Genomic DNA, 72,089 nt, shown 5'->3' on the forward strand with positions numbered 1-72,089 from the left:
TTTGCAATCGCCATGCAACTCTGATTGTCACATGATAACTACGTAGGCTTGTTCTGCACTGCACCCATGTCCCCTAAAATCCTCCTCAACCACACTGCTTTGCAAGAAGCAAAGCATGCAGATTTGTACTCGGCCTCGGTAGAAGAAAGAGCAACTGTGGGTTGCTTCTTGCTGACCCATGACACAACTCCAGATCCAAGTGAGAAATAGTACCCTGTCACTGATCTCCTGCTGTCCACATCTCCTGCCCAATCCAAGTCACAAAATCCGGTCAGGATGTTGCCCTTGGTATAGGTGATGCCATAATCAAGTGTGCCTTTGATGTATTTCAGCACCCACATCCCTGCCCTCCAATGGTTCTCCCGGGGCTTATTGGAAAACCTGCTTAGTACACCAGTCGCAAAACTGATGTCCGGCCGTGTGTTGCACAAGTAGATCAAGCTGCCCACAAGTCTTCTATACTGCGCTTCGTCCAAATCCTCGTTTGAGAGCTTCGCGTCAACCTCCATAGGGGTACCAACTGTCTTGCACTCAGCCATGCCTGCCAAATGCCTTCAGTATCTCTCCAGCATACTTCAGCTGTGAAATGAAGATCTGTTTTGGCTCCTGCCAAACTTCAATCCCCAAACATAAATGCATCAGTCCGAGGTCTGTCATTTCAAACTCTCTTCCTAGCAAATGCTTCGTCTGCGAGATCTTCTCTTCATGGTTCCCTGTTATGACAAGGTCGTCCACATAAAGGACCACGATCATACACCTGCCTCCTTCTCTGAAGATATACAAATTTGCATCAGATGGGCTCCTCCTGAACCCGTTTTGCAAAAAGTAGGCATCAATTCACTGGTACCATGCTCGTGGGGCTTGTTTCAGCCCGTAAAGTGCCTTCTTTAGTTTGCAGACTTTACCTTCTGAACCGGGGATCTCAAAACCTGGTGGTTGTTCCACGTATACATCCTCCTTGAGATCTCCATTCAAAAAGGCGGATTTCACATCCATCTAAAACACGGGCCAACTCCGACTGCATAGCCTCCATCCACCTATCATCGCCCTGTGCCTCTTCAAGACACTTGGGTTCATCAGCACGGATCACTTCTGTCATCAAAGCATAGTTGACCAAGTGTTCCTGTGCCCTTCTTTGCTCCTCTAATCTCTTGGACCCCGGCAGTGTTTGGGTGGTTCCTCCTCAATGGCTGGAGGTTCTCTGCTATCCAAAAGCTGCTTTACCCACTTCGGAAATGGCCGTTGCTGTTGTGGTTCTGCAGGCTCTTCTTCATCTTCTTTGTCTTGAATCCTCCCAAGCACCGTTAGGAGAGTTCGGTCTGCTATTGGTGGTAGTACTGGATGGATATCCTGGTCCTGGTTGTCTGGGAAGGAAGCATCCTCCTCCAATTGATGCGGTTGTTCTGAGAAGACCACATCGCGACTTACAATTACCTTCTTGGTAATAGGGTTATCGAGATGGTAACCCTTTGCCTCTTCACTGTAGCCCAAGAAAATACACTTCTAGCACTTTGGTTCCCATTTGGTCCTGGTAGCATCAGGGACATGCAAAAACAGTCACATCCAAAAACTCTGAAATGTGTAGCTGAAGGTTTCTTACTAGAAAAGGCTTGCAGTGGAGTCATCCCATTCACAGCCTTCATGTAGCTACGATTGAGGATGTAAACTGCAGTGTTACATGCTTCAGCCTAGAAAGACTTTGGCAAATCTTTCCCTTTCATCATACTCCGGCCCATTTCGCAGATGACGCGCATCTTGCGTTCTGCTACTCCATTTTGCTATGATGTATATGGCGGGGGTTTCTGCCTCTTGATTCCGTGACTTTTGTAGTAACTTTCGAATTCAGTCGATGTGAACTCTCCACCTCTGTCTGATCTTAGCTTCTTCACCTTCCTCCTCAATTCTTTCTCGACCATTACATGCCATTCCTTGAACCTACTAAAAGCCTCGTCTTTCGTCTTTGGGAAGTATATCCATATCCTTCTACTATAGTCGTCGATCAGCATCATGAAGTAGAAGGAACCACCCAAAGCTTCCATCTCCATCTTTCCGCAGAGGTCCGTGTGAACGAGCTCTAGAGGAGCCTTTGCCCTACTGGCCTCTTTAAGAAAGGGCTGTCGATGCTACTTGCCCATCACACAAGCTTCACATACATCGGGCAGATCTGAAATTTTTGGTAGGTCTGCAATCATTCCACTTTTATGCATCTCCTTCAAAGAACTAAGGTTTAGATGACCAAACCTCTCATGCCACAGCTTAGTGTTCTTCACATCCGCTTGAGCACTGAAAGCTGAGAGTTCGTAAATGTTGTTGCGCCGTGTACCTTTACCAACGACCTTTCCTTAAAGATCTAGGATCTGTGCACCATTCTTATCGAATTGAACTTTGAGGTCTCGATCCATGATCGCAGAAACGGACAACAAGTTCCTCTTGATATCTGGCACATAAAGAACATCGGACAACTATTTTACAACTCCATCTGACTTGAGAGCAATCGTATCTTTTCCTTTTGCTAGACATTTTGCATCATTGCCGACTGCTACCATGATGTCATTCCCTACCGGCTGTAGAGAGGTATACCAATCCTTCCGACTGGTCATGTGGCACGATGCACCATTGTCAATGATCCAAGGTTCATCCACAGGTACATGAACTACCTCCGTGCAAATCTCCTCAATTGCGATGACCTGCTCTATTGGTACTGCCTGCGCACTGTTGCTGGACTCTTTCTTCACTCCGTTCTTCTCATCTACAATCTTCTTGTGGCACTCATTCTGCTTGTGCCTTGCCTTGTTGCAATAGAAGCACTTGATCTTCTTCTTTCTCTTTTTATCATCAGAAGAAGATGGGTTAGCAGAGTCCTTACCCTTACCTTTCTTTGATCCAGTCTAGAAAGCCGGATCTTCTCTAGTCCTCATCTTTTGACGCATCTCCTCCTCCAGAAGCATTGCACAGAAATCCTCAAAGTTGAGGGGCGGATTTCTGTTCTGCGTATTCAGCGTCGTAACAAGACCGTCGTACTTTGGTGGGAGAATCCGTATGCACCTTCGTGCTAGATTCTCGCTGGTGATGGTGATGCCAATCGCAATCATCTGATCGCGCAGATTCTTCACCCTGGTGATGAACTTCTCTGCCGCTTCAGACTCAGACAACTTCTCGTTCGCAAGTTGAGTCTCCACATTCTGAATCTGCGTCTGATTCGTGGTCTCGTACTGATTTTTCAAGACCGTCCATGCCTTCTCCGTTGTGATGACATGTTGAATTAATGCCATAACGGAATCACTAACACTGCAAACAATAGAACACAGCACATCTGGATTTCTTCTTGTCCACGCGAGAATCTCATCCGTACTTGGTACTATCTATTGTCCTACATTGGTTGGATCCGATCTCAAAACCGCGATCTCAAAACCGGCCTCACGTCCACCCCAATAGCAGTGTCCCAAAGCTCATATGCGCTTAGGATGGTCTTCATCTTGAACTTCCAGAGAGGATAGTTAGAGCCATCCAACTTTTCGCTTTCGCCAAACGGTGGGATTCGCAGTCTTGCGGGCTGGGCCATCTCTCACAATCTACTCGCAAACAGAAACACACTACCAAATCTTCTTGCTAGAGTCCAGGCTCTGATACCATGTAAGAAAATAATATAATGTCTGTGCTCAACAAATAATAGGATCTCGTACGCAAGAGAGAAAACAAGATAGTATGGAGAATCAAAAATTTGATTACTGTAGAACTGATACAATAGATGGCGCTGCCTCCCAGCCATGCACTCCTGTGAAAGGAGCTTCGATGGCGTGCTGGAAATAGTAGAAGACGGAGGCTGAATGCTAAGGAATAAGGGTTGCTGTAGCCAGTGATGAAATGGGCTTCACAGGCTTGCTCTTATATAGCCACCAGTCATAGTCGGTTAGGCTCAATTGGGTGGCCGACCTAGTCCGCCCAAAACGGTCGACTGGGGGACCATACAATAGAACTGCTGTGCAAAACAGAGCAACTAACCTACGGTCTCCGTTCGGCCCACAACCATCCGGGATCATTTGAGGCTCCAAACGAGCCCCGCAACCCGAGAGTGGGCTGCCCCGGGAAATGCTCTATCTACCCTCAGTGCGGTCAATCAAGGGATGCCTTCCCGCACTTGCATGTAGCCTAGTTGGCAGTGTGCCAACTCTATCTGAAGCCGTCCAGCCATCAGGCCATGCATGCCCCCATCTGGTGTCCAAACCAGGACCTACCAGATAACCGAGCTACTCAAATGCCTTCTCATCATATGGGGGGCTTACAAGTAGAGTTAGCTGGTTCTCGCGTAGTTACACGAGAGTGGAGCATTGATATCTAACAATATGCAATGTCTATTAAGTCTGGAGCTGCTAGCTTATGACAAGCTTGCACGCTATCCTCTATTCTAGTCCACCCGTATTCGAATGTTAAGGAGCCACTAGTGATATGGGAAGACGTTGATATCTAATTTACTATGTTCCATTGGATCCCTGGGCTCAAAACGGATTGGTAACACTACCAATACTGAAAAATGGTAGTAGAATGAGTGTTAGCCATAGAAGATACGTAGAGCATAAGCTTCAAGGTCCCATAGACTAGGTGTCTCTCACAGACTATGTGTGCATAAATATTGCATGGAAATGTCCAATGGATTGCATATGGCAAGGGAATAGTACACTACAAGTTGGCTAGCTCTGTGCCTGGCTCCATTCATCTCTGTGTGCCATACTACATCTTTAAACTATATATATTTAAACTATTTTATATTGTAAATTTCATCACATTCGTGATTATTATGTGGATAAACTACACGATCATTAATATGGATCTATGGGATGGTCTTGACGTAATAGATAGCCCTGACTTATTCGATTTCGACCTAGTGAGATTGTTTTGGCATTCTTTAATACAAGGTGATAAACACTGTACCATTGGAATTTGGAATTTGTATTTAAATTGGAACAAGGGACTTGAAGACATGAGGAAAAAGAGTAATGTCTTTGATCATTATTATTTGAGGATTTCTTTATGGTATAGTGTATAACAAATTTTCCTTTATGGTGAATGGACTAATGCCATCCTCCTACCCATTGGCATCTTATCACAATATGTTATACCTATGGTGCCATTGGCATTTGAAGAGATTTTCTTGCCCTATGTTCTAGATTATTCAAGTGAAAAACGGGATCATCTTGGATATATGCTGAGTCAAGATATATATATATTTTACCCTTTGATCTATATGCAGGTTTCTATCCATCATTTTTTTGGGTTCTTGGGTGCAGACTTAACAGGATGCAACATCATGATTGGTTAAGATTTGATCAAAGGACAACAGAGCCTTTGATTAGTTCATATAACCCTTTGGGAATTACTCTAAGATTTTATAAGCATTTCATAAACTATCTACATGCCAACCTCAGATTATTTTTAAATAGAATGCCATGATTTGATTATGCTAGTCTAATTAGAGTGACATGGATAACAACTGTGTGCCGACATTGAAGCTTGGTTACCACAGCTTAAATGAATTGTTCTAACTTTCATTTAGTTGTGATGGTGCCAGGTGAATCAGCATACCTCTCCATCAAATTGGCTTTATAAAATCTTTGGCATGATTTAATGGACTGAAAATACGGAGTTGGCAACTTCAAGCAGAACTTTGTGAAAGATTATCTCCATCTATTGTAATGTGGGAATGAATTTATATGTTGGAGGTTAATTTTGATCCTTTTTGTATGTTAGACATTTCATTATTATGAATGTGAATATCTATGATGACTCCCACTTCGACACTCTATCTGAAGGGGTTGAATTTTAGTGGATTACTCCCACTTGTTGTTTTTGAAAGAAAGGGGCAATGGCATTTGTTCACATTTGGTTTACTCAAGCATTGAAGACTAGTCTGAGAGTGCTCTCAACAGAAGCAAGAACAGAAGAGGGAGAGAGAGAGATAGAGAGCCACACAAGTTTTGGTGGGTGCAGAACCACCCTAATCTTCTTTTTCATTCATTTATATATGTGTTTGAGTATTGTACATAACTAGGGTAAAGGCACAGTGACCTTTAACCCCCACAACCTCCCACTTAAAGGACAATGTGCCTTTAAGGGAGAACAACCAGTGAGCATACTATCCAATGCCCATCAATACACGACAATACTCAAACCGCTGACTAGGTAGACTCTTCGTCAGCATATCTACAAGGTTATCATCTGTATGAACCTTGACAAGCTCTATGCGCTTGTCCTCAAGTACCTCCCTGATGAAATGGTACCTAACCTCAATGTGTTTGGTCTTCACATGAAAGACCGGATTCCGTGCTAGCTGAATAGCACTCATGGAATCACTATCCAATGTCGATACACCTATATGAATCCCCAAATCTCCCACTAGCCGATCAAGCCATATAGCCTCCTTGCAACCCTCTGTGGCTACAACATACTCAGCCTCTGTGGTAGACAAAGCAATGCACTTCTGTGCGCGAGACATCCATGACACTGCACCACCTGCAAAGGTGAACACATAACCAGAAGTGGATCTCCTACTATCCACATGCCCTGCATAGTCTGAATCTGTGTACCCAAGTACACGCATGTCCACTTTACCAAAGCAGATGCACATCTCCTTGGTACCCTTCATGTACCTCATGATGCACTTAACTGCCTCCCAATGCCTCTTTCTTGGATTAGCCATATACCGGCTAACAACTCCCACTGCAAATGCAATGTTTGGTCTAGTAGCTATCATAGCATACATAAGACTCCCAACCGCTGATGCATAAGGAACCTTGGCCATCATGGCATCTGATTTGGGACTATCTGTATGACTCAGTTTCACATATGGAGGCAATGGAGTACTCACTGCCTTCCCCCCCTCCATATTGAAACGCTGCAATACTTTTGTAACATACTCTTTTTGTGAAAGCCAAAGGAGTTTCCTACTCCGATCACGCATGATGCGCATACCAAGAATATGACCTGCAAATCCCAAATCCTTCATATCAAAGGCCTCATGCAACATGGCCTTTAATGCATCTAGCTCATAAGTATTCTTGCTAGCCAATAGCATATCATCCACATATAGTGCCAAGATTATCAGGCTATTATCCTTAGCCCTTTTAGTGTAGAGGCAGTGATCAATTTCACTCCTTCTAAAACCCTGGGACCGAATGAAAGCATCAAACTTCTGATACCATTCTCTAGGTGCTTGCTTAAGACCATAGAGACTCTTCTTCAGCTTGCAAACTAAATGCTCTTTGCCCTTTTCTTCAAAGCCTTCCGGCTACACCATGTAAATTTCCTCATGCAAATCCCCATGCAAGGAAGCTGTCTTGACATCCATCTGCATAAGCTCCATATCCTCTACTGCCACTAGTCCAAGCATGCATCTAAGTGTGGTCATCTTCACAACCAGAGAGAATATCTCATCAAAGTCCACACCCTTCTCTTGCTTGAACCCTTTAGCGACCAAACGGGCCTTATACCTAGGCACATTATCACATGTGACGTTCATTTTGTAGACCCATTTACATGGCAATGCTTTCTTTCCATGGCAAAGAAACCAAGTCCCAAGTCTTATTCTTCATAAGTGAACTCATCTATGATTGCATAGCATACTCCCACTTGCATTGATCCTCACGCATCATAGCCTCTTTATAGCAAGAAGGCTGCCCGCAATCAGTAAGCATCACATAGTCTACCCCTGGAACAAACCTATCAGGCGGTCTAGACACTCTAGATGATCTTCTCAAGGGCATTTCAGCTTGCTATCCCATTTGCATATCAGCCACATTTGGCTCATCATTTCCACCAATAGATGATCCATCATCTACCCTTGATTGTATACCTGTGGGAGTACTTGGTGGTACCATTTCTTGCACATTTGGTGCATGGACAGCTTGCTGTCTATCAACATATGCAGGTGGATTCACATCCTAGAAAGTGATTCTCCTCATTTCCACATCCCTCATGGGTGCCCTATGCATCTTTTTCTCATTGAAGACTACATCATGGCTGCATATGATCTTCTTTGCTTCTGGATCCCAGAGACGATAGCCCATCTCTCCACTTTCACCATAACCCAGAAAGATGCATTTCCTAGACTTAGGATCTAGCTTCTTTCGAAGCTCTTTTGGCACATGTGCATATGCCTCACACCCAAATATACGCAAATGAGAGTAAGAGGGCTTCTTGCCACTCCATGCTTCTTCAGGAATACCACCATCCAAACTCTTACTAGGTGATCTATTGATCACATGCACTGCAGTCTTCATTGCCTCAGCCCAAAAACCACCAAAAAGACTTGCATTGGAAAGCATGCATTGCAACCTTTTTTGAATGGTGCGGTTCATCTTCTCTACAACTGTATTTTGCTCTGGAGTACGACGGGATGTGAGCTCCCTCTTAATCCCACGTGTATCATAGAAATGCTAAAAGTCACGAGAGAGATACTCTCCACCATTGTCAGTCCGTAGGCATTTAAGCATTCTACCTGACTGATTCTCAACCAAGGCCAGCCATTTCTGAAATACCTGGAACACATCACTCTTCCGAGCTATAGCATAAGCCCACACTTTCCTAGTTGCATCATCAATGAATGTCACATAGTATTTAGCCCCACCTAATGACCGTGTAGGCATGGGACCACATACGTCTGAATGCACCAAATCAAGCATTTCAAAGTCTTTCTTTCCCCTTCTTTTATGGGCTGATTTAGTCTACTTCCCATAGAGACAATGCTCACAAAATTCAAAATTAGAGAAACTCAAATGCGGTACATAACCCAAACGGCATAAAAGTTTCATTCCATTCTGGCTCATGTGCCCCAACCTGCAATGCCACAAAGAAGTGCTTGGCTGCTCGGTTATTGCAACAACATGATCAAATACCCCTAATACATGTAAGGGATACAAAGTCCCACACTTGGCACCCCTGGCCAAAAGCATAGAGCCCTTTTGAATTTTCCAACTCTGAAAGCCAAAAGTGGTGTTAAAACCAGCATCATCTAGCTGACCCACTGAAATAAGACTCTTGGTCAACTTAGGCACATGTCTCACATGTTTCAAAACAAATGCAGACCCATTTGCAAAAGAAAACTTTATGTCACTTGCTCCCACTATGTCACATGCATAGTCATTTCCAAGATGCACACAACCTGTCTTTCCACTATCATAAGTGGAGAACCCTTCCCTATGGGGAGTAACATGGAATGAAGCACCAGAATCCAAAATCCAATCCTGGGAATATGCATCATCTGAAGTGGTAAGCAACTCTACAAATAAACTAGACATGAAGAGAATGTCATTATCACTATCATGTGTGACTACATTGATCTCCTCGATCTTCACTTTTCCTTTGTCCTCCCTTGGACTCTCTTCCTTTTGATTTGCACCCCAATTTGCATTCTTTTTCTTATCCTTTTGCTCTCTTTTCAACTTGTAGCAATCCTTTTTCATATGGCCCTTCTTGCCACAGTGGTAACACTCAATGTTCCGTGCCCTAGATTTGCTACGAGACTTCCCTCTTTCTTGGGACTTCCCCCTGAACTGTGATCTGCCCCTTTGCACATTTAAGGCTACATCCTGCTTATTGCCATCCATAGACTTCCGTCTAATCTCCTCGGCCAACAAGCTACCCACAACATCATCAAATTCTAGTACTCCACCAGGTGCAGAGTTACTGACGGCTGTACGGAAGGTATCCCATGAGGATGGCAATGAACATAAGAGAAATATTGCCTTATTCTCCACATCAAAATTCATTTTCTGAGCCTAAAGCTGGCTGAAAATAATATTGAATTCATTCAAGTGAGAAGCAATGGAGACCCCTTCCTTCATCTGCAGCTCAAACAACCTCTTCATGAGGTAAACTTTATTAAAGGCAGTTTCCTTCTCATAAGTGGCACACAGTTTCTTCCACAAATCTTCCGTAGTCTGCTCATTTACTACTGTGAAATAAACTAACTCTGCAAGATGAAGTCTAATAGTAGACTTTGCTAATGCATCCAACTCATTCCAATCATCCTTAGACATATTTGCAGGCTTAGCTTCAATCCCTGCCAAGGGTTTAATCTGCTTCTTTTGAATAAGCACATCCCTTATTTGTTCTTTCCACAAAGAGAAGTTTGTCCCATCAAACTTTTTAATGCTGAAAAACTCCTTTTCAGACATGGAAGAGGATGCCATGATGCAAATGAAACAAAATCCCAAATGCTAATGCCTATAAGAGAGAATCACACCAAATACCAAGTGCACCCAAATGTGTATGCCACAATAGAGTGAAATATCACCAAAACTCAAAGCTCAAAGCATCAAAAGATGCATCTGACTCATATGCATATACTATGCATCGATATGACCAAATCTGGCCCAAAAGAAAATGCCAATAAGTGCCAAATGACTCAAGCATAAACACCGTCCACTGGCATATGCATCAATAATATCTCATCCAAGAGAGCATAGCACTATCAATGCATTACCTGCAGTGTGTCAAAGCTGTCCCTCAGCTTAAAATAGCATCCATGTGCAAAGCGTCCATAAAAAATAGCATCCCACAAGGCAATTTGGGCCTATCAATGCATCCAATAAGGACCATAATGCATCAAATGGCCTATAAATCATCCACTACAACCCAATGCATACCACGAATGTGCGCACACTGCTCAAACTGCAACCAGAGTGATTTGCATAAGGTATGCTCAAGAAATCATAGTCCCACGGTAATGACCGCTACTGAAAATAGAACCTGAGATGCCTCAAAACATGGGCGCCATTGCATAATCGGACTCAGCAAGAAAATCTGCAAATATCTCTCTTCTGCCAGAACTCCAAAATCCCAATCGATGAGTGAGAAACGGGAGTCAACACTTATCCACTGCCATGTGGCATAAATCTAAGGTTTCAAAATCTTAGAATGAAAAATGCATAATAGAGAGACGAAATCAAATACACAGAGATCTATAACTCTGAAAATCCTCCACCGAATCACACAAGAACTGACAGGTAGGGGTTTTTGGGCGTCCGGAATGCAATGGGATAGACGGTTTTAGAAACCGTGGTCTCAATCACTAGGTCCAACACACGGACTGAAAAACGTTTTTGGAAATAGAGCTGTTTGTAAACTCCACCGGAGTGCAAATGATGAGCAACATAGAAGTTTTAGGATCTCTTGAGTCCACCGGAACTGACAGATCTACAAATGGTTGCTCCAAACTTGAGTTCCAACACCCGGGCAAAAAACGTAGAAACTAACACAATGAGTCAGAAATCCAATGAAATGATCCCAGATTCAAGAATGAAGGTGTTTCCAAGCTCCTGAAGTGAAGTGGACACAAAAAGCAAGCAATAGTCACCTCTACAAGTCAATATGGAGTCTCTATCATCGAACGGAATAGGGAAAAGCTCAAAAAACGACTTTTTCTTTGAAAACACTTAACTGGCTCACAAAACCACTTTGAAAAGCCAAAGTGACTTTTCTAAAGGTTCCTCCAAGGTCTCTACACACTCGGATGCAAGTAAAGTCACCCACAAAGCTTCCCACAAAGCTTCTCCTTCCTCCCATAGAGCTGCTGAGCTTCAAGCATTCACGCACGCTCAGCTAGATCACCCGGGCTCTGATACCAGTTGAGTGCTCTCAACGGAAGCAAGAATGGAAGAGGGAGAGAGAGAGATAGAGAGCCACACAAGTTTTGGTGGGTGCAGAACCACCCTAATCTTCTTTTTCATTCATTTATATATGTGTTTGAGTATTGTACATAACCGGGGTAAAGGCACAGTGACCTTTAACCCCCACATAGTCCAGTAGTGTAGTAGTCTAGATTTTTTGATAGGAAACACACACACACATTAAAGATAGCCGATTTCATTATATTTTAGGTGTCTTCTTGTTAAATATAATATAAGGACCATCTTAAAGTCGAAAGCAACTTAAGGACGCTCACAATTGGGTCAGAGCATGATTGGGTGTAACTAATCATAGGCACACCATGATGACAAGCTCTTTTGTGCATGATTACAAAATTGATGCATGAAAGTCCATATGCTTGGCCAAAGAAATTAATGGTATTTCACCATGATTTCACCATCAATATTTTCAACCCACCTCAAAATTTCAACCACCACCACAAATGGGAAGGGAGCTCCCTCGAGCCTAAATAGGGAAGTGTACATCGAGAAAACATTGTGATGAACTTGAGTCTTAGAGTCCTTCCCTCACTCAGATATGGAAGTGCAAACCTCTTAGTGCCCCTACCATTCCCCTAAATATCCTTAATAGCCTACATGATGTGTATATTCCAGCATGCAATGTAAAGAAATAGACTATTGCTATATAGATCTAGCAAAATGCTTTATTGCAAAAATTTGCAAAAGGAGTTGAAGGAACTAGCCCTTATAACTGATTACCTAATGCACCAATGGCACATTCTAGAGAGGATGTGGAAGATACATAATTCCAAGAATTAGTAAGCAACAAGTATGACTAATCAAGTGCCAAAATGAATGCCTACAAATGCACATAGAGTCATGTGCAAGTAGAGGCATGTGCACAACTAAAGTACATACGATTTTATATAGAGAGTTTTTCTACATAGTATGGCAAAAAAATAAAAGGGAGTTCCAAATAGGTGACTTACACGACAAATTTTGCATATTGTTACAAAAGATCATCAAAATCAATGAGCTAGTTATTTATAAAAGGGTTGCACATGACTCGTAGGTGGCAAGCACGAATCGATGAGAAATATAATGTCATTATAAACAAGCAAACTCAGACACTAGCTTAAATTTCCTAAGCATAAGCATAGCACTGGGTGCAAATGGTCTATAGGATTAAGCTCACAATAGGGCCCCCCCGTTGGTGAAAATTACAATTAATTAGTGGTGGAGAAAGAGGGGTGAAAAGGAAGGGCTCATTAAGCCAAGGCACTCCCAAAAATTAAAGAAGGTTCTAGATGGAGGTCGAAGGCTCCTTGAAGAATCTGCTGCTATGCCTCTTCTCGATATGCTTCACTCTCTCTACCCTCTCTCATCTCCCTCTGGAACCTCCCTTGCTTTCACCCTATGAGTGCAACTTCAAGATTTGTAGGGAATGCTACGCTAATGTGCAAATCCATGGCTACAAGGAACCTTTCAAGTTGGCAACTCCTCTTCCTATTCCTACGTCCGACCAGAATGGAGCGCAGGCTGTCTTTGATGAAATTGTTGATGAGGAGTTGCTCACTGGCTATATTAGACCAAGGGACCTCCAGGTTTGGAAATGCACTGTGGCCCAAGGAAGTCAGTGTAGGGGGATGGAAAATCCTCTGCCAGACTTCAAAGAGAGAGCCAAGCGGCCTCTAATGCGCAGGGTTAACGAGATGAAAGAGAAAGGGGGCAAGATAGAGAAATTGTTGACCAAGAGGATCAGTGTGGTGAAAGGGAATACATTTTGGAGCCATTGGCAGGTGAACATGAAAGAGATACAGGTGGAGGAACTTTGGAAGCATGCTCAACGAAACTATTTGTAAATGAAGATGTGGATGTTCCTGAAGCTATTGGCAGAAAGCAAAGTTCTTTTCAATGATCCTGCAATACCAACTTCAATGATCTACTATTCCATGCATCTCTAAGGTTGAAATATATACATTAGACCAAAGTTTTCCTTGCAGGTTCCCATCGTATTCCATGAAGCATAGTGCATTGGTCATCCCTGCGAGAAATCAATATGCAGTGGGGGCAGAGCTGTGAGCAGAGGGAGTAGAGAGATGTGGAGTAGGGAGGGGAGCGAGCGTGAGAGCTATGGAGAGGGAGAGCGAGGGGAGCATGGGGAGAGAGAGGGAGAAGGCAGAGAGTAGGGCTCTCCTGGACAGCCATGGGTCATAGAGGCATCCCAAAAATAGAGAGAGAGAGAGAGAGAGAGAGAGAGAGAGAGAGAGAGAGAGGTAGAGACAGAGACAGAGGCAGGTTATTAATTAGATTATATTAGGAGGTTAAACTTAGGCTAGAGTGTTAATTAGGTTACCAATTAATTCTTCCAAACGAATCTTGCAAACATTAACCTTTGTAGATCGAATGCAATTTCTAAATGCGGAGACAATTGTAACACAAAATTACAAACCTGCTATAACAAATCCCATGCAAATCCGATGCTTGAATGTGTAGATCATGAATTTTTTAGATTAGGAGACCCATAGAGGTCAAAGTGATAATATATGACAAGGTTAGTAGCAAAAGACTATGTAGATGGTTATGGGACTAATTATGATGAAGCATTTGCTCCATAGTTGCACGTTACAACTTACCCATGTATCCAATGGATGCTAAGAATGCATTTTTAAATGGCTACATTAATTAGGAAATCTAGATGAATGAATCAAGATTCAAGAGGTTATTGTATTCCTAAGGAAACACATTTGAAGTGCAAATTATTGTAGCTATTTAATGGCTTAAAGCAAGCCTCTAGATAATTAAATGCTATAATTTCAACTTAGCTTTTATACTTCTTCACCAAATCATCACTATACGTTCTCAAAGGAGGACAAAGTATTGCTATCACAATTCTTTACACTTGTGACCAGTTTTCCTATGAAAGTCACAGCCAAACTTGCATCAAAAGTTAGAGGACGAGGAGCAGCTTCATTACTTTCCTAGAACTGATGTATAAAGATCATATGGTAGATCGTGCTTACTTGGACAAAGTATGATAAGAGTTCTACAATAATTTTGGATGCATGCATGTTGCTAATGAATAGTCCAATTGAAATTTGAATGCAATTTGAAGTTTTCATAATATGGAGACTCTTTGGATTTAAAACCAAAGAGTACCATCAACTCATTGCCAAGTTGATATATTTTAAAATCAAAAGGTTAGATTTGAATTATGCAATCAAATTATTAATCCATACATGCAAAAACTTAAAAGGATTCATTTTCTTGTAGCATGTAGGGTTCTCAAAAACATCAAAGGAATTGTAGATTTTGATCTTCAGTATAACATCCAAGTTGATCTGAATGAAAATGTTATTATATAGACCTAGATGAGGTAGGAAGCACTAATGATAGGAGGTCCATAGTCGATTTTTATTTCTCACTTGGTTCCACATAGATATCTTAACAAAACGAGAAGCAATGATAAATATAGCTTGTGAAATAGTTGGTTTTAAATATTAATCTCAAGATTTAAGTTACCTTATGTCATTTGGCAAATTGGCACCCATCTACATCGGCAACACTAGTAGCATACAATGGCCAACAACTTAATCTTTCATGTCTACACCAAGCGCATAGAGATGCATCATCACTTCACTTACTATTGTGATTTTGATTCACTACCTAACATACGAGCAAGTAGTAGACATCTTCACAAGGCCATTGAGATTTGGAAGTTCTTATACTTTAGATAGACTTGGAGTTACCGAAACCTCTTACACCTTAAGAGGGGAGTAATAGATTTCTTGCTCAAAGGTTTTGTAGTTTTGCTCAATTACTAACAACCATGCTCACAACACTGTAGATTTGTAGGTTTGCTATCACAACAACTTTCCCATTTGCAATCCACCCTCTTTTTATATAATGCCATTTAAGGGAGGATGTTGGGAATGTAAATGACATATATGCATAAAGCGGCAAAGTGTACATAAAGAGTGTTGTAAGAAGGGCACAACTTGATAGGGTTCCTAAGTAGGGTTATTTATGCATCCGTATAAGTCATCTTTTGGAATAAAGAAGAGCCATAGAAGCAAGGAAGGCATTGGAGTGGCAAGAAATGATGAGTGAATTTATTAGGGTTATTGTGCAGGGATCTATAAGGAATTGCATGTGGCCAATTAGAGAATTACTTGTGGGGCTATGCTATAACACGTGGGTGGGTGAGATTTCAAATTTGGGGCAAGCTTGCACTCTCACCAATTGATTGCCACATTGGTATAATTATGAGACACAATGTGTTGGTAGTAATCATTCTTAACATTGTTGAAATTTTTACATGTTGCACTCCGGAGCTCTACTCCACAGGCATAAAACACCATGTAGAGCTTGATGCGTGAGCTCTACATACAATCATTCTGTGGAATATAGTGCATGGTACATGGTGGTCTGTGGGATAGTGGGACCTCCGCATTGGTTCTTGTACGTGACCACCACACTCGCTTATAGTACAGATGACCTTGACCTCACAATACAACCACACCCTCATTCCATGACACTAGGCTTGTTCAATAAGAGAGCTAATTTAGCATTTTTAAGGATATTTAAAGTCAATGCGGTGGTCATGCTTGCCCAATATCCCAACTATCACAATGGCTAGAATGCACTCTTTTAGCACTATTTGAGCACTCTTTGGGCAAGTTTTGAGAATGCTCATGATCGAACATAGACACGAGCATATTTTAGGATTGAAGAGTTTTTTAGATCTATTAACTATATAACAAATTAGAGTATCATGTGTGTTCAAGGGTATATTAGAAATCCCTTAGCACCCCAACCATGATTATGGCTCGAATGCACTTTTGGAGCACTTTTAAGCATTGTTTCAACACTTTTTGGGCACTTTTTACCATTTTTAGAACATGCTCATGATCACATAGGGACAATCATATAAAAAACTAGAGTATCACATGCATTCAAGGGGTATATTATAAATCCCTTGGCACCCCAACAATGCCCAATTCAACCATCTACTCTCAATTTCAAAATTTATCACCCCATACTCTAATACAAAATCACATTCTACTACAAAAATCTTATTGCAATAGTCTAAGAAGATTCACTATTTGGCACGAGAATATGAGAAAAGATAAATGCGTTTGTTTTATAAAATTTGCGTTACAAAATTGGCAAGAGAATATTGAGCTCTTTTTATCAGACTTGGACTCTACAATTGGCCATTTGCATCTTCAGATGCAATCTTGAGCCCCAGAATTGTCCATTTGCATCTTGAGGTGCATTCCAAAGGAGGTCAGACATAAACATGGCACCTCCACTTTGAAAGAGAATACCATTGTACAAGCCATTGAAGGAGGTCTCACATAAATAAGGCAACCAATAGACCTCTTCTACAAGAATACTACCCCACTATGCAAGCTTTTGAAGGAGGTCGGACATAAACAAGGCCACCAATGGAGCTCCACTTTGAAAGGAATACAGCTTTGCTATGCAAACCTCTAAAGTAGGTTGGAGATAAACAAAGCAGGGCTACTAATGAGAAAAAAGTGCAAAATGAGCAAAGTTTTCCATAAAAATTGTAACTCCTTCATTGACATCTAAATGGGTCCATAGAAAACAACTAAATATAGGCCGGATTCAAGCATTTGGAACAAGTCGTCAATCTTGAGACCTCTTGAGAACTGCTAGAGAACACAAAGCCTGAGCACAACACACGGCATCATAATATGTGTGCAATGCAATACAACCACCTTGTAGGAAGAAGAAGATATAAGAGGACTGATCTTGGTAATAGTTGGCATGTTGGTAATAGCAAGCATGGCAAATAGGAAAGCAGTGGATAAAGAGACAATGAATAGTGGAGAAATAGAGTTTTGTATGGTAAATAGGGGAGCAAACAAAGAAGCCAATGAGAAGTAGGAATAGCCAATGAGTTGTTGAAAAAAATTGTTTTGCATAGAGAAGAGGGTGCTCTTTTATGCCTATATCTAAGTATTACTAGTCAATAATTCCTAGTTGAACACGTGCCATGTATGTCCTAACGGCATCATTCACCTACAAAACCATTGTGGTGATAAGTAATTCCATGTAAACCATCATGGGGCCATCATGGTGGGTGGAACCAGGATCCAATTTCTCTTTATGCATGCATCCAAGGAAATCATGAGTTGCCTTCAATCAGTCAAAATTCGAGCCAAATTAATCACACATTCTAGCTCGATGGCATGTAGATTGGTGCTAATGGACAACCTTACTTTATCCTAAGCTCGTGATATTCTCTATCCACCCAATCATCATCCTAACTCTTCCTAATATCTGCTAGTACAGTGCCCAAATGATGTATCGAGGGTACTCCGCATCATGTAGTTGCCTAAATGGTCAAGCTTGTGGCATTGTGTCAAAAGCTTTGCAAAAATCCACAAAGCAATAGTAGATCCTCGACTTTCGTGCCTTGACCTCCTCAATGACACATCTCAATGTGAAAATGTGATCCATCATATCATGGTCTACTTGGAATCCTACCTCCCAAACAACTATGAATCCCTGACACACTACAAATTGGCCAATCTATTTGCCTTTGAGGAAATAATTTTTGCTCTCGATTGTTTGTTGTATGTCAATGGAGGATCATGAATGGTGGATAACCTGTAGGAGGTGTTGCACCTCTTTTGTGAGGTGTTTGGATCTGCATGTCATCGGGAGAAGACCTTTGCACTATGGTTGGATGTGGGTAGTAAACCTAGTTGGGTTGAGGATTTAACTATCAAATGGGTCGTGAGGGGTATAAGTCTCAGGTATTTGAGCGCTCCCTTTGGTTTGAGACTTAGCTTGAAACAATGTTGTGAGTGGCTCTAGGATACTTAAAGGAGAAGCGTTGGGAAGGCTTATGTCAAGGGTGGAAATGCTCGGATCCTGATCATCCACCACGTTCTATCTAATGTGGTCTCCTTTGGAATTTAAAAAGTGTCCATGGGTGGAGTTCGAAAAGATGTTGACGAGTTTTTGAGGGTAGAGGTAGAGGGGGAGAGGATAGAAGAAGGTTGCACTACGAGATGGAAAGGCACACTAATGAACAATGGTTGGGGCCCTTGATGGTGTCTCTTTGCAAGGAGTCTGAAAGGACCATGGCCACACCTCTGGTAGAAGTAATCTCCTCACAATCAACCTCAACTTCCATCCTCATCACAAACACAATGTATTCAAAGAAGGCAAAAGCATAGCAAGATTTGGGTAAGGAAGGATATGCTACAAGCTCAATGTTATTTCGAATGAGACCAACAACTATGGATTTCGCATACTTCCCTTCATCTGTCACCCACTACTCTAGACATGCAATCTTGTTTCGCAAAGGCTCATTCAAGGAGACAAGTAGTACCCATGCAAAGGTGGCGATACCCAAAACATTACTATAGTGTGCTATGAAGGCTTTGGGTACCAAAGTGTGATCAACACGACACCCAACCTTCCACTACTTGCCTCAAGGATCAAAAGTAGCATTCTAACTACTGAGTGTTAAGTTAAACTCTTATTTGCTATACTTCAACTATTGCCCGTGGCCTTTGTTTTTATAAAAAATAACTAGAATGCTTGGCTGGCTGCTAAGTATATGGGCTATTGTAAGTAGCCAATAATAGGCCACTTATCTAACGGCTTAGAATGTGCCACCTGGCTTCATAGGATTTTAGAGTTTCATAAAACACTCTAGTGTTAGCCAAGTAAAAATAAAATTTGTGTTGTTCCTTTTATTAAGTGCCCAACAACGCCTCACACGAGCTGACCAAGACGAGGTCCTTAGGGGCCCCCTTGGGGCTTGAACTCAGAACCACGGCCCAAAACTCACCCACACAACTTTTGCTCGAGGTCGTTGTTGTTCCTCATTACTTCCCCATTTAACCGTGAAGTAGATATGTGAAGGACATTTTGTGAAGAGAAGGAACACACCCCATTTCAATTGGTTAGGTTAAGAAGAGAACAACAACAAACGCAGGTGAAAAAGTCAAATGGTTGGGTTGAAAAATCAGAGGAGAAAAGCCTTCCGAGAGCAGTCCCACTTGGGAGGAGACATTAACTGTTGAGGTAAATACTTTAAGGACATTTTTGTGAAGAGAAGAAAATAGACCGAGGAGCAACAAACCGAGGTGAAAAAGTCAAACTTGTGAGTTGAAAAATGAGAGGAGAAAAGCCTTCCTAGAGCAGTCCGAAATACAACATATTTTTGGGCATGGATTGTAGAGCGCTCGAAGCCTTCGTTCCAGGCTGAAGTTTGCGGTGACCATGTGAGCAACAGAGTGCCTACAGAAACCAAATCAACAGCAAGAATCATCGAGTCACACAGCCAGGATCATTGCTAGCAGCAGTGAGCGAGCCACTCCCGTGGAGGATCCGTGATCAAACGCCAAAATGCCGGTCGCGGCATCTGCCATTTACTTCCTCAACCTTCGCGGAGACGTCCTCATCAATCGGCTGTATCGAGATGACGTTGGGTACGCCCATGCTTCTTTCCTTGATGCTCATCTTCAGCTCTTCGGGGAATTTTTGCCCTTTTCTGGATGCCATGTGCTCCGCAGGCAGGGTTAGATGGCAGATCTCGGGAGATCCTTTTTCTTTCTTAGTGAATTGATTCTTAGCTCGTTTCTGTGGGACATTGAAATTTGAAAACTCGTGACATGGTGCATTGCATATCTCGTCAGCACCTTGTCAAAAGACTTTTTTTTGAAAAATATACCTTTAGAGCTAATACCTTTCTGAGCGGTTGAAACGATCTGGAACCACGTTTGAAATTGAGATCGATGTACCGCCACTCCCGTTAATTCCTAGGTGGTGTTGCTTGAATATCACATAGGGTCCGACAATAATTTTTTTCACTCTAAGCATGTGACATTTGCATTAGCTTATACTTGTATGTCCCCCTACTCGACAAAGAATGCAAATTCCATTCGCATTAGTTGAGGTGAGAGGGAGGAGGCGAAAAGGAAAGATGGGGGTGCTCATTAAGCTGAGGAAGAGGAACAAGGAGGGTTAATTAGTTGGAGGGTGGGAAGGCCATTACCAGGGGGGGGTTAGCATCAATGAACGGGAATACCACGCATGGGGTAGGGGTCCCTCTCCAACGGCTTTTCAAATATAATTTGTTTGGTTTCTTTTAAAGTGAACATTATGCTTCGTGGCCTGGTTGCAGGGCTCACGCAAATTAATGTGAATTCCAAAGCCAAGAATAAATGGCTCTTAGCCATAAAAAGATTTAACGTACGGTCTGGAAAGATAAGCCTGTGCAAAAGCATCGATTAATTGGCCATTTTGGGCCCAAACAAGTGGGTGGATAAAATGCTTACGTTCTAGAGAACTTGGGAACAATCTGGATATGGAATCACTTAGTTTTCATAAGATACTACAACAGTTCAAAACATACCACTATGAGTTAATATGGGACTAAGTATCACTTTGCATAAAATTTATCTTGCAATATTTTTGCAGGGTCCTATATTTTAACGTTAATTTAACGAGGATATACAAACAGCCCAGCAGGATATGTATAAAGGTTGTGTGCAAACTCTTTATGCCAATCGCTGGCAATGAATACCCTGGTTCCTGTGGCTTCTGACCATAGTTCAGCTCACTCTTTATGCCAATCGCTGGCAATGAATACCCTGGTTCCTGTGGCTTCTGACCATTGTGGATTAAAAACGATGGTGTTGGAAAAGGGCTCCCGAGTATGTGGGTTGAGTAGTGTTATGTTTGAGCCAAGTTGAGCTGAGTTAATCTACTTTTATACAGATTGCACTGGGTGGATCTCTGATGCCTTTGTACACAATTTTGCAATAATAACTTTCTTTTGTGGGGAAGGTCTTCATCATCAGGCAGGGTCATTTCAATATTTCGTTGTACTTAAGATTTTCAGTATATTGTAGGTTTGATGTTCAGTAAGTACTTATCAAAATTTTTTACTCTATGCCAGGGGAAATATGGTGGATGCCTTTAGGATGCACATAATGCAAACCAAAGATCTTGGAACATGTCCTGTTCGGCAAATTGGTGGCTGCTCATTTTTGTATATGCGCATCAGCAACGTTTATATCGTCATTGTTGTCAGCAGTAATGCAAACGCAGCATGTGCCTTAAAATTTGTAGTAGAGGTATGCTTATAGAACCTGGAATCATGTTGTATGATCATGACAAGTTCTGTGTTTAAAGTGGCCAGTCTTCTGTAATACAAGAGCTGATATATGTGAGGTTGGGCAACCAGGCAGTAGCTCTCTTCAAGTCATACTTCGGCGGTGCTTTTGATGAAGATTCAATTCGGAATAACTTTGTACTTATATATGAGTTACTGGATGGTACGCAATTGCAGCCTTTGATTTCTCGCTTTTGTGAAAACTTTCTTTCATATATTCTAGTTATATGATTTCAAAGCGGTAGATGGTGTTTCCATCTCTGCTTCACATGGACCTTCTGTTTTTCTTCAGTTGATTAACGATTTGGGAATCACTCCGGTGTTGAAATACCTGTGGTTCTGCAGAAATTATGGATTTTGGCTATCCCCAGAATCTGTCTCCTGAAATTTTGAAACTTTATATCACACAAGAAGGTGTCCGTTCTCCCTTCTCTTCTAAGGTAGGGTAGTACTACACTGTAGCTGGGAAGAGGATTGTGTACTGTTTCATCTCACTGCAACATCTTCTTGAGTGTCAGCTGACACACTTTTGCAATAACCATGTTCAACTTATGTTGGCTCTCCCTCAGCCTCAGGATATGAGACCACCAGCAAATGCGACCCTTCAAGTAACTGGAGCAGTGGGTTGGCGCAGAGAAGGTTTAGTGTACAAGAAAAATGAGGTGCCTGTCTCTTGTTCTTCTGTACCTAGCAAAATTTTCTAGAATTGTTGCTTCCTTTTCAAGTGTTCTAGATGTGTACATGCTTAGTTCATACTGCCTTGTAAAATTTGGATGTTATTCTGCAGGTGTTCCTTGATATTGTAGAGAGTGTAAACCTTCTTATGTCTTCTAAAGGTATTTTTTCACCATGTCAACATGTGATTTTTGCGATGCCATAAGGATTATCTTGTTTATTCATTTCCCCTGGTTTTTTACTATACAAGTGCGCCCTTGTTTTTTTAATAAATTATAGCGAGTAAATGTGTAATAGGGAAAGGGAACTAAAATATCTGTTGTGTTTTTAGAGGATGATGTTCCTGGATTCATCTAGGTATATTTGTGTGCGATAGTTAAGTTATTTTTTGTAAGATTGATGAAGGTGTTGTGTGTGTGTGTGTGTTGGGGGGAGGGGGGGGAGAGAGAGAGAGAGAGAGAGAGAGAGAGAGAGATTAACGTCATCGGGAGAGAGAGAGCGAGAGAGAGAGAGAGAGAGAGAGAGAGAGAGAGAGAGAGAGATTAACGTCCTAGGGAGCCTCGCGTTCCTATGGAACAAAATACACCAAGAGAAAATAAGTCATACAAGCCTCAACGGGCTGTCGCGCTAGGGCCCTTGCTGAGTGCTATGCTAAGCTAAAGAGGTAAAGAGCTCAAACAAAAACTGAGAGAGAGAGAGAGAGAGAGAGAGAGAGAGAATGGTAAGCCTATGCTTTTGTTTGCATCTTGGGCCGAATGAGAAAAGAAAGAGTGAAGGCGTTCAAGTTCTCTAACCTGATGCCTGTCAAGTGGAGAGCTTGTTAGGCTTCTGCAAAAGCATGTTGTAATAAGCCACTTGGCTGGGAGAAATTTGTCTTGTTCAGGGCTAGTAGTGTAAGAACTAGCTAGTTTAGGTGTTGTCAGGAGCATGCTTCTGGAAGCGTAATTCCCTTTAAACAAACTTATTATATCGAATATTAACCAACTCTAAAATGAAATGTACTTTTGAAAACACATTCATTCACTTGATTGAAAGCTCAAACACATAACACACATTGGTAAAAATACCGTTGAGATACGGCACGACATGGGAGTCAATGAGGACCCCACCTTCCACCAGGATTCTACCTGGTAAATTGTGACACTTTTCCCCTTCAGTTAGGAGGTTTTCCCCCCTAGGGTTACTATTAGGCTTAGTGTGCCTATGTAGAGGATATATATTCTCATTTTGGTCTTTCATCACTGTGACGCACTCCTGAATACAGTTTGTTTCTCTGCGTGTTCACCATCATGCTTCGACGTCTATGCTCTCTTGCTTGGCTTTTTGTGTTTGCCATCACTTGGGTGGGAGAAGACTCGTCTGTTCACAGAACTGCTCACTCTTCCAGTTAGAACGTCTAAGCTCGTTTTTGTAGTGTGTGACTTCTTTGAGCAGATTTCCAGCCTCTTCCAAGGTCATTATTATGGAGCTACTTTCTCTGTTCTGTTACTGTATTGGAGCTGCTGCCTTAGTTCTAGGTCTGGTCACCATTGGAGGAGCATATGTTGTAGTTGCTTTCACATTTTGGCTGCTATTCTAGTAGTGTGTGACTTTTTTGAGCAGATTTCCAGCCTCCTCCAAGGTCATTATTTTGGAGCTACTTTCTCTGTTCTGTCACTGTTTTGGAGCTGCTGCCTTAGTTCTAGGTCTGGTGATCATTGGAGGAGCATATGTTGTAGCTGCTCTCACATTTTGGCTGCTCTTCTAGTAATGTGACTCTGTTTTGGGAAGTCTCTTTGTTGCTGATGTCGTGTCCAGCTCAGGTCGACCTGGTTTAGAGGAGCCGTCTTTGTTTGGAAGCCTTTTCATCACCATTTCGTAGGTTAGAAGCTCCTGCAGCTGGCCATCCTCATTTTGCCCCGCTTTCTTGAGGTTTTTGAAGCATTTTGAAGTCAAACAAGGTACATTGACTCTATGTTGGAGCAATGCAAAATTCTGGATGCCATACCTCTAAGTACACCTATTGAGATTGGGCTTAACATGCAGAAGTTGGAAGTTTCCATTTTTAGGTCCTACATTATACCGACAAGTAATTGTTAAGTTCATCTGTTTGATAACATCCAAACTTCCTGATATCTCCTATGCTATAGGACTTGTGAATGAGTTTATGGCAAAGTCATCCACCATTAGAATGGCGTGAAGTAGATTTTTAGATACTTTAGTTGGACAACCAATCATAGGCTGGCACATCCGAAAGAGAGCCCATATGTAGAACCACAACCCGTCGCCACTCGACCTCTTTGGCATCTGCTGAGGTACGCTGTCATTTGAAGCCCAAATCCACTTTTGGAGGTTGCCAGCACAATCGGCTCGACCAGGTTTTTGCTCCAGATTTTACAGTAAGACTCTGCCCTGGATTTTTGAGGACTTAGATGCTTTGATTCCAGCCCAGATTCTTCTTCCAAGTTTACCCAGATCCGGATTCATCTGGATTAGCTTAGATTCTACATCCGGATTTTGTGCCCGATCAGTCCAGATCTATCCTTTCAAATGGATCCATCTGGCTCCTTGGATCCATTTTGCTCCAGCTTGCTTCCAAAATCGTCCCTGCAACCGGACCCATCTAACTCTCCGGATCTCTTGCTTTTTGAATCCATCCTGCCTTTGGATCCATCTTGCTCCCCTGGTCCATTCTACTCCCGGATCTTTGAGAGTGGTGCACATGCGGAAGCGTGAGAAGAGAGAGAGAAAGATAGACACATATAGAGGCAATATCAATTGATATAGTAGGGTACAATCCAAGGGGCCTGGACAAGGTGAGAATGCTCCAAGTAATGGGCAAGGAATGCCCATGCCCTCCAATGTGAGACACTGAGTGGACTGGCCAATGAACCAACCAGCCTGGTTCGTTGGCCAATGAAGCGACCAGGCCAATCGGCTGACCTGGCCTTGGTTGGGTTGGGTTGAACCGACCATACAGGTACGTTGACCCAACCAGGTTGGGGCCCTAGTTTGGGCACTCAACCCAGCCCTAAACCTTGCATATTCTATCCTATCCTACCTAATCTACCCTCTCCCCGGTGGGCACACCCACATAGAAGCCCTCTCTCAATAGGATCTCCCTGCACCGGGAAGATTCTCTTGCCCAGGATCCTTCCATCCTAGATCATCCTGCCCTAGGTCTTGCTCCGGATTATTCTGTCCTGATCTTGTCTATCCAGCTGTCAAGCTTCTTGTTTTGTTTGGATCTGCATTGGCCAGGATAGACACCTGCTGCTGAAATTCTTGGTTTTTGTTCTTTTGCTCAGATTCTTGAGTTATTCTTTGGGGTTTTGTTGAGTACTTCGCATGTTCAAGCACTCAAAAAGAGTCACATTAAGTTGCTTTTAGAAATTTGGGGCTTTTGCTTTCTTTTACTCGTATTTTTTGTCTTGTGTCATGGGAATATTTGTTTGGAGGCACAGTCAATGACACTTGTCTGGCCAAGCATTGGCTTTGTCAAGTCAATGCATTTTGTTGTTGAGAAATCATTCAGAGCAAGTGGATTTAGCGGGCAGTCTGCATAGTTTCTTTGTGCAATAGCTCAGAATGACAGCTCATTTGGTGGAGCTTTGTTTCAAGAAGACAAGCTTGATGCAACAAATTACTCCTTATGTATTTCTATAGTTAAACCCTTGCTGGCTGCCAAAGGTTTATGGGAACTTGTAAATGGGAATGAACCCTGTCCCGCAAATGCTACTCCCAATGCACTTGCCATACCTTGTAGAAACTAAGCAGCAGTTTTGGCTTGACCTACACTCCAGCAGTTGTAGCTGCAACAGCTGAACAGAGAAGATGAAATGCCCGTGATGCCTAAGCTCTTACCTTGATTTCTTTCAGTCAAGAGGTTTGTTATTCCTCAGATCAGGTCTTGTAGGACCTCTTTACATGCATGGCATGTTTTGCAGACAATGTATCAGGTTAATGGGGCAGGGGTCTCATTTCTTAAGAAGGAGCTTGAGAACTTAATGTATCAGGTTAATGAGGCAAGGTCTCATTTCCCAAGAAGGAGCTTGAGACAATGTATCAGGTTAATAAGGCAATGATCTCATTTCTGCCAGGTAAGCTCCTAGATGTGCTGCCCACATGGCAGCCACATATTCTGTTTGTTCTTTGATTGCTTGCTGCCCACATGACATCCCATTTGCTTGCAGCCTTGCTTCCACAGTTAGATCTACCCATGTGGCAGGCTCACGTAGTGCCCACATGAGTCCTAACCTACCCTAGTTCACCTCCCCACGCTCTCCTCATATGGTCATGTGTTTAGAGGCTCCGTTGTTTGTGTACAGCCATCAAATCCTCACTCACTGTGTGAGCTAACCAGTGCTCAATGACGAAAAAGAGCTCCTCCTTCGCCGCGTTCGCGGATTCTAACTTTGACTTCTCTGTGGGCTTGTCGCCTTCCTTTCAGTTTTGATCTTACTTCTTCTTCCAATAGTCCTTCACTGTGTGTCTTGGCTTCTTGAGTAGAAACATTTCCGATCCCATTTTTCCCGAGTTTCTTCTTACAAGAGAAGGGGCACTAGTTTTTCAAACGTGACTGGTGCCAACCGTTGACTTGCAATTATGGTCGTGACGAAACCCTTGTAGTTTCTTGGGAGCGTGCCAAGCAAGAGCCTGGCCATTCAGGATGAATCTATGGTTTGATCAAGTGCAGAGAGTTATCCCTTATCACCTTCATCTTGGTGACATGTTCTTGCAGAGAATTCACCTTAGCCACTTGCTGAATTCAATAGACAGATAACAGGTAACTCACAAGATATGTTTGAAGATGTACTTCGATTGGGCACCGAGGTCCATGAAGACCAGCAACTTGTAATGCCTAATGGACAGCATAGTGTGGCAGAAAATCAGCCTCAAAGTGAGCCCATAGCAGACTATGAAGTGGAGAAAGCATATAGGAAAAGAGAGCAGCCATGGAACAGACTAGAATAGTTCCATGTTATTATTTTCATTTATTCTTATATACTTATTCTCATTTATTCTTATTATTATTTTAATCCTTTTCTTTTTGTTTAATAATTTAATTTAATTTTAATTTTTAATTCTCTCTCTTTCTCTCTCAATTTTAATTTAAAAAAAAATTATTTCTTCAAAAAGTGTGCTTTTGCGTTTTGTTTTAGTTGCTCTCCTTGGTTTATTTCATTGTATGATCGCTTTATTTATTTATTTATTTTATTTTTTAATTCTTATATACTTATTCTCATTTATTCTTGTTATTATTTTAATCCTTTTCTTTTTGTTTAATAATTTAATTTAATTTTAATTTTTAATTCTCTCTCTCTCTCTCGTTGGTAAGCTGAAAGGAAAGGAAAGAGTTGACACAAACTCAGAAGGAATGAAGAAGAGTGAGGTCCTTAAGTAGGCACCTCATACATGCTCACTGACATCACTGATGACTTCAGAGCTCCACAATCATCTCCTCAATCTGCTCCTAGATTCTCTCAATCATCTTATGTGGCTCTCCACCACCTAACTATGCTTGTGGGCACCTAACTGTGCCTCTAGCACTCACACAAGGTGTGCCTGAGGCATACACCTTCATCAAACCCCCCCTCAAGGGAATGCCTCAGGCTATGTCAAGGATACATCTAGTCTCATAGTTTCTCATGCCATCTCATGGTGGTCAAGGATAAATCTATGGCTAGGTTCTCATGCTAGCAAGGGTTCCCTTGGGTGTAAGGTAAACAAAAGGGATACAAAAAGATCTTCCAATGGTTATCTCCCCTGCATGTACATGCACACAATGTCTGTAGGAGGTACCATGGAGCAAAACATACACATGGCCTATATCATAAGGTGACCAGAGGTGTTTACAAAACACACAAAAACACAATAGTTTATTTCATTCATTTTGGAGGACTATCCAGGCTGAGTACCTTGACATAAAAAGAGAGATCTGGAGCATACACAGAGATGTTTTTAAAATGCATAATCTTCAAAGGATGCCTCATCTTGTGGAGGCAGAATATCCATGTCAAGGCAAGGTCTTACCACATGGGCAGTGTCTAGTGCCTTATAAGATGGTACTATGATAGAACAAGTGGATCTGAAAATCATATCCTTCAAGAGAACAATTATCTTGTCATCTCCATAGTTGTGTAGAGAAGCATATCTTAGGTATCTGATCTTCATCTTTTTCTTGTACTTGGAGTCAAATAAAAGTGCCATGAGAGGGTAGATCTCTGGCTTTGTAGTTGCTTCCTTTTTGGCAACCATTGTTTTGGCAATCTTCAACAAGGAAGTCAGGTTGACATTTTCATCCTTTGTAGCATAACAAGACATTGCTCTATGTTTTGGCTTTTCACATATTTTGCATAAGCAAGCCATGAGAGGGTCTAACCCAGGTATTGGGCAGTGTCTTCTCTCTTTGGGATCTTATTGGGCCCATTCTCATCAAGCTGTGGAATGAATTAGTGGAGAAATTTGTTTTGGATAGTAAAACTAACACAAGAATGATTAAATTGATTCCAAAAGGAGGGGGGGGACAAAAGGAAAAGCTCCGTAATTGGAGATCTCTTACCATGTTGACAACCCTAATACCATAGATTTTACTGCAACAGGGACTTTTCCTGAGCAACCGGTTGACCTGCAGTGTGATTCTTCTAAACACAAGTTTGCAAAATAGAAGTGGTGGTATGGATGTCGACATGCAAGCATACACACAGCAACAAATTCTTCCATGCCAATACCAAAGCCACAGGCAGCACAACCCTACACAATAATCAAACCAATGGATTTTTCATCATCTGTAATAAAAAATGTAGGTGGGGCTAGGAAAATGGATAGCTGTTGATTGGACTGGACTCTTTCTAGCATCCTATTCACAAAAGCATATTGCTACTGCATCCTCGTGAATAATGCTTCAAAATATAAGCATTTAATGTAGCAAAGTCTTGTAACCAAATTTCAAACAATGATGCTTCTTCTTACATGCTTCATAGAGGTGGCTAAAATGAATACTTTCCAATCAAAACCAGGCCTAGCAATTCAAAACAAAACTGAAGCCACACTTGTACTAAAGTTATTGAAAGTTTCAAAAAACCAAAAATGCTAGAATAGCATCTTATGTAGCATCTTCTTCAAAAACTTGTCAAAACTGTCAAAATCAACAGGCTGAACTTGGAGGGCTTGTAGCTCACTCTTCAAAGCAAGGAAAAGAGGGCTTTCTGAAGCAAAAGAAAGCTCATATACCAGAGAGGATCCAGCACAGAGGTTGGACGAAATGGCGCGCGCTTTTGCTCGGGGGAGTTGGTACAGGCTGAACCTGAGTTTTGACGATTTCTCCTTCGTTACTGAACCAAATGAGCTGAAAAATGGCTCAAAATCTTCGTCTTGAGGTCGCCCATCTACTCCTAAGAGGGCTCAGGCAATGGCGGAGCAGGCAGGGTGTATTGAGCAATAGAAGAAATTCGCTGTTTGGAGAATGGCAGCCAACAGAGACGTTTTTTTCTCAATTGCTTGCAGGTGGAGGTTCGCCCATACTAGAGGAGTTTACAGCTCAGAGGGTTTGGGCAATGGTCGTTTGCAGGCGGAGAACCAAGCTCTCAAAGATTTTGGGAAGAAGGAGGAAAATGGAGAAGAAGAAGATGAAGAAGAAGATGATGATGTGGCAGAAATGGGCTCAAGGGGGATCAAAGGGCTCTGATACCATGTTGGTAAGCTGAAAGGAAAGGAAAGAGTTGACACAAACTCAGAATACTTGCATTATGGAATGAAGAAGAGTGAGGTCCTTAAGTAGGCACCTCATACATGCTCACTGACATCACTGATAACTTCAGAGCTCCACAATCATCTCCTCAATCTGCTCCTAGATTCTCTCAATCATCCTATGTGGCTCTCCACCACCTAACTGTGCTTGTGGGCACCTAACTGTGCCTCTAGCACTCACATATAGAAACCAAGGTGTGCCTGAGGCATACACCTTGAGTTTTAATTTTTTTAAAAAAAATTATTTCTTTAAAAAGTGTGCTTTTGCGTTTTGTTTTAGTTGCTCTCCTTGGTTTATTTCATTGTATGATCGCTTTATTTTTTATTTTATTTTATTCATTTTATTTTTTAAATTATTGGTAACTTTCCTTTTCTCTTTCTCTTTCTTTGGTGCTTCTAGGTTGATTTAGCTCTTATAGTGGCCTTGGGGCCCTGGCTAACCCTAACTGTAATTGCCAGTTTGGGGGTATGTTGGCTTAGCGATACATGCTATGATGAATTTGTCTTTTGGAAACCAATAGGGTGATCTCCTGGGATGTCATTTGGGTCCTATGGCATTCCCTTGTAGTAGTAAGGGAGGAGTTACCTTGGGACGAGTAAGGACTGTGCAAGCAAACCCCCCCCTAAATACTAGTCTCGCTCCTGCTTGAATTAGGGGATATAGCAAGGGAGAAACTGCCTTGGGATGGGCAGGGAGAGTGCAAGCAAGTTCCCCAATGTTGGATCGTTTGACCTCACCGAACAACATTGGAAATACTAGTGATGGTCTTGTCTCTTTGGTAGGTGATTTAGTTTGGTCTAGCTCGGTAAATCAAAACAAAAAAGTTAGAAGAAACATATATAGAGAAAGGTTTAACTTTTTAGCTAGGTCAAACATGAATAATCTTCATGATTTTGGGGAAGGTAACATTAATTGGTCTAACTTTAAGGCTTTATTAAGCTTCCTTTCAAAGCAAAGAAGTCTATCTAAATAAGGAACTCTTGATTTGTATTTTTACTTCTCCCTCACTTGACAAGGTAGGCTTAAACTCAATTTTGAAGTCTCCTGAAGTAATGGATTCTCTCCCTCATTTTGTGAGAAGAATTTGGAAGCATCTAGTAGTAGCTTGGAAGTATGTAAAAACTTTAGGACAAAAGGCTTTCAACTATGGAGAGATAGGTAAAAGGCTTTCAGAGCATTCAAAATCTTCTATCCTTAGAGAACCTTGTTGTTGTAAAAGTAAGAGATTCCAAAGCTTTATTGATGCTGATTTAGGACATGTAGTCACAGTTGATACCTTAATTTTGCTTTTTAGTAACTTAAGAGACCTTTTCATGAAAGCACGAAATTTTGATTGTACTCCTTTAAAGAGTCTTGCCTTTTAAAAGCTATCGATAAGAGAATCTCAAAGTTTGTTTTGCAATTAGAAGAATGTTTAGGAGTTCAAAATATCTTATCAGAATGATTTTGAAGAAAGTTGCTTTGAAACTAGAAGAAGTCCCTTCGGTTAATTGCTCAAAGCAAAGTAACCATCTTTCTAAAGAAGATGAAACTCTTCTTTGAAAATTCTATAGGAATTTTGTCATTTCTTATATGGACAAATGTTCCAATAACTTGCAAAAAGTTTTACTTCGAATGTCTTGTGAGAGAAGTGAACTCGCTTGCCAAAACTTACGCCCCTGCCTTAGTTTCTCGAAAGGATTTGATCTCAAAACATCAGAGTTTTTGCAAGTCTTCTGGGTTTGTTTGCAATCCAAGTATACCTTTTCTTTGTGCTGCTTGGAAGTTTCACAAAACTCCCAAATAGCCAAGATTTATTGCAGCTACTTGTGAGACTACTTTGACGGATGTCTCTAAATGGCTAAGCTACTGCTTCAAAGCCATGTTGCCTAGTGTCCATGAACTTTGGAGGGACTTATTAAAAGAGGCAGATGTCCCCTCACACTCAAGCTGGATTTTAAATGACTCTGTAGGAGTGATTCCTGTTGTAAAATTTTTTAATTCCTCTCGAAGCATTCAGGAAAAAGAGTCTCCTATTCTCCTTCAAACCTATGATTTTACGACGCTTTACACAAAGATTGAGCTGGAAGACTTGAAGTTTAGAATAAAAAAGCTAGTGGCTGAAGTTTTCAATCTGAGATTTGACAAAGTTAGATGCAAAGTGCTAAAAGTTGAGAAAACAGCCTTATGCTTTGACTTCTTGTGGCTAAAAAATAAAGATCATGACATAGGTTCTAAAAAGAAAAGATACACAAAGGTAGTAAGTGTGGACGATCTTTGCTCTTGGATAGATTTTCTTTTAGATAATCTTTACATCACAATAGGTGATTCTGTGTTTCAACAAGTTATAGGAATCCCCATGGGCACTAATTGTGCCATCTTTTTAGCAAACTTTTATCTTTTCACTTATGAATTTGAGTTTATGCAACGTCTTATTTCTATCAATACTTGCCCTATCATTTTACATAAGCTTAGCCAAGTTAGGCGTTTTATAGATGATTTATGTGTACTAGATGTTCCTAACTTTCAAGACTTTATGTACAAAGACGCTAGTGCTTTTGGAGAAGGAATCTATCCTCGTGACTCTTGTGAACTGAACTGCACTTCAAGAGGGGATTCTTGTGTTTTCTTAGATCTTAGAATTTCTCAATCTACCATAGGATTAGAGGTTGATATATACGATAAATGTGAACAACCTGAATATAGTGGTTTACACATTATAAAAATGCCTCACATTGACTCAAACATTTCTGATTTGGCAAAATATGGAGTCATTTCTTCCCAATTCCATAGATTTTCCCGCCTTTGTACAACTAAGGAGTCTTTTATCACTCAATGTAGTAATTTGATCACTTTACTATTACACAAGAGGTATAATCGAAGGAAAATAATGAAAAAAGTACGCACAATCTTAGATACGAAGTCTTTTATCTATGGTGTATCAGCCTTAGGTATGTTTAGAATGATTGAACATAAGCTGAAAACAAAAAGCGGGGAGCTGAATAGCCCGTTTTTCTTTTAGTTTCAAAAGAGAGTTTGTTTGAGTATGCTTGTGCTTTCTAAGTTAGAAATGTATTTTTGACTCTTTGTAGGAAACAATACATAAGTGTAAAGGACCATTTAGCTTTTTATGTTTTAAATAAGAGTGAGAGTGAGAGCGAGAGAGAGAGAGAGAGAGAGAGAGAGAGAGAGAGAGAGCGATAGTCACTTGCTTCCTTTCTTCTTTATTTCTTGTTTTCTTTCTCTTTTGTTTATTTGACGTATTTTGATAAACACTGGGTTTGCCCAAGAGACTCCACGGGTCTTTAGAAACCCAGTATAGCTGCTTATGCTTGGGCACTGATGACGACATAAGTGTTGCTTTGCTTGCTAAGTATGTCTTCCTTTTGTTTTTCTTAAAAGTTTTTGTTTACCTCTGTTTTCTTCTCTTTCATATTCTCTTTTATTTTATTTTTTGTGTAGATTTTTGATCTTTAGAACAACAAAAAATCTAAATTTGTATGATTGGACTTATTCTAGTCTTACAAAGGTATAGAATAGTTCCATGTTGGCTGATCCAAACTTTGTACGGGAGTCATCTCTCAGCTCCTCTACCCAGTAGGACACGAGTTGGTGCAAGAAATGCTAGAGGGCATACAGATGTGGCATATTCTCTATGATAGATGAGCCAGCTTCATTTGAAGAATCTCTAGAGGATGAACATTGGCAGGAAATAGTGTAACAGGAATTGAATGCAATTCATTAAAAAAACATGGGATCTAGTGGATCTGCCGCATGGCAAGAAGCCCATAGGCACTAAGTAGGTATACGAACTCCAAAGAAAGTGTGATGATAACATATTGACAGGTACAATGTTATAAAAGACCCAACAGAGGGTACACAGAGCGGAAGACTTATAGTAATGCCGAGGAGCTCACACAGTGTGGTGTGGGTGTGTGGAATCATAGACTTCTTTATTTAATGTGCATAAAATAGGTGTGCAGATTCATCAATAGACAATGAACCAGCCAGATAGGGAAACCACCAAAATATATATTTCCGTCCAAAACTATGGACACAATACAAAATAGATAGATCCAGAGTCCCACCAATGGTGTGGTCCTCTGATCTAACCACAAGGTCCTTCTCCAATCTGCTGGCTATCTCTAGACTCGAGCCTGCGGTGCTCCACCTCGAGCATCTGTAGACTTTCCGTCCAGAACGATCCTCTCCACCTTGCTGTCTGGAAACCAGCCTAGGTGGGCTGCCTCTCAAGCTCAGTCTGCAGCTCCTTTAGGGTCACCTTCAGCTCCTGTGTATAGGTCCAAGGCTTGCCTTCTTGTTGCTCCTGTCTGCTGTCAGAGGGCTGCTCCAGAGAATGTGATCACAACACCTTGCTGCCCTAGAAGACAGCCAAGGTCCAGCCTCTAGGAACTCAGTCTGCAGCTCACCGTCAACTCTCCTTCACCCCCAGTGTGAGGCCCAAGGGAGTGGCTCTTGGCTGCTCCTCTCTGCTCCTGCTTTAGCTGAACTGTTGGATGATGAATGCTGGAGGCCCTCCTTTTATAGGCCCAGGGGCCTGTCATACAAACCGACCAGCCTGCCTCATACTGGCTGACCAGACTGGCCGAACAGTCTGCTGCTGGTCCAGCCCTTTAAGGGCTCTAAAACCGGGGCCCTTTGGCCCAAACTTCTAGGGCCTTCGGCCCTCCAATTAAGGCAAGGGCCCAGCCCTATATAAGGGCCCTAGCTAGGCCCTTTTGGGCTGCTGCTAGGCTGCCCTTTGTTGCTGCTGGAGCCCCTATTGCAGGCTGTACTCCTGCCCATAGCCTCTCCCACCCGTATCTTTCTTCATGTAGGCGCCTTCCTGCTGCAGCATCCTTGCCTCCTGCCAGGCCTTCACCAGCCCCGTACAGCCACGTATGCATAGTGTAGCACTGCTGTGCCGTCTGTCCTTGCTGGAAATCCCCGCGCAATCAGGCTGCTGCAGGTCCCTGATGTCCACGTGTTTGCCCTGTACATCAGGAGCTCCACGACTTGCCAGGTACCCTTCTTGCTTTGTGTGAGGTGCTGCCCATGTGGCAGTCCCCCTCCCTTTCTCTTCTCTTGGCATCTTCTGCCCTAGGTCTCCCTCCCCCACGCTCTCCTCATTTGGGGGCTTACAGATGGGGAGGTGACCATTCCAACACCCCCTCTCACCGACACATCCAGGCCCAATGACAGCACGTCGATGAAGACACTCTAGTAACTCCTTGGTCGTAGTCCTCAGGAACTTTTCGATGTCGAAATCTTTTCATCCAGTGGCTCTCCACTAGGTCCGGTTCCGCTTCCACACACCATCCTAGTACACAGGTCCATCTTTGGTAGCACGTCCTGGCACCATCTCCTTCAGTCACGTTCCTGCCTTCGAACTTGAGCAACCCAGCCTCCACGATCTTCCAGTTGTCCCCCTCATAATGAGTGAACAACCTGGAGTCTTCCAGGCACCATGCTCTGAGGGTCTGTTTCAACCCGTCCTTCCTTTGGCAAGGTCTGCAACAAAAGTACATCTCCAAATAATCTGGACCACGAACTTTAAACGCACCTGACTAAACCTGAGTCACCCTCCTTCTCGCAAGGGCACAATCCTCCAATTGTGGAAGTCGATTTCCTAGAGCTTCTGAATCAGGTTTGTCCTTCAACAAGGTCCCTGCCTTCAGGCTCCCACACTTGTGAGCCTCCAACTTGGGCTCTGATACCATGTTAGAAAAGACCCAACAGAGGGTACACACAGCGGAAGACTTATAGTAATGCCCAGGAGCTCACACAGTGTGGTGTGGGTGTGTTGAATCACAAACTTCTTTACTTAATGTGCATAAAATAGGTGTGCAGACTCATCAATAGACAACGAACCAGCCAGATAGGGAAACCACCAAAATATATATTACCGTTTAAAACTATGGACACAATACAAAATAGATAGATCCAGAGTCCCACCAATGGTGTGGTCCTTTGATCTAACCACAAGGTCCTTCTCCAATCTGCTGGCTGTCTCTAGACTTGAGCCCATGTGCTCCACCTCGAGCGTCTGTAGACTTTCCGTCCAGAACGATCCTCTCCACCTTGCTGTCTGGAAACCAGCCTAGGTAGGCTGCCTCTCAAGCTCAGTCTGCAGCTCCTTCAGGGTCGCCTTCACCTCCTGTGTATAGGTCCAAGTCTTGCCTTCTTGCTGCTCCTATCTGCTGTCAGAGGGCTGCTCCAGAGAATGTGATCACAATACCTTGCTGCCCCAGAAGACAGCCAAGGTCCAGCCTCTAGGAACTCAGTCTGCAGTTCACCTTCAACTCTCCTTCACCCCCAGTGTGAGGCCCAAGGGAGTGGCTCCTGGCTGCTCCTGTCTGCTCCTGCTTTTGCTGAACTGTTGGATGATGAATGAGGGCTGGAGGCCCTCCTTTTATAGGCCCAGGGCCCTGTCATAAAAACCGACCAGCCTGCCTCATACTGGCCGACCAGTCTGCTGCTGGTCGAGCCCTTTAAGGGCTCTAAAACCGGGGCCCTTTGGCCCAAACTTCTAGGGCCTTTGGCCCTCCAATTAAGGCAAGGGCCCAGCCCTATATAAGGGCCCTAGCTAGGCCCTTTTGGGCTGCTGCTAGGCTGCCCTTTGTTGCTGCTGGAGACCCCATTGCAGGCTGTACTCCTGCCCATAGCCTTTGCCATCTGCCCCGTATCTTTCTTCACGCAGGCGCCTGCTTGCTGCAGCATCCTTGCCTCCTGCCAGGTCTTCACCAGCCCTGTACAGCCACGTATGCATACCGTACCCTTCCGTACTGCTGTGCCGTCTGTCCTTGCTGGAAATCCCTGCGCAATCAGGCTGCTGCAGGTCCCTGATGTCCACGTGTCTGCCCTGTACATCAGGAGCTCCACGACTTGCCAAGTACCCTTCTTGTTTTGTGTGAGGTGCTGCCCATGTGGCAGTCCCCCTCCCTTTCTCTTCTCTTGGCATCTTCTGCCCTAGGTCTCCCTCCCCCACGCTCTCCTCATTTGGGGGCTTACAGATGGGGAGGTGACCATTCTAACATACAAGGCCAGACTTGTGGCTGTGGCATACATTTTGAAGAGACTTTTGCTCGACGAGGTTGGCCGAGACAACTTGAAGGTATATACTTTCGGCCACGTGATTATTATACCCTACCCGACAGGCCACCGATGGGTTATTTTCTTGGTAATTCAATGGCATATGCATATCTTGGTTGAGCAAGAGACAACCCACCACTGCTGCCATCTCTAACTGTGAGGCTGATTTCATGGAATTGTTCCCTGCGATGCTTGTTTGTGTATGGCGCAGGAGGTTACGTGGAGGTCTTTGTGAGTGTCAACAAACACCCACTACCGTTCTCACTGGCTGTCAGAACACTGCCTTTAGGCAATTTCCCCTCTAGCTAGTTGTTTTCCCCCTAGGGTTAGTATGAGGGTCAGTTTCCTTTGTAGAGGATATATTTCTCATTTTTTGGTTATTCTTTGTGACACAACTATTGCATTCTCAATACATCTCCATGTTTCTGTTGTTCTCCTCTCACGTCGACTCGGACAAGAAGGGACCCTCTAATAGGGTTGTTGATGCCCTGAGTTGAATCTTGGAATTGAACGGAATTTCCTTTCAAAAATCTCATCGGATTTCTATCTTTCCCTTTATGCACCAATTCCACTCATTGCAAAGTAAAAACAAAAGGCTGGGCTTATAGTTGGGGACGTCCGCTCCTTTTATGAAAATTAATGTAGCTGTTTTGGTGGTTCAGGTACAGTTTTGAGGTGCGACGTCACGGGGAAAATTCTTATGAAATGCTTTCTATCCGGCATGCCAGACTTGAAACTTGGCTTGAATGATAAGATAGGACTCGAAAAAGAGTCTCAGGTCAAAGCTCGTCCCTCGAGAAGGTAATGTGTAGTCTATTTCTTGACTGAATGCAGGATGATGGGCCGTATGGGTACCAAGCTCAATCTTCCACGGTTTTTCTGAATGGTGTTTGTAGTGGGAAAACCATTGAGCTGGATGATGTCACTTTTCATCAATGTGTGAATCTCACTCGCTTCAACTCTGAGAAAACTGTGAGCTTTGTTCCACCTGATGGAGAATTTGAACTTATGAAGTAAGTAGCCAGCTCGAAGCTTGTTTTAATAAATGCCTTTTGATATTGCAGCCAATGTTTTATAGAACTGAGGGACTTTATCATAATTCTATGCATTGGACCTTGAGATATAGAAGACATAGATTTGAGTATCTGTTCACATAACCAGCTTTATTTAGCAGAGAGCTTGTTTTCTCTGCTCAATATATGCTGGCGTAAAATGCATAGACACAGTTTTCAGCACGTACGAATTTTCTCAATGCATTCGGCTGATATTACAGCAAGTCTCCTTGTTTGTAATTGTGTATAGTGCATCTTAGTTATCGGTTTTAGGGAGCTTGTTTTGAGCTCTTTGTTGGGTGGACAGCCAAACGAAAATATGTATACTGTCCTTTCTTCTTGAATGCGAGTCCTTTTCTGAAGCACTGCTAAGACCTTTGTATAATGTATATGTCTATACAATTTTCTATTTTGCTTTCTTGTGGTGAATTCGGTGGAGATGAGTCAAATTTTTATGTCGCTGTTTACGTAACTGTCTATTGTACATGCCATTGTAGCTACTTCTTGTTAGTCATGAGGCAGTTGACGGTTTGCAACCTTTTGAATGTCACAAAGTTGAAAGGATGATGTTTATCGGTTTAGACATGCTGTGGACATTTGAATGTCACAAAGTTGAAAGGATGATGTTGATCGGTTTAGGCATGCTGTGGACATCCCCCCTACCCCCCACACCCACAACCTCCTTTTCTCTTCTCTCTTTCACATGAACACACTCACTCACTCAGCTCATTTTCAGACACTTGAAATACTTGGACTTGTGCTAACCTAGGAATCAACAAGGATTTCGTTGTGGAAGGCCTTGGTCTGTGAATGCTAGTACTTTGTGTGGACCCCAGCCAAAATCATTGGATAACGTGGATATTGGCATTGATACATAGAGTACATGTTTCTGTTAGAAAATGAAATCCCACTAGAGGGTATCCCGCAGCAGAAGACTGATAGATGGGCCCAAGAACTACACGCGAAGTGTTTCACTATGGAATCAAGCTTCATCAACATGTATGTACTTCTACAACCATTCATGTGAGTGCAAGCCAGCAAATAAACTGTGCTCAAAGACAAATATAGAAGCAACACTCACATATTTCCGTCTGTCCACAAACTGGACAAGACACAAATACCAAAAGGTTCTCTACTACATGCCTGGCACCTCTAGATCTCTGAGCCCGCGTGCTCCAATGAGCATATGCAGATTCTTTGTCCAAAGGATCTCTTCCACCTTACTGTCTGGATACCAGCCTAGGTGGGCTGCCACTCTAGCTCAGTCTGCAGCTTCTTCTGGGTCACCTTCTCCTCCTTAATGTAGGCCCAAGGCTGTGTTAGAGACTCACTGTGCCCACTTGTGAGCCCTCGTTTTGAGGGGACAAGGGGCAGTGAGAGGTAGGAGGGCTGGGAAAGAGAGACCCAGGCAGACATCATAGGCAACCAGCACACGGGCTGGTTGCTGTCTGCAAACAGCAGAGAATTGGGGGGGCCCTGTGCCTCCCTAGAAGCATCAACAGTCCCATGGACTGGCTGCACAGGGCACCCTTTTATAGGGGCCTGTGGCAGGGCCAGTCGGCCCAACCAGGGCCACCGACCAGGGCCGACCCTGGTCGGATGTCCAGAACATTCTGGTTGGCCACCAGTCAGGGGACCGACCCTGCTGGTCGGCCAGTCCAGAAGGCCTGGGTAGTGCCTATAAAAGGCCCACTCTTTCCTTCAGTCCAGCATCCAGTGCAGGACAGAAAGCCTCAGTCATAGGCTGTGCTGTACACTTAGAGCTGGTCTAGTCTGACAGAGAGAGTTCCATCAGTTCTCCTCAGCACGTGGCTGAGTTTTGTATTGCTCCCCTGGAGCCAGTTTTCTGCCCACCATCCGGTGGATGAATATATTCTCTCTCTCTCTGTTTAGGTTATCTCGTGAGTGTTTATTGCATTTATGATCAGTTATCTGAGTTGAGTGTCAAGAAGAGCGGGAGAGATCTTGGCTGGAGGTTTGAGTGATTCATTCCCTCCTATTTTTCAACATGGTATCAGAGCCATAGGCTCTCAACTCTTCCTCATCAAAGCACTCTCTGAAGGAAGGAGTCCCTTGGTAGTAAGGCGACTCTGTTTTGAGCTCAGGCTAGTACAGAAGGTCAGTACATTTATTTCTGTTTCAGTTATTCAGTTTTGCTATTCACCGAGATGGATCAGCGTTCAGAAGCCTCTACATCCATTGCTCGTCCTTCCTCCTTCTCCAGTCATCTTCCTTCTTCATTTATCCCCAATTTCGGTGAAGCTGGAAAGCTCGATGGAACGAACTTTCCAATCTGGAAAGTCAAGATCCGAAGCCATCTGTTGGCACGGAGGTTGTGGAAGATTGTGAATGGGACCGAAGAGAAGCCGGAGGACCTTGTGGACAAAAGAGGTGAAGTTTTAGTTGAAGCAGATGCGGATGAACTCTGTGCATGGGAGGAGAGGGATGCTCAAGCCTTAGCAATGCTTATAGGCACGACATCAGATGCTGTGATTCCTCATATCCAGTTGGCAGAGACGTCTTCAGAGGTGTGGGCCATACTGAAGGAGTTGTATGAAACCGATAATACAGCTCGTGTCATTACACTTCAGCATCAGCTTTATAATCTTGATATGAATGAGGGTGATAGTGTGCATGATCATCTGACAAAGGTGAAAGTTGTGCGGGACCAGCTCGCAGCGGTTGGTCAGAAGGTGGACATGAGTCAATTGGCATTGCTCACACTCCACAAATTGCCATGGAGTTTCAAAAGTTTTGTGACTACGGTCACTGCAGGTCAACGGACTAAGCCAATCACCTTTGAGGAGCTTGGTCCACTCCTGCTTCAGGAGGAGGCTCGAGAGAAACTCTTTACGCGAACCGACGAGAAGGCATTAGTTGCCAAAGACAAGCCTAGAAAAGGCAAGCCAAAGGATTCCAAGAAATCAGAGGACGCTGAACGCAAGAAGAAAATGAAGTGCTTTTATTGTGAAAAGCTTGGCCACTCCGCCAAAGAATGCCGAAAGAAGGCGGTGGATCAAAAGCGGAAAAGAGAAGCCAAGAACAAAGAAGAGCCTAAGAATGATTCTGCCAATGTGACGACTGGACAGTTATTTTTACTCAGTGAACATTATTCAGTGTATGCAGTCAGTGAAGGTAAAGAGGGTTGGTATGTTGACAGTGGTGCTTCTAAGCACATGTCCAACAGAAGGACTTGGTTCAAAACCATGGAAAGTACACACCCGGATTCCAAAGTTTTTGTCGGGGATAGCCGTGTTGGGGTAAAGGCACATTGCCACCCTTTAAAAGTTATGAGCCCTATGACTGTCTTAAGACAGTCATAGGGTGAATCCCTAATCCTAATAAAACCTTTGAGTTTGTGGTGTGGCTCAACATATTTTACACACCCACACTCCTTGTGTCTCTCTCTCTCCTAAAGGCTGCCATGAAGGCAGAGATGGATGCTATCCTGAAGAACAATACATGGGACTTAGTGGCCAGGCCCCTGCGACGGAAAGTCATCGGCACTAAGTGGGTATACAAACTTAAATACAAATCCGACGGCAGCTTGGATAAGTATAAAGCAAGGTTAGTGGTGAAAGGTTTTGCTCAAACTGAAGGCATGGATTTTGATGAAACTTTTGCTCCCATTGCCCGCATGGTTACTATCCGGACAGTGATTGCTCTTGCTGCCCAATTCCAGTGGCCTATTTTTCAAATGGATGTGAAGTCCGCATTCCTTAATGGAACCTTGGAGGAGGAGGTATACGTGGAGCAGCCACCGGGCTTTCAAGATCCAGGGTCCGCATTAAAGGTCTGCAGGTTGAAGAAGGCGTTATAGGGGCTGAAACAGGCCCCCAGAGCTTGGTACCAAAGGATTGATATATTCTTTCAGAAGATAGGGCTCAGTCGGAGTCCTTGTGAGGCAAACCTTTACTTGTTCATTAAGAAGGGATTGCGACTGGTACTCATCCTCTATGTTGATGATCTTATCTTGACAGGTGATCATGCCAAGAAGATTTCACAGGTTAAGGAGCTACTCATGTCTGAGTTTGAGATGATTGACCTTGGGTTATTACATTACTTCCTTGGGATTGAAGTAAAGCAGGCCAAAGACAGGATCTTCATTTCACAGGAGAAATATTGCAGAGAAATTCTGAAGAGATTTCAGATGGAGGATTGCAGAACAGCATTAACTCCCATGGAGGTCGGGCTCAAGCTAAGTGTTCACGACACATCTCAGCCGGTTGATACTCCCTTGTATCGAGGATTGGTAGGAAGTTTGCTTTACCTTACCAATACTTGACCTGATATTTGTTATGCAGTTGGGCTATTATGCCAGTTCTTTGCTTCTCCCAGGAAGAGTCATTGGGATGCAGGTTTACGGGTGCTGAGGTATCTAAAGGGTACTTGCACCTATGGGATCACCTACACCAAAGGCATCGAACTAGGCGGGTTCTGTGACAGTGATTGGGTAGGTGATGTTGACACCAGAAGATTGACAACAAGATATTGTTTCTTACTTGCATCTGGTGCCATCTCTTGGCTAAGTAATAAGCAACCCTTAGTGGCCCTTTCATCTACGGAGGTAGAGTACAGAGCCGCGTGTATAGCAACTTGTGAGACACTGTGGTTGAGGTGGATTCTGGAGGACATGGACATGTGTCAGGAGGATGCGACAGTGCTGATGTGCGACAATCAGAGTTGCATAGCTATTGCCAAGAATCCAATGTACCATGCGCGGACCAAGCACATCGAAGTTCATTACCATTTTGTTCGAGAGCTCATCATCGACGACGTGATCGAGCTTATCTACTGCCCGACCGCCGACAACTTGTCCGACCTCTTCACGAAGGCACTCCCTCGAGAACAGATGGAGCACCTCATCAAACGCATGGGGATTGGCCCACAGTTGTGACATTGAGGGGGGGTGTTAGAGACTCACTGTGCCCACTTGTGAGCCCCCGTTTTGAGGGGACAAGGGGCAGTGAGAGGTAGGAGGGCTGGGAAAGAGAGACCCAGGCAGACATCATAGGCAACCAGCACACGGGCTGGTTGCTGTCTGCAAACAGCAGAGAATTAGGGGGGGCCCTGCGCCTCCCTGGAAGCATCAACAGTCCCATGGACTGGCTGCACAGGGCACCCTTTTATAGGGGCCTGTGGCAGGGCCAGTCGGCCCAACCAGGGCCACCGACCAGGGCCGACCCTGGTCGGATTTCCAGAACATTCTGGTTGGCCACCAGTCAGGGGACCGACCCTGCTGGTCGGCCAGTCCAGAGGGCCTGGGTAGTGCCTATAAAAGGCCCACTCTTTCCTTCAGTCCAGCATCCAGTGCAGGACAGAAAGCCTCAGTCATAGGCTGTGCTGTACACTCAGAGCTGGTCTAGTCTGACAGAGAGAGTTCCATCAGTTCTCCTCAGCACTTGGCTGAGTTTTGTATTGCTCCCCTGGAGCCAGTTTTCTGCCCACCATCTGGTGGATGAATATATTCTCTCTCTCTGTTTAAGTTATCTCTGAGTGAGTGTTTATTGCATCTGTGATTAGTTATCTGAGTTGAGTGTCAAGAAGAGCGGGAGAGATCTTGGCTAGAGGTTTGAGTGATTCATTCCCTCCTATTTTTCAACAGGCTGCCCCTTTTCTGCTCCTATCTGTTGTCCTGAGGGCTGCTCCAGTGATGATGGAGGAGGCCCAAATGGGCCCTTATATAGGGCTCAAGGCCCTGCCAAATATACCAACCACACAGGCCGACGTTTCTGCCCATACCAGCCGACTTGAGGGAGAGGCCTATAAGTTGCCCCCAAGGCTCATTGCTTGTTTTGGTTGGCCCTGCCTGGCCACATGGCTTCATCCATTGGCCCAGGCAGTCCCCCTTTGCCCCAAACCTGCCGACTTGAGGGAGAGGCCTATAAGTAGTCCCACCCTTTGTCCTTTGCCCCTACCAGCCGACTTGAGGGAGAGGCCTATAAGTAGCCCCCCAAGGCTCATTTGCTTGTTTTGCTTGGCCCTGCCTGGCCACATGGCTTCATCCATGGGCCCAGGCACTTGGTAGCGGGCCACTTGCAATTGTTGTTCATATGCTACTCCGCTAGGATTGAGAAAGTAAGGCATTCAACTTAGGCTGTAGTTACCTCAAGAGGAATGAAAATGAGAAATCAATTGTAAGCTTTCACGTACACAATTCACATTTTCTGCATCATTTTTGTTGTTGCTTGCTGATGTATGCCAGACTCAGCTTGATAAAATACTTGAATGGGTTATTGACAAAGAAATGATGTGCGATCTCAGAACTAGGGATTTGGTAACGTTTTGTGTCGATCAGGAATCCCTTGTCTGTGGTACCAGAATGACACCATTCAACAGAGGACATTTTATGTTCATAGATCTGCAGTAATTGTTGAAGTGTGCTGTTAGGAGATCTGCCTTTTGTACATGTTACACTGTCTTGAGTGGAAACGAACTACTGGAATGATTTTGTAGTGGTTAAGTACGCAATTGACATTTTCTGCATCATTTTTGTTCTTGCTTGCTGATGTTTAACAGTCTCAGCTTCATAAAATACTTGAAATGGTTATTAACAAAGAAATGACGTGGGATCTCAGAACTAGGGGTTTGGTAACCTTTTGTGTGATCAGGAATCCCTTGTCTGGGGTACCAGAATGACACCATTCAACAGATATTTTATCTTCATAGATCTGCAGTAGTTACCTTGGATTGTAGAAGTGTGCTGTTAGGAGATCTGTCTTTTGTAAGATGCAAAGTGGTATACGTTTAGACTGTCTTGAGTGGAAAACAAATTACTGGAATGATTTTGTAGTAGTTGCCAGGTAATTTTCTTACAGGATTTTGTGCTCTGGAATGGATATTAGAATGGTTCTTGTATTTGTGCGCTCTTTCTCATGTCTGCTGTTCTCGATGGAAGAGGTGAGTAGCACCATGAAGAACAATAAGATGGCTATTTAAGTAGCAAGACACATTGAGCAGAGGGTCAATTGGCATTGTATTGTCTTCTGTGGTCATTAATGCAGGTGTGCTTCATTCTAGCTATATCAAAGATTCACATTTGACAGTGCACTGCGTATGTTTGCTGTCGTATATTGGTAGGTACCGCATTACAGAGGGTATCAGCCTGCCTTTCCGTGTTTTCCCAAGTATCAAAGAGCTGGGACGCACTCGCCTGGAGGTCAATGTTAAGGTATGTGGTGTCAGATGTCCCAACCTTCTGAAGTCATCTTTCTTGCTATGGGAAAATCATTAGGGGCTTGTTTTGAATTGTTTTTGCTATGGCATTACTGGTTACTTCGCTTATTCTCTCTCTCTCTCTCTCTCTCTCTGGCATGCTATATGCACACGCATACCTACCATTCTTGTGTGCAATTGGCCTTCCTGGTTTCCTGTAGTCTTGCATGAAGTGCATTCAAATCTGTCATCTATAAAACATGCTTTTGCTGAGCATCAAGATGAGTCAACATGGATTAATTTTGTGTGGTCAGTAACTTGTTGATACTAGTTCAATTTTACATCACTCAATGTGGATTAATTTTGTGTGGTCAGCAACTCGTTGATACTAGTTCAATTTTAAATCACTCTGGAAGCAATGGTCTGTGCAGGTGAAAAGTGTTTTTGGAGCTAAAATGTTTGCCTTAGGGGTGGTTGTGAAAGTTCCTGTTCCAAAAAATACAGCCAAGGCAAATTTTCAAGTCACAAATGGAAAAGCGAAGTATAATGCGTCACTTGATTGCCTGGTTTGGAAGTAAGCGACCATGCCATCTGATCAAAATAATTTCTAGCTGTCATTTTCAAGCGCCTTCTTGGCCTAAATTGACATGTGATTGAGGAAATCATTGTTACAGAGTAAGGAAGTTTCCAGGACAGACAGAGTCAACAATGAGTGCTGAAGTGGAATTAATATCTACCATGGTGGAGAAGAAGTCTTGGACCAGGCCACCTATCCAAATGGAGTTTCAGGTAATCAAAATTCTTAAAAACTCCAGAAAGTTTGAAAAGCCCACATGCGGGCAGATTGAAATAAGGTTTTCCCTTCACATGTTTTATGCTATCCTAGCGCTTTAAATGGTTTTGTATCATAATTGTGTTATACCAGGTACCTATGTTCACGGCATCTGGTTTGCGGGTAAGATTTTTAAAGGTAAGCTCTTCAATATATGCCATATCTTCATTGACTTCGAGTTTTTACTTCTTACTTGGTGAAATCCTTAATCGTCTTCTTCTGTCAATAGGTTTGGGAAAAGAGTGGCTATAGTACTGTGGAATGGGTACGCTACATCACAAGGGCGGGTTCCTATGAGGTCAGATGCTGACTGGTTTCAATGTACGTGGTATTTTCCACATATACAGGAGAACATCAGTAATAATTGTGGCCCACTTCTGGTCACATGTTAACATCTGCAGCATCTAGCTTGTAGCATTTATCATGTCCAATTGGTTAAGTAGTTTGATTTGGTGTTATTATTCATCTTGTAAAAAATGGTCTTTACCCAATGGCAATGTCTTAGCATTTCTCTTTCCATCCCCTCTTGTAGGTAATGGTTTAGTATAAACAGATGCTGGTGCAAAGTGTGACTCATCTGTTTAGTATGAACGGTTGCTGGTGCAGAGTGTTACTCATTTGCATTGTTGTGTTCTCTCTCTCTCTCTCTCTCTCTCTCTCCCCCCCCCCCCCCCCCCCCAATCCAACAAACTGCACTCTCATCAATACGAAAAAGCAATGCCTGCACGTGTGCACACAAGCTCAAACAGACACTTTATATAATAGGTGAAAATACATACACATGAGCATGCGTGCCCACTAGCAAGTGCATGCAGGTGTTGGTGTGCAAACAGACATGTGCTCACGTGTATGAGCGCCTCCACACATGCATGTGTGGATTTGCTCACATAGACAATACATGATTGTTATAGTGGGGTAAAGATTAAACTATGCTTTATGCATGCCCACATTGTACTCGTGCGTACGCAGTCACACAATTGCCACATGATCTTGAGAACAATTCATGTGTAGCTTTCGAGTCCTGCAGCGATTCATTTGTTGGTTTTAGGTGTCTCTTGGGTCATGCAAGTCCTGGAGGTGCTGTGTTGCAAAAATCCCCAGCCTTTCAGTAGGATTTTGGGATGGTTTCGTCTCATTGTGCATGTCAATGATGCTAGCCCAAGGAAATTGTATTTTAACTTTAGCAAAAGAAGCCTTGTCGTGTCACGGCATTGAGATTGGGCCAATTCTTTGGGGATTGTTAAGCACACTGCTATTGTCGTGGTCTTGAATCGGCCAACAGTTTTTTAATTTAAAGAGTGCCTTTGCAAGCACTTGTTAAAATATCCTTGACGATACTTTGATCATACTTGGTGCATTGGCAATCCAGAAGAACAAAAAATACATTGGAGAGGATGTGGTTACTTAGCATGTCAAGGTTGATTCTTAAGCAGCGACTAGGCTTGTCAGCTTGTTTGCAAATGAGAAGCCCTTACTAGCTTTGTGAAGAAAGGTGAGCATGCCTCCAAGGGCAATTTTTTGTATGGTTGATTGATTACACCTCAATATCTTGCTCCTATTTGCTTGTAAATGTTGATTTTGATTCGTTTGAAAGTCTATTTGGGAGATACTAGCAAGGTAATTATCAACGATGCCGCCTAGGATCCAAATGTATCATTCTTATCAAGATTTAGTAATCGTCTTTCATGCTACAGAAGGAATATTGCTGTCGCTACATAAGTTACAAAGCCATGGTCTAATATATGTAGTTGGCCGTCTTCAGAATGCAATTGTTAGTGGAATGTGTGAAGTTTAGGATGTCTTCTTTGGAGTCGTCTTGTGGGTGATTATTGAATTACATACATACATACATGTATGTATTTATTGTTATTGATTATCAAAGATTATCATGAGGATAAATAGCTTCTCAATTGCACTTTTGGTAGACGTTCACATGGTCTAATTATAGGTAATGTTGCCTTCTCTTGAATGCATGCACACACACACACACACACGTGCGCACCCCCACACACACACACATGCACATGTATTTATATTTATATCTTGTGATCCATAATAAAAAATTAACCACAAAGATAAATAGCTTCTCAATTGCACTTCGTTCCCATGGTCTAATTATAGGTAATGTTGCCTTTGGAATGCAATTGTTAGTGAAATTGCGTGAAGTCTAGATAGGATGTTTTCTTTGGAGGAGAATGTTGTGGGTGATTATTGAATAGTATAGGTTGATGTCTTTGGCATCTCTCTCTCTCGTTGTCTGTCTGTCTGTCTATCTTGTAATTGATAATAAAAATTGCAAGGATAAAAAGATTTGAATTGCACTTTTAAGGTAGATGTATAGGGAGTTGAATAGCCGGTTTTTCTTTTAGTTTCAAAAGAGAGTTTGATTGAGTAAGCATGTTATGATTGTAATTTTGCCCAAGAGACTCCGTGGGTCTTTAGAAACTGAGTATAGTTGCTTAGCTTGGGCACTGATGATGACATAAGTGTTGCTTTGCTTGCTAAGTATGTCTTCCTTTTGTTTTTCATAAAAGTTCTTGTTTCTCTCTTTTTTCTTCTCTTTTATTTTCTCTTTTAGTTTCTTTGTAGATTTTTTATCTTTAGAACAAGAAAAATTCTAAATTTGTATGATTGGATTTATTCTAGTCTTACAAAGGTATATATATGATTGTAGTTTTGCATCTTTGTAGAAAGTAGTACATAAGTGTAAGGGCTCCATTTAGTTTTTTATGTTTTAAATGTGTATGAGAGAGAGGGGGAGAGTTTATTCCTATTTTTTGAAAGAATTTGTTTCTTGATTTGCTTGTTTATTTTTGCTTAGTCACCTTCTTCCTTCCTTATTTATTTCTTGTTTTCTTTCTCTTTTGTTTATTTGATGTATTTTAGCAAGCATTGGGTTTTGCTGAAGAACTCCATGGGTCTTTAGAAACCCAGTATAGCTTCTTATGCTTGGGCACTAATGACGACCATAATTGTTGCTTTGCTTGCTAAGTATGTCTTTCTTTTGTTTTTCAAAAAGTTTTTGTTATCTCTTTTTTCTCTCTTTCATTTTTCTCTTTTATTTTCTGAGTAGATTTTTGGACTTTAGAACAACAAAAAATTTAAATTTATATGATTGGATATATCTAGTCTTACAAAGGTATATATAGATGTTTAGGGAGGATATCCATTTCTCAAGCAATATTTCTCGAACCAAATCATCTTTGAGCAATGAAGTCCATTTCTATGGATAGTAGTGCAATCAAGACATTGCTATAAATTTTTGAAAATTGAATGGCAATTTAAACGGGAATGTAAGAAAATGCCTTGTGCATCTCGATTGACCAATGTGGCATTCGATTGATCCATCGATGTAGCATTTGATCAATTGATTGATCAATCTAGCTTCCGAATGATTGACTTGGTATCCAATTGATTAATTGATGTAATATTAGGTTGATTGATAATATCAAAATGCCCTATGTAGCATTCAATTGATCAATCAATGTGGTTTTCAATTGATGTATTAAAGGATCAATATAGTGTTTTGACATTTGATTGATTGATTGACATGCTTTTGATTGATGTGCATTTTTATCAAGTAACGTGCCTTCCAGTTGGCTGTTTGTTTGACATCGCATATGGATTTCAATTGATGGCATCTAATTGTCTAACATGGAAATGGACTGATCAATAGATTTATTGATGCTTCTAGATCATGCTTAGTTGATGAATGTTTTTTTTTAAACATCTAATTGATTAATCAACATTGCTTTCGGTTGATGTGCATTCTAATCAACAACTATGCCTTTCAATCGATCTATTTGATTAATGTTTGGTTTCTCTTGCATTGGATAAATATGACCTTTTAGAATATCTTCTTTTGTTGAAAAGGTAACTCCCCTATCTGTAAGCCCCCAAATGAGGAGTGTGGGAGGGAGGGAAACCTAGGGCAGAACATGCCCAAAGAAAGAGAGAGAGAGAGAGAGAGAAAAAGATTGTACTTGGAGGGACCATCATGGCTGTAACAATTGGAGCCTATGGAAGAAGCAGATGGTGGGGACATAAGGCTCTGGATTTGGCCAGATAAAAGGCAAAACATAAACGGCAGCATGGCAACGTTAACCAATAGCAAAGCTGCCTAATGGAGGGGTTTTTGGCAAGGTACATGGGCAGAGTAATCACTTGTAGCAGGCGCCTGCAGTAGGGCCAGCACATGGCACATATAGATGGCAGGAAAGCTTGAAGGAGAGCCGACCAATAGGTGGACTGGTAGGGTTGGCCAAGGCCAGCCTATCAGGTCGGCTACAAGGCTGGACTACGGGGGGTGGACCTATATAGGAGGACATATGCCCTAGTTTTGTGGGCCCAAAAGGGGCACATTTAATAGGCCAAAGGGGCAGGTTGATTGACCAACAAGTTAGCCATTTTGGGCTTGCTGGGTTGGTAGGTTTGCCAGCCCTTAGGGCCTATAAAAGGAGAGGCTTGATGCCTCACTCACCCATCCAGCAGCCATCATACAGAGGGAGCAGTAGGAGCACCAACTCACACACCCTTAGGTCTACATTTAGGAGGCAGAGGAGTCCAGAGAGTGGCTACAGATTGAGCTCTACCTGGGCTGGTACCTTGGTCGTCTCCTAGGGTAGCAAGAAGCTAAGGTCAAAGGACGGAGTGTCTACATACGCTCGAGGTGGAGCACGTGGGCTTAAGTTTTAGAGATATCTCGCAGATAGAAGTATGTGGTGGTAAGATCAAAGGACCACGCTCTGGTGGGACTTTGGATCTCTCTCTTTTATATTGTGTCCATCGCTTTGGATAAAAATATATTCTTTTGGTAGCTACTAGTTAGTTGATCTTATTTGGCTAGTACACAAACCGGTAGCACATAAGTCTAAAGGACTAAAAGGTGGGAAAAGGCCATGGTTTTGGTGGGAAATGTCATGGTTTTGGCTCATTTTGTATAATCCATGGTGGTAAGCCATGGTCTGGGTACACGGATTTAGCAATCCATGGTGCAAACCGAATTAGCTCCAATGTGACCAAACTAGATAAACTTAGTTCATGTAATCGAACTAAATGCACTTGGTTTCCATCTAACTAAACTATGTGAACTTAACTCCCATCTAGATAAACTAGTTGAACTAAATTTTATTGTTACCAAACTAGGTAAACTTAGTTCCCATCCAAACCAACTAGGAGAACTTATAGTTCTCATTCAGCTGAACTAATGTAACCAAACTGATGGAACATAGTTTTATTGTTACCAAACTAGATAGACATAGTTCCCATCCAAATAAACTAATTGGACTTAATTCCACTGCAGCCAAACTGATGGAACATAGTTCTTGAAGCCTCCCCAAACAAAGGGTCTAGTCTTCACTTCATAACCTAAGGGTTTTCTTGCAAGTTTAACTTTCCCATAATTACCCATTAACCATGTCAGTATGTGAATTATCAATGATTCCCATTTCTCATGTACATTGGCAAGTTAGGCTATTAATCCTTCTAGCTAGCTAGCATTTGGATTAATAGCCTTCATGAGCAGATAGCTCTTCATATTAAATTCTTACCCTTATTAAGGGTTATGGTCATGACCTAGCTTCTCCCCGGCTATAACCATTTCATGTCCTAACATGCATCTTGCCTTAATTATGCAATATGATGAACTAAAGCTTATATGTTGCCCTTCTCAATCTTTATATCTCTTTATAGCACATCAAAGTTTTATAGGATATACCAATATACCTTGATTACATTATGACTTCCTCATGAAATATTGCCACCATCAAGTACCCATCATGGGACTTCATAGGAACATTCCCATTACACATATAAATGCCCATACTAGTTGCATATGGTCCTCTCATATCAACAACTCCATGGATTAAAGATGCCTTATCTAATTTACATGATAGTAACCTTAACATATGATCAATATTTGCATATGAGTTCCAAGTGTAAGGGCAACTTTAACCCTTATTGGGGATAAGGTATGGTTATTGAAACGAAAAAAGGGTAATTTCTATGCTCACATAACACCACTTGAAAGAGGTTTAGATTAACCAAGGCACAATGAGATAGTGACAATGAACTGGGTACAATCTCCCCCCACCCTAGATGAGTGGCTCATACCACCTCATCTAGAGTATTTATAATCTTTCATTGAAGTTCAAGGAGCCAAAATTATCCCTCCTTTCCCAAAAGTAAGGGATTACATTGAATGCCTTTTACAAAGCCTCTTTGGGTTGAAAATGAATCACGTACCATCCTTTCTACAAAGGTTTACACTTATAATAATGATAGTGGAAATCGACCACCATGCTGGCTCTACCATAACATAATGGCTGTGGAGCGGAGAGCACTATCTAAATGAAATGATGGTGTGGTGACGATTGAGTGGTGGCCCTTAGCTAAAGTCAAACTTTTGGCCCTATATACATATCCACCTTTTGAAGGGAGGGCTAAGCCTTGCACTCTCGTGTATCTCTCTTCTCTCATTTTACAACCAGTTGGGCCCATTCGGCTCCAAGGGAATTATCACCTGCTCTTCCTCATGCTCTCTCCTACATTTCTAATTTCACTGTTAATCAATGTGGCAGTTAACATGCCCCCCTTTTTGTTCACAATCCAACCATGGATTGTGTTTGGTGCACAATGTTGGACTTGAGGGCGTTGTTCATTATTCGGTAGCGGTTGAACATCCTATGGGAGACAAAAGGGATGTAGCGGCTTCCAAATATGTTTCTCGAACATGTCTTCAAATGTTTGGATGTGATGGCCATGAAGATTTTGGACACATACATACAATTGCATTACTTGAGGGAATAAGGGGCCCTCATTGAGATTTGAAACACTATTTTCACTTGCAACCACTAGTGGTCCCATGTTTTGTGTTGTGAGGTGGAGGGCTATGTGGTTGGGCCCATGCTTGTGTGAGTGTGAGTGACTATGGAGCTTGGTCCTGTGCTTGGTGTTGTGTTGGGGTGTGAGGAGGGAGGTGGTTGTGGGGCGGCCAAAAAAAGAGTTCAAGTTAAGTCCATATCATCAAGATGGACTTTTGTGTAGGATAGGCCACATGTGAATCATCAAACTGACTTATGCCAGTTTGAATCATATTTTGAAGGGCTTTCAAAATATTATTGCAAAGTACCATGAAGCCTGTGGGGGGGATATCTTTCGCTTCTTGCCCTAAACAAGCAGTGGAAAATGAATTCGGCCTCATTGCAAGAGTACACCTGCATCCATTCAAGACTACATTGAAGAATTTCAGAATTGCATGGGAGGTCTTCTAGGGTGGAAAGATTTACAAGTTCAAGTAGTGGTATAGTCATATGGAAGTGAAGTCCTGAAGCACTCTACCCCACGCCATGAAATTATATGCAATGGGGTGGTAATAAAGTGTTGGGATTTCCTTCCTCTTCCAAAACTAGTTCTTCATGGAAGTATGCCATAACTATAAGCGGGTATACTTGGACGATGGTGTGGCAGTAGGCCTCATTGAGGTCGTCCAATGTCAAGGTATTTTAAAAAAGGATGTTATGGGGAAGAAGTGCGGTGATGAGTGTGTGTAGAAAATATGTGTAGACGTTGTGGATAGTGTGTGTTGTGAAGCAGAGTGTGGAAGCAAGGGGCAATGCTTCCTGTAGCCTCTCATGGAGATGTCTAGTTCTTGTGCTACAGGGAAAGATGTCTGGGCCAATTGCAGGTATGTTTGGAGTGCCAGTATTTACTGCTCTCGTTGATGGGTAGCTACATGTAATTGCTGAATCAAAGCGGCCTGTTGCTAGACTTGGAGCTCTAGTGCATGTTTCTCCTCCATGACCTGGGCATGCTATTGTTGATCTATGGTAGCCTATCGTTGCAATGCCTCAAAGTCCACCTGAATGGTGTCCATGTGAGATCATTCGGTGGCGAGGGCCTCTTGCATCTACAATAGCTCTTGTTCCAACTTTTTTGTTGTCTCCACTATTTGAGGCCCAGTGGCTTCTACCAAAAGGCGAGCGGCCTTCTCCTTCTCAAGGGTAGCCTCTGTGTGTTGGAGCTTGCACGTGGTTTGTACTACCCCCAAGTACTAGCTTTGGAAGGCAACTTGGCACCCATTTTAGCTCCTTTTCCCTATGGATAGCCTGTAATGTCAGCAATGTCAAAGGGCTATAGTAGCATTTAAGCTTACTACCATTAATGTAGCCATCCATCTCAATGCCATCAAGGGTTGCACTTCTGCAAGAACCCTAAGGTGTAATCTCCACCACTCGATATGGATCCATGCTGCAATACTTCAACATGTGCTTGGTTTTTCTAACGCTATATAAAAGAGGGAGATCACCTTCTTTCAAATCCTTATTGTGCAAGTTACGCTCAAACCATTTTTTGTGGCACAGCTTCTCCACTTTTATGCCATATGCTACTCTTAGCCTGATCTCATCAAGCTTTTCCATCTCAATTAATCTTTGAAGAATTGACTCGTTAGATATTTGATCCCTAACCACGACTCTGAGGCTTGGCACAATAATTTCCATGGGCATGACTGCCTCTACCCCAAATTCAAGGCTAAAGGGTGTGCAACTTGTTGCCACTTTGTAGGCTATTCAGTAGGCCCATAGTGTTGCAGTGAGTTTGTGCTCTAGTCATTGCGGCTGACCTCAACTGTGCACATCATTATTCAGCACAAAAACTTGTTTGAACTCTTAGACTGAACATTTACTCGAGGATAACATGGAGTGGACTTCCCGTGCACAATAAGGAACTCACTCATTAATATTCCAATTGTATTGTTCACGAAGTGCATCCCTTGGTCACTTACAATCTCCAGTGGAAGGCCAAAGCAATATATTAAGTTTTTGTAGAGGAACTTTGTGGTGGCCCTCGCATCCACTTTCCTTGTGGCTTTGGCTTCTGCCCATTTGGTGAAATAGCCCATGGCCACTATAATATAAAAAGCCCGCAACAAGCCTGAGTTCCCTTAGCGGCAGGACAGATTGGACCAACAAAATCTATCCCCCACTTTTGAATGCTGCTAAGTTTGTCAAACACTGTGATCCTTGCCAACGTGTCTCCATACCACATAGCCAGGACTACATGCCTTTGACTAGAGTTCTCAGCACTGGCCACTATAATCCAACTTGTAGTGCTTTATGGGCCATAAGCTCTCCTACAAACTGTCCACCAACAGAATGAGCTTCCTCTAGAATCGCAACAAACCAGATGCATTGACACATAATTCCATCTTTACCCATCCAATATATTTGTCCGGCTATCAATTGATATGGAGTTGCATCCTTGATTAGTTTTTTAACCCTATCCTTCTTGAGTTTGTCCTGGGGAAACCCATTTGCTAAGAAGTGTCCGATCTCTTATGTCCATTTAGGAACTAAGTCTACCAAGAATAATGGGCCATCTGGAATATCGTCTTCCACTCCTACCGCGAGTTCTCCATTAGAGATTCAAGACATATGATCAGCCATGAAGTGTGTGTGTCCCTTCTTGATTGCCACTATGAAGTCAAATTCTAGGAGGATAAGCATCCAGCTTGTTGACTAAGTATAGGAGAGCCTGGTGATCTACGAAGAGGATAAACTTGTTTAATAATAAGTAATGCCAAAACTTTTTAACTGCATGCACCATGGTTAGTCCCTCTCATTTGGTTGTGGTATAGTTCATCTCGGCATAGTTCAGCTATAGTGACTAGCAAAATATATGGGATAATCCAAGTTAAACTCACCCGACTTTGCCAATATGCTATGTGACATGAAGTTGGGGGTAATAAACTTCATGCACCTCTTCACTTCCTACCGATTCCAAAGATTCAAACACATATAGAGATGCGCCTTGAGATGGCTTCGCGCTGATATACATTTCGTAAGAAACAAAGAAGCGGCCAGAAAGTTATGGGCAGTTGACCAGAGGGGGGTAAAAACTATCATAAAAATAGACTCTCAAACACAGAGACTCATAACTTTTTACATTCGTATTTGATTCAAGGTCTAATCACATAGAAACATGTGCCTTGAAGAGAGCTTTGTGCTATATAAGTTTCATCAAAATTGGACTAACGAGTGGAAAGTTATGAGCAAAAAACTAACAGGGGGTTAAACTATCATGAAAACTGATTGTCAGACATAGGGACTCATAACTTTTTACAGTAGTATCTGATTCAAAGTCTAATCACATAGAAACATGCCCTTGAAAAGAGCTTCACGTTGATATAGGTATTATCAAAATCGGACTATCGAGCAGAAAGTTATGAGCAAAACACTAATAGGGGGTCAAACTATCATGAAAACTGCCCTCTACCCATGCTAATTTCGTCTAAGCAGGATGCTCCCTCAAGACTCCACCTTCATCAACGATCCACCACTCATAGACTCCTCATAGATTTTGCCTTAAAGAGGGTAAGTAACTCACTTGGTGGCTTAGGAAATGGATGGACCATGTGTGTGCAATGAGCGGCCGAATAGAAATAACTTTTAAGGCTTTGAAAGAAAGAAAAGGGAAGAGAGACTCAAGAGAGGGAATACGAAGTGATCTTCATTGTCAATAGAGTGAGGCTCCACTCCAATGCAACTAAAAATACTACAAACACAAGGGAGAAGAAGAGGTTTCATACATACAAGAGGGAGCGAAAGCTCCAAGACTACTCATAGAGAGAGAATAACTAGAGAGAGATGGACTAAAGAGTCTACATAAGAGAATATCTACAAGAGGGAGAGAATGCTCATGGAAGAGGCTTGAGGAGACTAGAGCTACAGCAACATGAGGCCTAATGGTGGGAAGAGATGATGAACAAGGGAGAGGAGGGCTCCTTTTATAGAGATTTTGTCACCCTCCTTCACCCATTTACAATTGCTGCCTATAGATTCCTTTCCCCATCAATCACATAAGCTCGTATGTCACCATCCATGTCCTTTTTGGCTACTCTTGCCATGTGTCCCATCAAAAGATGCTCAAGACTCTTAAAATATTGAGAAAGTCAAGAGTCTTCCCACATGGAGCCCATAGGGACCCTCTCTTTTCCATATGTCCACATCGTCCTTATTCCACATAGGAATTCTAGAAGGATTCCTCTTGATTCCACACTCCTCCACATGCCTTCCACACACTTGGCATGTGGCCTCTCTTACATTATTGGAACACATGGACATGAGCCCACCTCTTTATATGACTCTCTTCCTATTTTCTAAAAACCCCATAATATCCCATACACAAATAACTCTCACCCCATACCAAGGTATTTATAATTCATACCTATGGTATTTACAATGATCCATTCCACTCATCCTCTCGATCCCATACAATATCTTAGAAAATAGAAATGAGTGAGAGCCGCTAGGCTATCACTTGATACTCAAACTCTTATCAAACATAAAAGAAAACAATACCAATGCCAAATAAAAAATATCAATTTTTGGCGTCGCAACACCCTATCACAAATTTCAAGGCATCGATGTGAACATGAAATACTAAGTCCCAATTGGGTGCTCACAAAATAGGGGTAGATGCCAAAACCAACTTAAGGGTCTCATAGGATAGTTGACACTCTTCTGATCAATGTAATATAATCAACAACTTGTATGTAGGGTGGGCAATCTCGGCATAATTGTAAATAAATTGGCAGTAGTAGCCCATATGCCCGGTGAATTGTTGTGCACCCTTTGCATTTGTGGGTGGGGTTAATTCCAAAATGAGCTTGATTTTATTATAATAAGTGGAAATCCTATTCTTGGACACTACGTGCCCGTATCACCCCGTGTTTCACCCAGAATTGGCACTTCGAGGGATTGAGGGAGATTCAATAGAGACAACATCTCTCAAATACAAGTCTCAATAATTTGAGATGATCATCCCATTTAGAGTGAATGCATAGATCATCTAGGAAAACCTCTAAAAAATCCCTTAGGTATTCCTTGAAGGTGGTGATCATCCACAGGAGTGTTAGTGAGTCCAAAGATCATCAGTGATCGCTTTCCAAGCATAAACTCCCCATTCCATGGCAAATGCACTTTTATGTTGATCTTGAGGTGCTATAGACACCTCATTGTATCCTAAGAACCCATCTAAGAAGTTGTATGCTTCTTTTCCTGTGACCCTTTCGAAGACGTGCTCTGTGAATGGCAATGGATGTTGATCCTTACGAGTTGTCGTGTTTACTTTCTTGAGTCAATGCATACCCTCACCTTGCCATTTTTTTCCAGTACTATGACTATGGGCAACACCCAATGTGTATGCTCAATCTTATAAATGAATCCTACGTCGATTTGTTCTTGTATTTCTTCTCAGATGATCATCACATATTTTGGGTTCATGGGATAGGGTAGTTGCCATACCAATCTAATGTCATCCATCATAGGGACGATATGCTGCAGTGTTTCTAGTGGTAAACCCTTCATGTCCATGTACTTCCAGATGAAACAATCTTGAAACTCATGCAACAAGGCAAGCAAGGCCTATTCTTTCTTGGGAGTTAGGTCATCAACTATGTAAATCAACTTAAGGTCTTCTCCTGTACTAGTCAAGTTCACCTCCTTGACCTTGGTAGGACCGTCATACCCATTTTTGTCTCCTTGTTCGGTTGACCTTTTAGCCTATTCTAATACTACTATGCGGTCCTATACTATGTAAGTCTTAAAGTGCCTAGGTCTCTTTCTCATCCCCATCATCTTCTATGGCTTTTGAAGCAATTTGCCTTCCCTTGCAGGGGGTCTTAGTGCCTTTGGCCTTGGGTGCTCTCGTTTTTCAAATTGCTTTATCCTCTGTAGGAAGGGACTCTTCTACCTTAAGGGAATCAAGGGGGACCTTTATTCTATCCAATCTCGCTCCCCAGTTTAATGAAAACTTGTGGTGTGTCATGGCACCCACATATCTTAGCTAGTGAAGGTCTGTCCGTACTTTCCTTACCTAGTGATCCTCCGTTGGGACCCTCTGGATGTTTATCATGTTATGGGGAACTACTGTACCCGATCCTTTGGGATCGTACATCACCATCTTGGTTCTTGTCTTTTTGACCACGTCTAGGGTCGCCAAAACATGTATCCAATTCTAGGAGAACTTGGGCTCAATGAAGCACAGCGAAGCATACCTCTAGGGTCGCCAAAACATGTATCCAATTCTAGGAGAACTTGGGCTCAATGAAGCACAACGAAGCGTACCAGTGCTCATCCTGATCCTCACCTTTATCTTTTTTATTGTTGTAGGCTTGGAACACATTCACGAGAGTGGTCCCAGTCATATACTAGGCTTGTGGCACGCATAAAAGGTCTTCCTCAGATGACATCATAGCCATGCGACTGCCCATGGAAGTCCATCAATACAAACCGCACACGATAGGTGAGACCAAAGGTTTTTATATTTATATTCTTTAGGACTTCCACTAGCTGGACTGTTGCACCATCATCTAACTTTACAATCAGATTGGTGCTTTCCATTTTGGGCTTTCCCCATTTTGCCCAGCAATACTTCATGATGATGCTGACACTCGCTCTGCCATCCAAGATGGCCGTGGCCCTCTTGCCTTGGCAGAATATCAAAATTACAGCATTCGTATCATCGCTGTCAATTACTAGCCTAGCTTATTGATAGGTAATTTTAGCATATTTGCTCCTTGTGTGGGGCTTCGACAGCCTTAGTGTCCACACCTCTTCAAGGTTGACCATTTGCCCATTCATCCAATCAGACAGATCTCTACAAAGGATGGGATTCCCTCTTAGTAGGGTAGCTATGGGCATCTTAATCTCTATGGACAAGAAGACAGCCAGCTCAGCGACATCCCGAGGATGGCTAGTTGGTTCTTGGCCTTCCGACTGGGGTTCTTCAAACCCAATAAAGGATGTAGGGTCCTTGCCTACAACTTGAGGCCAAGTAGGGTCCTCCTCAAACATGTTGTGTTGCCATAGGGACTTTCCCAATGAGGTGCTATTTGCAACTATCTCGCCCAGCTTATCTAGGGTAGGCAAGGGCTTTAAGGTTCTTTTTTGAACCTGATGGTTGGGGTGGATAGTATCCGTGTGTTTGTTGGTCCTGACCCACTACTTATATCTCTCATGGCATTCCTGGACTAATCATTATGCCTTTGCTAGGCGTTGCTTTTCCATGACTAGGTTAGGGTATTGTTTTGACCGACTGGGCTTATGTCCCATCTATGGTGCTACGTTTCATTTACCCTTACTTTATCCTTAGGCCATGTCATGGTGGAGTTTAAGATGAACACCGCAAGATTCGATGAGGTCAAGGTGGAGACCGTTGTGGTCTCTTCATTCAAACCACTCTGGATGACAATCCGATCTGAACCTTTCCCTATCTTAACCACACTAGCTCATCGACCTTTGCCCCCCTTGTGATCACATTCAATGATACTGAGGACACCTGACCCCTCTTAATACTCAGCAAGTTAATGCTGGCCTTTAGATCAAAAGCTCATCTAGGAGTTCTCCTCATGGGGCAATCTTTATACAGAACTAAAACACAATGGAGTGCTTGAATTGGGTGCAGTAGGCCCGGGTGCAAGTTTATCATCCTTGTATGGTTAGTCGTTGAGAAAGTGAGGTCCTTGACATTTATAATAGGCTATGAGTCGGTTGGCAGTTTCTTTATATGGACACTCACTAGCATAGTGCGAACCTTGGGAAGTATATTATTGAATTGCATTGATCTATGATTCACAGCATTCATGTCTCTCGCACGTTGCATTGCAAGAGCCGTTTGATACATTGGAATGTACTAATTGTCCTGCATCACATAATGGCTAATTTTCCTAGTTCGATACATAATAGGGCTCTCATAGGGAGCTAGCTCAGATGTCAGTAAGGCATAGTCAGGATCCTCCCAGTCACGTGGTGGCTCCTCGATGATATACCTATCTGTTGGTGGTGGGGGTTATGGACCTAGATTTGCAGAGGCAATAGAAAGTTTTGAGCTCATTATGGCCCTTGGTTGGCCTAAGGGGCTCCTTGTAAGGCTAAATGGCCCTAATTGTATTGATTAGTGGCACCGGCAAGGACAATCCTTTGTTAGTTCATGGGTGGGGGCATCGGCTTGGGCTATCAACATTGTGAAGTTTCATGATTTCCCTACCTAGCACGATGGGTGAGTGGAGCACTGGCCTTGCCCGTAGGTGAGGGCATTCATTCATCAAGTGGTTGCATGTGCATATTCCACACCACATTGTCTTGCCTCATAAACAAAGTGCGGGTTACATATGCCTTCCTTGCCCAACCCACCCTTGAGCTGTTGGGCTACTCGGTTCAACAAGTCCGTGGCCACCTCATCTATGGTTGTGCCCTTAGTCACTTGGGCGGCATCCTTGGCCTCGAGGCAATAGCCACTCATCACTCATTCTCTTGTGTGGTTTACAATGGGAATTTAGATGTTTTATTCTTGCAATATATTCCCAAGGGGTGTCAAGCTCCTTTTGTTTAACTTCATAGAACTGGTTGATTGGATTCCACTTTGGGCCTATGGGGGCGAATCCCACTATAAAGGCCTTCCTTAGGGTATCCTAGTTGATCTTTTCTTCTAGCCCTAGGGCTTTGTACCATTGGCCTACCTTGCCATCAACAAATTCTAAGCTCAAAAGCATTCACTTCATCCAGGTCACCAATGTCTCCTAAGGTCTCATAGATCCTCAAACCTTTCAATGTGGGAGACAAGATCTCCTACACCTAAGAACTTAGTGATGAGCTTAGAGATCATGACTAGGTGATTGCATGAGGCATTAGTTTCCCTCCCCATGACTATTGTGGTGTTGCCCCCTTCTTGGCACTTGCACTAGGATCCTCATCGCCTCATCAGTGTGAGTTCCGTCTGTGGTGCGGGAGGAGGTGCTTGAGGGACTGGCACAATACCAAAGTCGTGTGGACCCTAGGGTTGATTATAAAAGTTTGTCAAGCTAGTAGGAATTGAGATGAATGGCCCTAAACTCATAGGACCTGGAGCCCAACATATGCGGTGGGCTGGAGTCTACTGGTCTTATCGGTACGGGCCTTGGTATGAGTACATTCACATTTGAAATTGGCCTATAGGATGAAGCCATGTGGGAAAGGAACTGCTCTCCGGAGCTCCCCCCTAAGTTGCAAATGGATTGGGATGAGAGGCCGTTGATTGTGGAAAGGTATTATCCCCAAAGTCCGTCTGATCAGTTTTCCATCCTTCAAGATTAGGAGGCCAATACCTGGGTACCCAGGGATCAAACGTCTTGGTGAAGGATGATTCTCCCTCATAGAACTGTACATGCGGCTCTGAGGGACTTGGTGAAGGATGGTTCTCCCTCATAGAACTATACATGCGGCCCTGAGGGTCCTCAACTGATGCGGGTATAAGGTTGCTTGGTGCATTACCAAATAGTGTCTTTGGTGCATTACTAGATACTTTCGTTGGTGGTTGGCCTTGCTACTCCTTAGCCACCCTATTTTTCTTGGCGAAGGGATTGATTTGGTGGGGTCAACCAAGCCAAACCATCCCATGAGATTGGAAAATGACTCCCTTAAAAGCGAGGCTATGGTGGAAGAGGTGGGGGATTGGGGCCTTATAGAGTTAGAGTTGGGAGGAGGTTGGGAGCCATGGAGGCTCCCGAATTCGGGTTCAAGTTTTCCAACATTACAGCATTGAAACTCATAGCATCCTTTGAGCTTGAGGACTCTGTATGCGTAGGACCATGTACTGAATATGAGCTCAAGGTCAAGATTCTAAACAGAACTAACAGTGTGGCACTAGATGGACCGGTTAGGATGTTGTTGGAAGCACAATCCTCTAGTTTGGGTTTAACACCTATCACCCTCCTAGACCTCAGGTGCATGTGCCGCCTACTTCACCAGGCTACCCTGTCAGAATTAGTCTATGTGTCTTTTTTACCTTAAAGCCACATGATAGTTGTGAGTTCATAAATTACCACGTGGTGTTAGGTAAGGTGGGCGAGGGTGGGTGGCCAACTAGCAATCCACGTCTCAAGTGCATTATATAGTAGCGAGACGACTAAGTGAGTCACTACGTTAATTTTATAGTAGTGAATCCCAGTCTCGCACAATCGTCCGCCGATTGGTTTTTGGTGCTCTTTGAGAATTTTGTTTCTAGTCAAGATTTGTGAGCACAAATGGAAGTACACTACCTATTCTACCTACTCCAATAAAAAAAACACAAAAAACAACCACTTTAAAGAGAATGTTTGAAGGTGGGGTCCAAAAACACACTCTTGTGTTAACTTAAACTGATTCAAACTCATTTTTTAGTGTTTTCAAGGGAAACGTGACTCCATACACACCTTACCAATCATCCCTAATAGCTACTTCTACAATGTGGTAACAAAAAACATAAAAAAATAAGCTCAAATGAGCTAAAAACACTCTATGGATGAAAATGGCAGCCTCTAACTTTCCTACTCCAAAATCACACCTTCCTCCTTTCAAACCAGCCTATACTCCACTAACAACACCTCTAGATAAGATAGAAGCATTGTGCAATGGGTGGATAATAATAGAAAGCTTGGGTAGAGAAGATAGCTTGAACTCCCTAGCAACAGTGCCAAAAATGTGAAGTATGCGGCAGTGACTCACATGTCATGGGGATCTTGGGGGATGCCATCAAAGCCTCTACTCTTGAACAACTCCTTGTGGGACCTCTGTAGCGCAAACCATCCACTTGTATCACCCAAGCATCTACCAGATTGTGTGCAATTGATTCCACGACGGGAGGGAAGAGAGGCAAGAAGGGAGGGAGAGGGGAATGAGAGCATAAGGGAGAGGAGAGGGGGATAGGGGAATAGTGGCAATCACAAGGCAACTCACAAGGAAGAACAAGAAGGATCACGATAAGAGAATGAGAGGAAGAGAGAGCTTCTATTGCAATTCTTGAAAGTACACAATGAAGACCAAAGTCAAACTTTTGGCCTTATATACATATCCACTTTTTGGAGGGAGGGCTAACACTTGCACTCTCTTGTATCTCTCTTCTCTCATTTTACAACCACTTCAGACCATTCGGCTCCAGGGGAATTCTCACTTGCTACTCCTCATGCTCTCTCCTACATTTTTGCTTTCATTGTTAACTAATGTGGTCGTTAACAACCTTACTATTGATGCTCCATGTGCACTCAGGTTAATAGAGGATGGGACAAGGAGAGGCATGATGCTTTTGGACTTCAACTATTTCAAAGAAATGGATTAGCACCATAGACAAAACCAAGGTTCTATAGAAAACAATTAGGAAAAGAGTAGTTGTTGCTAGATCTTAGAGGAGGCAACCATTAGAAGATAAAATTCTCAAGTTAGCACTAGAAATTTTAGAGCAAGGACAAAAGAAATCAAGGAGAAAATGAAAATAGAAGAACTCATGTCAGCTCAATAGCAATATATTTACATAAGGAAATGATGTTTAGACAAGGAGATTACTCATGATAATTTGAAGGAGCTATTAATAGCATGGCTAAATGCAAGATACTGAGAGAGGATGGTTTGCCAATTGAATTTTATGTGGTCAGTTGGGATTTTATTGGGCCCATTCTCATGAAACTGTGGAATGAATAAGTGGAGAAACTTGTTTTGGAAAGTAAAACTAACACAAGAATGATTAAATTGATTCCAAAAGGGGGGGGACAAAAGGAAAAGCTCCGTAATTAGAGATCTCTTACCATGTTAAACACTTGCTACAAGATCTTTGCTAAGGCCTTACCACTAAGGCCTTAGCACTACCTCCATATTTGGAGACCTCTAGCCATGTTAAACACTTGCTGCAAGATGGGTACGTCTTTTCTCTGAGCGTCTTGGTCTGAGCACATTTTTCAGAGCATGGCCTATATTGTGATTTTGTGGATAATTTTATCATAACATCACACACCATTTAGTCATAAAAGTACCCCAAGAAGATACCATATGCATTTCTACCCCACAAAGATGCCGCTAACATCACACACCCTTTAGTCATAAAACTACCCCACAAAGATGCTATATACATTTAATTACATTTCTTTCCAATAGTATTTAGGGCTTATAAGATCCCTTTATTCACAAAAGTATTTTTCATGTCTACTTCATTTCAACACCCTCCACCTATATCATCCATCATTCATACTATCATGATAGATAGTGATTTATCAATGAAATGATTGCAAGTCACATGGTGAAGAATTTAGGGTGCAAATTTGCATGCATCTATGCCGAAACATTTATTAGTTGCATCAAGGAGATACTTTAAGATTCAATTCACCATGATGATCATTTGTACACAACTCATAGTTTTGACATGCAAACCTTAACTAAGATATGACATGATTGTCATATCTCTAGCAAATAGAAAAAGTTTTATGAAACCAACATGCTCAAAATTGAATATGTGATATTGAGATTAATATTCATGGGTACTCACATGATGTACTAATAGTTCTTCAATATGATTACTACATCTCTAGCAAATGAAATAGGTGCAAGACACCACAAAAGTTATGCATGTTCAATACTAGGGCATCACAAGCAAAATGAATTGCTTGAAGGGAAAAACTCATGTCAAATCACTAGACTCAATCTTCTTTACTGATGTCATCCACATAGATATTGCGATGATGCCTTCTCTCTTTGATGGGGGCATTGAATGCGTTGTCACTACACATCATCTTAGCCATAGCACTTGCATAAGAAGGCAAAAAGCTAAAATAGATCAATCAATATCAATGCCTCGTTGATAGTAATATTCTCCAACAAATAGGTTTAAAAAGATAAAAGACGAGAGTAACATACTTACTAGTCATCTCGAAGATTAACAACCATTTCCACATCTTTGAAATCATTTAGAGTCCCATAGTTGCTTAACACATTTCCCTTTCCTTTCTGTCCATCCAAAAATGGTTGCAATATAGAATTGCAAATGTCAGGATCATTCTCAATAGATAAGCATGCTCTCCCAGAATGCATGCATGCTTTTTGCATAGAACCAGTCCCAGCACCTAAGTCCACCACATGTCCAGAAATTGGACACAACAACTCCAAGAAGTACAACATCATGCATGGAGCCTTCTCCAATGCACCTCTCCATGGAATACTCTCTCCATGTTTTATAGTCTGCTCACTTGTTGGTAAATAACAATGAAACAAACTACTTCCAAAAGCAATGCCCAATTTGGTACCAACCACGGAAGCATTTCCAGGATTACAAACACAAGACAGACCAGCCCGATGAAGAAGGCATAAGACCACAACATCCACCTCAAGACAAGAAAAGAATTAAACTTATGCTTAGTACAAGCGCTTGGCTTGTCCTCCATAAGCAGTTTGGACTAATGCTAGAGGACTTAGAATAGGAAAGGGAGATGGCAAACGTCAGAAATGCCTTGACTCCATGGAAGATATTTTTCATCTTTTTGTTTCTTGTCATCATGGCAGAAGAGTTTGGAAACTAATTCAGATTGAGTGTGGAGAACCTAAGAATTGGAAATCTATTCTACTAGGAGATGCTTGCAAAATAAGGCATGAGCCTTGGTTCCAAATAAGGGCCCATGCTCTATGGTTCATATGGATCTCTAGAAATGACTTTCAATTTAATCATAAAGAGCTTTGTACTAATGTCTTGTTTGCTTCATGGCCTTCTGCTCAGATGTTTAATGATGCTACATTCTCTACTTAGCTTTACAGGATACTGAGGAGATGTATATTGACCCTAGCCAGAGTGTATCTGCTGCTACTCCTGCCAAAAATGTTCCTAAGGTTCTTGCTGCTCCTGATGTCCCTGCTAATACACTCATACTACTAACTCCAATGAGGAATCCACTAGCTTCTCTTTCCATGTTGACGAAGCATCTCTCAATGTCTATTGAGGAGTTTACTGTTTTTGGTTATTATCACTCTTTTTATAAGAGAGTAAGTTTATGTGAGGTCAGCTCACCAGTTTTGGATGAACTCTGATGATGTAAATTTTTTCTCAAATTAATATAAATTACTTTTTTTCTACCAAAAAAAAAGAAAAGAAAGCAAAAGCTGCTGCTGCTATTGCAGGAGTCGAAGGCATACCTGTTGTGCTGTGTTCTTCTCCTTTCTTGTTCTTGTTTTCTTCTTTCTTGCTCTTGTTCTCCTGCTTCTTCTTCTTCTTCTTCTTTCTTCTTCTTCTTTTCTTCTTAGTCGTCTTTTTCTTGTCTTGGCGATTCCCGACAAGACATCTCCTCTAGAACTATTTTGGCCCAAATTCTGTCAAACCTGGCATACCAAATAGCTCTACTATCCGTTAGTTTCCATTTGACATTAAGGGTTCTAAAATGGTCATCCATGTCAGAAGTTGGAGTTGGTATTGGAAGTATTGAAGAACATCCTACCCAACTGAATTCTTTATGTATACATAGGACATAGCCTCCTTTCCAACTAATTTCTCCCTTCCATAATTTGAGCTACACGACAAGTCCTTGACTTTGGTTGGTGAGAGAGAATTCCCTTCTAATTTCTTGCCATGTCTTCCATCTGAAAAGTTCTATGTTCCATAACTGACCCCAAGATTGTAACCCCTTTTTAAAAGGACAAGATGCCAAAGTAAATTGTTCCTCTGCCAGTTTAGAACCTCTGAATATAGTTGAAACTGAGACTGAGTCAATGGCCATGAAAGCACCTTTACTAGAGAATTGAAGAAAGGTTTTTATCTCTTCAAATGCACCCCAAATAGATTTTCATAGTGAGCTTCCTTTGGTCTTGCAGGGTTCATGGTTGAATATAGTTGAAGCATAAGGACAGATTTTCCATTTAGGAGCCCTGTAGGGTCTGATGTGTCTCATGTTCCTCAATAAAAGCTGAGCCCAATCATCTTCTGGATTTATTAAAGCTTTGATTATCCAAGTAGCAGAAAGTTTTTTGGTAGCAATTGAAATGTCTATAACACCTAGTCCTCCTTCTTCCCTGGGCTTAATGCAGTAGCTCCACCTTATTTTGGAAATTTTGTTGTTTCCTCCCCACAAAAAGGATCTACACATTCTGATAAATCTGTCTAGCCCAGTTTTAGAGGGATACCAACAAGAAAGATAAAAAATAGATATAGGGTACAAACATTGGTTGAGTAGCAATTTCCTCTCTGTAAAGTTTTCCTGGAAGCTTCTCCAATTATACAACTTTTTTAGAAATCTGCTGTCTAAGACCCAGTCCCACCTTTGCTTCATTGTTATCTCAAGGCCCATTGGGAGGCCCAAAAGTCTAAACACTGTGCTCTTTTGGATTTTGAGACACCCCATCTACTATAAACCCCTTGTTCTTTGCCACTTAGGGTATCATACCTTGTTTTGGAATGATTAATTAAAGATCTTGAGACTTTACAGAAAACATCAAGACAATCCATCACACAACTGACACCCTGCTCATTATTTCTAGGGGTAAGTGTAGTGTCATCTGCAAATTGTTGACAGACAAGCTATTTACCATTCATAAGCTCAATCCTTTGGAGACTACCCTCTTGAATTTGACTTTTGAGGAGCCAACCAAGAGCATCTGCTGCTGTAGCAAAAAGTAGAGGAGCCAAAGTGCAACCTTGTCTGATTGATCTTTTCAAAAAGAAAGGATCACTCACCCTTCCATTGACATTCACTTTAGCTGAGGCATTAGTGAGAAGGAGCTTGACATTAGAAACAAAAGATGGACCCAGACCCATGTCTTGTAAGGATTGATTTAAGAAATCCCATTCTAGCCTATCATATGCCTTATTAAAATCAACCTTAAGAAAGCATATATCCTGTCTAGATTCTTTGGCATACTCACACCCTTCCCAGATGTTAATGATCACTTCAAGAAGATGATGTCCTTTAATGAACCCCTTTTGTTTATCATCTTACTTTGTATTCTTATAGCTAGAGCCTTTGCAAAAATCTTGTAGCTGCAATTTAACATTGTTAAAGGTCTCCAATTTTTAAGTTCATCTTTGGGGCCTTCCTTTGGAATTACACGCCCATTGATATGAAGGGGAAGAGCACCTTTACCCAAAATTTCTTGCCACAATAACAAAAGGTAAAGGCCAACCAACTCCCAAAAGGTCTTGTAAAACTCAATAGGCAGCTCATCCTCTCTTGGTGTTTTGCCATCTATCATAACTGAAATTGCTTCCTTCAATTCCTCTAATGTAAAAGGCCTCTCTAGATAGGGTAGGTCAGACTGCTTGACAGTCTTCTCCCTTATAATTTGACAGAGTTGTCTAGCTCTCTGAGTATCCTCATTGGGAGTGACTACAGTAGAAAGCAGATTCTAAAAATGTTGCTGTATAAACTCGGTATTTTCTTCTGTAGTTGCAGCACAAGAGCCATCTACTTTTTTAAGAAGAGGAATCTCTTCTTGAACTCTCTTCTTCTGGTTAGTTTAAATGTTTCTTTAGTGGGCCTGTCTATCTTCCCTGCCCACCAAATTCTAAAATAAATCCTGGAGTCATTTAATATGATCTACTCCTGTCTCTTGAGATCCTGTTTAGTAGTAATAAGGTCCTTTTGAGCATATGTATCTCCTATTCTAGCTTTCAATTCTAGGGCTTTGATATTGTTCTAAATTAGATCCATTCTCTAAGCCTTGATCTTAGCCCTGCTCTTTGTAGCTATTTTAAGAATGTTTTGAGTTTCTTGAATAGACAAAGCCCAAGCTTCTGTAGCAGAAGTGTTCTTGGCAAATGCATTTTGCCAATCCTTCCCAATTAGAGTTTGAACACTCTTTAACAAAAATAGCTTTGGATCAGCTTTAAACCAAGAGGAGCCCCTAATACTAGGCCCAAAATCACATCTTCGTGAGATTGGTTTATGGTTTGACAAACTTAGAGAAGAGAAAGTTTCTAATTTTAAGGACAAATGATTGTTCAATAGGTCTTGAGAAACATGAAACCTGTCAAGTCTTGCCTCCCTCATGTTGTCTCCTACTTGACTACTGTTACACCATGTGAAGTCACTAGTTGTTTCCACATCTACCAGTTGCCAGTGCTCCTTGCATTCCTCCCATGATAGCAATTCGGTACCTCTGATGCATGTCCCCTTTTCAAGCCACTGTGTCTTGCATTCCACCATATTAAAATCTCCCATAGTAAAACAATTACCATCTACACATTGTAAAGATTCCCATAATCCTTTTCTCTCCACTATTGAATTAGGAGCATAGAGAGAAAATACTGAAAAACTTAATCTCCTTAATGAGACATTTAAGCAATACCCGTCTGTTGTGATCATTTATAAATGACTTAGTGACACCATCATTGTAGTGAGATAGGACCCCAATGGATGTCCCACCTTTACCCTCCACATGTGAAGTGTAATACCAAACCCTTCTTTATCTATAGCCTTCAATCTAGCCTGTAGAAGATTTCTATGAGCCTTGACTTCTTGCAGTGCTAGAAAGAGAGATGATAAAGAATTATCTCTCAACCAAAAAGCTAGTTCCTCACTTCTACCAGGGTCCATTAACCCTCTAACATTAAGAGTCAAGAAGGTAAACACTTTATCTAACATTCTTCTTCTTCTCCTTTTTAGCCTTGGGGTTGGAGCTGTTAGCTTGGACAATGGCTGCTTTGGATTGTCTCCTCTTGTGTTGAGCTATAGTGAAGGCCTTACCTTGGCTAGAGTCATCTTGACTAGCTGTGGTGATTATGATCCTTCTGATTCATGCTTCTGCTTTCTGTTGCTACCATCGCCCCCTCTTCTTGCTTGCTTCTTCTTCTTCTTCCTTGTCCTGTTCCTTTCAGGATATCATTTTCCTTTGCTTGACATTGAAATGATTATAGATGTGATACCGCATAGGTTTGTCTTTGAAGGAAAATTTTTTGTGAAATATGGGACTTTCAAAGCAAAGAATGCAAAGTACACAACAAGGCTGCTAGCAGATTTCACTGATCGCCACAATCGCCAGACCATTACCTTGGTTATGCCCCACACTTTCATGGACTGATACAAGGACATTTCGCTTCCCGAGACGTACTACCGCATTGAAGGAGCTGTTGCAAGGCAAAGAGCCTTTGATGAAGGAGGGACTTCCCATGTTTTGTTGCATCTTGATGCCACCACCATGACTTTGAAGGCAGAACCATTTGAGGGGACCATCCACTTCATCAATGAGCACTTCATAACTGAATTTGTGCCTAAGGCAATTGAGATGTTCGCGGCAAAGAAGGGCTCTATCTCCACAATCCATCATAAGCTTTGTTGTGATCAAGGTCGACCTTGATGGTAGCACTGATCAGTTGGCCATTGTTGATGGTCCATGCAATGAGGATCATGCTATTGTGAGGATTTCTTTTTCTCATTAATGCTTGCACCACAACAGAAAACAATGCATCCACTAATCTTATTTTCTTTGCAACTCTCATCAGTGGGTGAGCGAAAACCAATACTGATGTGCTTGGTGCAATAGTACAACGATGAAGGGCTCATGATGTACACCATGCGCAATTGTTTCTACATGACATCAAAGAATACATTGGGTTTCTACGACTTGACCATTCTACTGAAACCAAATGGAGATCGATGTGATGAGCTAGAAGATGCTTTCATGTGCCAAGTCTCCAGCCTGGGCTATGGGCAAAAGCTAAATCATTCCAAGTTTTTTTACTTCATAGTCAAATTGTTGTGTGCTAAATTGACATGCTTTTGTTTATTGTCTAGGTGTCAAGTGTGCTCCAGTTTACAAACTTGAATCCTCAACTAGTTGAGTACGTGTGCGTGGTTTGTGGTGGAATGCGAGTCAGCCGCGATCCTTCAAATCTATATTGATACAGATGTAAATTGCCCACCATGCCACTAGAGTTCCTCTCTTGAAAGGGCATGTCATCCCTCGTGAAGGTCCAGATGTCTCCATCCACATCCGGGGAACACAAGTTGATA

The 72,089-nt window shown here is 42.3% G+C and overlaps 2 protein-coding genes across 2 annotated transcripts; one reads left to right on the top strand and one right to left on the bottom strand.

Moving 5' to 3' along the window:
- The first annotated feature begins 19,844 nt into the window (after positions 1-19,844).
- Positions 19,845-46,841, top strand: LOC147893973 (Clathrin adaptor complexes medium subunit family protein). The gene is made up of 13 exons (XM_087386605.1): positions 19,845-20,122; positions 21,595-21,772; positions 21,883-21,973; positions 22,156-22,250; positions 22,380-22,472; positions 22,598-22,646; positions 37,948-38,086; positions 38,182-38,298; positions 45,418-45,508; positions 45,924-46,066; positions 46,167-46,281; positions 46,418-46,462; positions 46,554-46,841. Exons 1-13 carry the CDS (start codon positions 20,040-20,042, stop codon positions 46,632-46,634), a joined length of 1,320 nt encoding a protein of 439 aa, XP_087242731.1. The 5' UTR covers positions 19,845-20,039; the 3' UTR covers positions 46,635-46,841.
- Positions 46,842-65,801: 18,960 nt separating this feature from the next.
- Positions 65,802-67,061, bottom strand: LOC147893974 (uncharacterized). Its single transcript, XM_087386400.1, has 3 exons — positions 66,915-67,061; positions 66,023-66,483; positions 65,802-65,928 (listed from the first exon to the last, which is right to left on the bottom strand). The coding sequence occupies exons 1-3, from the start codon at positions 67,059-67,061 to the stop codon at positions 65,802-65,804; spliced, it is 735 nt and encodes a 244-aa protein (XP_087242526.1).
- Between the last annotated feature and the right edge of the window lie 5,028 nt (positions 67,062-72,089).

The sequence above is a fragment of the Dipteris shenzhenensis genome, chromosome 15 (genome assembly GCF_047967505.1).
Source record: "Dipteris shenzhenensis isolate YYH24624 ecotype China chromosome 15, Dip_SZ_1.0, whole genome shotgun sequence".
In the NCBI taxonomy this organism is placed as follows: domain Eukaryota; kingdom Viridiplantae; phylum Streptophyta; class Polypodiopsida; order Gleicheniales; family Dipteridaceae; genus Dipteris; species Dipteris shenzhenensis.

What these genes read in the sequence shown, in the direction of transcription:
- LOC147893973 (XM_087386605.1), top strand. Translation starts at nt 20,040, where the DNA reads ATGCCGGTCGCGGCATCTGCCATTTACTTCCTCAACCTTCGCGGAGAC. An exon ending in TAGTGTACAAGAAAAATGAG is followed by an intron (nt 22,473 to 22,597) that starts GTGCCTGTCTCT and finishes GTTATTCTGCAG; the next exon opens with GTGTTCCTTGATATTGTAGA. An exon ending in CTATCCAAATGGAGTTTCAG is followed by an intron (nt 46,282 to 46,417) that starts GTAATCAAAATT and finishes GTGTTATACCAG; the next exon opens with GTACCTATGTTCACGGCATC.
- LOC147893974 (XM_087386400.1), bottom strand. Translation starts at nt 67,061, where the DNA reads ATGGAAAGAGAAGCTAGTGGATTCCTCATTGGAGTTAGTAGTATGAGT. An exon ending in GGTCAATATACATCTCCTCA is followed by an intron (nt 66,484 to 66,914) that starts GTATCCTGTAAA and finishes TCTTGTCTTGAG; the next exon opens with GTGGATGTTGTGGTCTTATG. An exon ending in GTTAATCTTCGAGATGACTA is followed by an intron (nt 65,929 to 66,022) that starts GTAAGTATGTTA and finishes GATCTATTTTAG; the next exon opens with CTTTTTGCCTTCTTATGCAA.